Source organism: Platalea leucorodia (genome assembly GCF_965183815.1).
Source record: "Platalea leucorodia genome assembly, chromosome: 15".
NCBI classification, from domain to species: Eukaryota; Metazoa; Chordata; class Aves; order Pelecaniformes; family Threskiornithidae; genus Platalea; species Platalea leucorodia.
Genome location: NC_138837.1, coordinates 3,745,955 through 3,814,584, shown reverse-complemented (window position 1 = coordinate 3,814,584; position 68,630 = coordinate 3,745,955). Strand labels below are relative to the sequence as shown.

General features: G+C 53.7%; 4 protein-coding genes across 7 annotated transcripts; 2 read left to right on the top strand and 2 right to left on the bottom strand.

The window, feature by feature from the left end:
* The first annotated feature begins 26,064 nt into the window (after nt 1–26,064).
* Nucleotides 26,065–35,451, top strand: PPP1R26 (protein phosphatase 1 regulatory subunit 26). Its single transcript, XM_082327855.1, has 2 exons — nt 26,065–26,204; nt 29,112–35,451. Exon 2 carries the CDS (start codon nt 29,173–29,175, stop codon nt 33,226–33,228), a length of 4,056 nt encoding a protein of 1,351 aa, XP_082183981.1. The 5' UTR covers nt 26,065–26,204; nt 29,112–29,172; the 3' UTR covers nt 33,229–35,451.
* Nucleotides 35,452–38,746: 3,295 nt separating this feature from the next.
* On the bottom strand, nt 38,747–41,116 carry PIERCE1 (piercer of microtubule wall 1; the record flags this gene model as incomplete). The annotated part of the gene is made up of 3 exons (XM_082327249.1): nt 38,747–40,348; nt 40,562–40,640; nt 40,740–41,116. 3 exons carry the CDS (start codon nt 41,114–41,116, stop codon nt 40,163–40,165), a joined length of 642 nt encoding a protein of 213 aa, XP_082183375.1. The 3' UTR covers nt 38,747–40,162.
* Nucleotides 41,041–50,132, top strand: MRPS2 (mitochondrial ribosomal protein S2). 4 transcript variants are annotated; one of them, XM_082327248.1, is made up of 6 exons: nt 41,041–41,142; nt 41,219–41,275; nt 41,504–41,633; nt 42,021–42,979; nt 43,770–43,961; nt 44,521–44,576. In XM_082327248.1, exons 1-4 carry the CDS (start codon nt 41,115–41,117, stop codon nt 42,562–42,564), a joined length of 759 nt encoding a protein of 252 aa, XP_082183374.1. In that variant the 5' UTR covers nt 41,041–41,114; the 3' UTR covers nt 42,565–42,979; nt 43,770–43,961; nt 44,521–44,576. The 4 variants fall into 4 exon arrangements, 1 of the variants encoding a protein (XP_082183374.1); XR_014229817.1 differs by lacking the exons at nt 41,041–41,142; nt 41,219–41,275; nt 41,504–41,633; nt 42,021–42,979 and adding exons at nt 43,435–43,492; nt 45,390–45,439; nt 46,608–46,657; nt 49,003–49,508; XR_014229816.1 differs by lacking the exons at nt 41,041–41,142; nt 41,219–41,275; nt 41,504–41,633; nt 42,021–42,979 and adding exons at nt 43,499–43,647; nt 45,390–45,439; nt 46,608–46,657; nt 49,003–49,512.
* Nucleotides 50,133–51,555: 1,423 nt separating this feature from the next.
* On the bottom strand, nt 51,556–59,290 carry DIPK1B (divergent protein kinase domain 1B; the record flags this gene model as incomplete). The annotated part of the gene is made up of 5 exons (XM_082327203.1): nt 51,556–52,879; nt 53,506–53,682; nt 53,888–53,995; nt 56,196–56,330; nt 59,228–59,290. 5 exons carry the CDS (start codon nt 59,288–59,290, stop codon nt 52,067–52,069), a joined length of 1,296 nt encoding a protein of 431 aa, XP_082183329.1. The 3' UTR covers nt 51,556–52,066.
* Between the last annotated feature and the right edge of the window lie 9,340 nt (nt 59,291–68,630).

The window sequence follows — 68,630 nt, the reverse complement described above, 5'->3', positions numbered from 1 at the left end:
CTTTAGGAGGAGAAGTGGAATGAAGACCTTCACCAGGCGAGGAAGTCTGGTGGGATGAGCTGGTCTCTCCCTCCCCAAAAACCAGCATGGTCCTGTCCCACAGTGAAGCACTGGTCTGGATGGAGCAGAGGGGCTGAGATGATGTCTCCCTTGGGGCAGACCCTTCTTAGGGCTGGCTGAAAGTTGGGGCCTTTGTAATTTTAAGGGCTATATTACTCCAAAAATAAAAAGAAAAGTCTCTTGTCAAAGGCAATGACAAGCCCATCCCAAATCCTTGGTTGCTTAGGCCAGCTTTTGAGCTCCTTGGCACTTTTTTAAACTTTTTGAACCCAAATTTGGGTTTCAGTTGAAAGGAATGAGGGATATCGACCAGCTTGACGTAAGCGAACGAGATGAGGAGGTTCCACAAACTCCTGTTCTCCCCTGGAATATATCAGAGACAAGGGGGAGCGAGGATGCCCCAGCACCAGGAGCACACGGCTGATTTCTGCTCCGTATTTACATCCCACAGCATCCATATGGAACAGGGCCACTAGCAAGGAAGATGAGAGCAACCAGAAAGTTATGGTTCAATTGGAGAGAATAAAGGAAACAACCGAGATAAATCAATTTCAAGAGTGGAAAAAAATTCATATCTTTTACTGCTCTCCCAACAAAAACATAAAACACAAACAAATCAAAGGGCTGGAAGTGCTTCCAGTCCGGGACATGACCTGACTGAACAACAGGCTTTAATGTGGAGGGAGCTCCCACAAGGATTAAACCACTGATAATAAATTATTGAGAAATATTAAGCTGCGAATAGGCCTGACGCCAGATTGATTCACAGTGACGTTCGTGAAGAACAAATGTAGAAAGCAAAAAAAAAAACAAAACTGAAAGAGAAGCAAAGCGGTGACAAGACCATGAGCTTTGAGCTGAGAAAAAGGGAGCAAAAGCCTCACCCGAAGGCTGTTTTGGGGCACGAAAGGGGCAGGGGCTTGTGTTCACAGGGAGGATCTTCAAATCCACAGGGACACAAATGGGCAGCAGAGCCCAGCTGGGAGCAAATTGGGGATTTTCCCCATCCACATCCTCCCTACCGTGGGCAGCCCCAGCTTTCCTCTGCGGGCAGCCGTGCCCAGCTCTGGGCTCTCCTCGGTTTGGCTGCAAGAGCTGCAGAGGAGCAAGAGCCCTGCCAGGCGCCCCTGCTGCCGTGCACGAGCATCCCGGGTGCACGAGCACCCCGGGGGCGCGGGAGCGAGCTGGCTGCCTGCTGTGATGAAGGGAACAAAGGAGCCACACGCAGACACAGCCATTAAAGGCGGCTCGATGAATTTAATTTAATTTTTTTTTTGGTTAATGCTATTAATCACCATAGGCACACGTCAGGAGCTTTATGCATATTTAAACTGGGCCAGGAGCCAGTGATTTCTCGTATGTAATTTCCTAATGTTAATAATGTTTCCATTAGCCATATTCAGGAAATCTGCCATTTTTTGTCCCCTTCTGGCCCATACTTTTTACTTTTAATTATGACCCAGTGTCAGCTATTGAATAGGTTGACGCATTTGAAGCGTCTGCAGAGATTTCTTTTTAACAATGCAATTTCTTGGCTGTAATAGCCCTATAACTTGAGTAATTAATGAAACACGCAGGCAGTGCGCTCTCAGACGCTGCCCATTCATTCGCAGCAAAACTTGCTCATAGAAAAGATGCCCCAAACCAGCAGAGATCCAGGAAAAATCCAACAGGGACTGCTGCTACCCTCTTCCTTGGAAGAGCAGAGCTGGGTGCCACTACAGCACCCTTGCAGATGATGCTCAAGCTGCAAAGGGGGGTCTGGCCCCTTTCCCCACCACTTATTGCCCCAGGGGTTGGCCCCGTTTTGCCTGGGGGTCTCTCTCCCCCCTCCACCCCAGTGCCCCTCGGTGCTGCTGCCCCAACAGCACTGTGCCCGCATGGGGGACGGCAGTGGGGGGACAAACTGGAGGGACACACTGGCAGGGCTGCCCGAATGGTTGGTAGCGGGCTGTGCTAAACGTAGAGCATCCCAAGGAGAAGGGAAGGGTGCTGGGCAGTGGGTGGCACGGTGCCCGCTGCCACCCCGCCGCTGGTGCCAGCGCTCCTGCCTCTCGGACCGGCCGTACCCCTGCTCTGCAGAGCATCCCCCAGCACGGGGGCACGAGCCCCCGCTGTTGCCCCAGGCATTTTGCGGCCACGCAGGGGGAAGCTTTGAGCCATCCTCATATGTCGATGGGACACTGATGGCACGTATCCCTTCTCTGGCAGCACGGCGGGGTGGTGACAGCCGTGCCAAGAGAGCCAGCCGGCCCAGCGATGTATCACCAGCCCCTGGCATGCAGTGTCCTTTCCTCCACTGAGCTGCTTAGAAAAATTAACCTTGGTACATGAGGAAGCTCTGAAACAGGGACTCATCCTGCCTGCCTGATGCACGGCCCCACCGAGCGATGCTCCCAGTGCTGCAGGAGCAGGGGGGCTCGTCTGGGGCTGCCGCCCCCGAGCCCAGGCTCCCGCCATCAGCCCCTCGCACCCCGGGTCCCCTCGGCTCTCCCCTCGCCTCCTGCTAGAGGCACCCCTGGCTGTCACCAGCCCCACAGAGTGACTGCGGCAGGATTAAATGATGACAACAGTCCCTCCTGATTTTAAAACCCATGGATCTGGGCTTCGGGGAATTATTCCCCAGGAGCTACGGGGGAATGTTTAATTCATGCCTGTGTCCCAGATGTCTGATTGCATTGCTTTGCATCATGGACAGTGATACGCGCTGAGATTTGGGGCAGAAATGACGTTTTTTCTGTTCTGTGCTCTCCCTCTCTAGCCTTAGTCCCTTCGAGCGCTGCTGTTTGTTGCTCTCGATGCTGCTTGTTTCGGAGGTGGTTTACACTGCCCCAACAGAAGTTCTCACCGAGGAAGTCATGTAAGGAACAGAGTGAAGGAAAATCCATTGCTGAATGTATTGATCTGTACATTTTTTTGAGGCGAAGCAGGCTGAGATGGTGGCAGCTGCTCTCGACGTCTGCAGTGCCGGGGGCTGCCGGGGAGGAGGCAGGAGGGAGAGAGGCTCCGGCAGAAATAGCAACCTGCGAGGAGGGGCCGGGAAGCCAAAACGCGGCGCCAGGAGCCCCGTCTGCCAGAATCCTGCTCAGAGCAGAGGGCCGGCAATCCCCGGAGCAGCAGGCCTCTGTATTGCCGTCCCCATCCCTGTCCCCTTCCCCATCACAGAGGATCTGATGGGTACATCGCATCCTGGGCAGCCCCTTAGCCCAGTAGCTTCAATGATAGCCAGAGGCCACCTTCACAACCTCCCACCACTCCAAAAATTAAGGGTGAAGAAAATATGGCAGCAGAAAAAGCGGATAGTTCGTCAGAAACTGACTCCCTCATAGCAAGATTTATCATTTATTTTGTACGGATGTGGCAGTCGATTGCGCTGATGGGATACAAGGAATTTCACCTATCACTTTGCTACTTAGAAAAACAGCTATGAAAGCAAGAAAGGCCCAAAGGGGAAAGGCCTGGGGGCTCAGAGGGGCTCCCGCTGTGCCAGGTGGCGGGGTTGGGTGATGGGGCTGGGAGCTGCCCGTGCCGATGCTCTCTGCAGTATTACACACTGCTTTTCTGCTTCCCCCATTTTTCTCCCAACTGCTCAGCCGTGTGAGACAGCTCATTAGAGCGGCTGCAGATTTGAGCAGAAGAGATGATCAAGTTGTATGGGAAAAAAATAAACCATTTTAAAAGTGGCTGGTTTTGGTTCACAGCTGTCTGTGGCGTTAATAACATAATCGCAGCCCGTCTCCCCGCTGCCCAGGCATGCTGGCTGGGTGGGTAGGAAAAGTTCGCTTTGCCCAACGTGGTGCAGCCACATCTGGGGCAGGAGCTGCAGGAGCAGCTTTGAGGGATAATATTGAGTTTTGACTGATGAAGAAGAAGATTTGGGCCAGGGCTCTGGATACTCCAGGGCACCTTCGAGTCTGGGCAGGGGCTCGGGAGCCGGAGCCTCAGCTGTACAGACCAGCCGAGGCTCCCAGCAGCAGGTATCAGCCGGCACGCTCGGCCCCGGCTCCCCTGCCGCCGGGCACGGCTCGGTGCGGAGCCGCGCTCTGCCTTGGCAGGCAGTGATGCGGCATGTTCCTCGGCTGGCTGCCTGGGGAGCGCCGGGCAGCCGGGCTGGTGACACCTCTTGGCTGTCGCAAGAGGCTGGGATGTCCTGGATGAATTTTTAAAATGTGGGGGAGGAAATCAAACAGCTACTGTTGGCTCAGGTCTTCTTCAGTGCCTGCACACCACAGAAGCCCTGGGGACATTCAGCCAAGGCTTGCACTGTCATCGTCATCGAAGTCACCAACCAGGCAGACACGCAGCCACCGGCACCCGGTGCCATGGATGCCAACGCTCATGGGCTGGTGCATCCCCAGCACCCAGCCCACATCCGTGGGTCTGACGAAACATGACAGCAAATGTAAAATTAGTCTTTGGGGAACAAAATGGGGGTTTTGAAGCAAAGAGCCATGAATCAGCCTCCTTGTTTGGAGCTATCAGTGTCTCACTTCAGATAACCCGTGCTGCACTTCATGGCAGGAAACACATCGTTTACTAAACCAAAGGGGCCACAAGCACGTTAATAAATAAGCAGCCATCCAGGCCCCCCGCCTGGCTTATGTCTCAAAAAGGAGTTGGGTTTGCAGGGCTGGGGTGTGTAATAGAAATCAGTTCACCATGTCCTTCGCCCGGGAGGAGGGGACAGACCCGGGCGGCTGCGACACGGGGAGAGGCGGCAGCTTCCCGGTCCCCGCTGCCGGGGCGGGGGTCCTGCAGCACCGTCCCAGCCGTCCCACCCGCCCGCGCACTGCCACCGCTGCCGGTGACACATTCCTGCAAACGCACCACCATTTATTAGATAAGTGCATTGGGGCAGCAGCAAAGCAATAGCGCATCTGAGGCGCTGCTGAAGCTAATCGCCTGATTCTTTCAAATTTCTCAACGAGAGGAGTCCTGGCCCTGCTGGGGACAGTGCTGTGGCTCTGTCCTCCTGCCACACAGCCCGGGGTGGGCACTGAGGCCACGGTGATGGGTGCAGGGCTGCAGGGAAAGGGGAGAGGTCTCCTGTGCCGGGGAGGATGGAGAGGCCGTTTCTGGGTAGCGCAGGTTGGGGCATCCCATGCTCCACATTTGGTAAGAGGTTAATTTATCTGAAATGCAGGAAAAATGTAAGATGCTCTCTTCTTTTTAGCAAACAGATTTCAAAGGGGAAATGTTTTACCGTAAGATAAAAAACACCCCCATCGCCTTGCCAGCACGGTGCCCGGGGAGCGCCAGCTGCCCACACCTCCAAGGACCGTCCTTCGCCGCGGCAGCATCTGATGCGCGGGGGGGACAAATCCCAGCTTCTCCAAGCAGCTGGCTCCGCTCAATGCTGATATTAAAAAGAGAATGAGAAGGGAAATGAAGAGAGCCCTGAGAAGCCTGAAAGGTAATTAAGGTAAAACTCGTTAATATTTCAAGCCAGTCTTGTGCCTATTACAGCAAAAGGCCTGGCTGAAGCCCGGGAAGTGACGGGAAAGAGCTTGTCTTGTTGCATAACGGCACATTACGGGATCAAAGCAATAAAACTTAAGAAACCTGCTGAAAGCCCTTGCAGGGCGAGGGGGGACGGCGCCTCTGGAAAAGCCTGGGAGAGCAGAAAACAAAAAAGCTGCCAGTTCTTGTTAGACATGAATAATCACGGAGAAAAATTCCCCACGATCCTCTTAGCGCTTTGTTAAGTCTCCTCCAGCTGAGAGGAGCCGGCATGGGGAAGAAGGCTGCTGCTCCTGGGCTGCCACGGTTTTGGGGGCCGTCGGGAAGGAGCTCGGCCCTGGCTGGTGCAGGGGATCCCCAGGGGTGGGCAGAGCCGGGGGAATTGGCCAGCGGCTCCCTGGGACCCTCTGTGCCCCCCAGCATCCCCCCGGACAAGGAGCTGCTGGGGCAGCCCAGCCCTGAGCAGGGTTGGAGGGGCTCAGCTAATACCAAGGTTGGAGGGGCCCAGATAATTATTGGGGTTGGAAGGGCTCAGTTAATTATTGGGGTTGGAGGGGCTCTGTTAATTATTGGGGTTGAAGGGGTTCAACTCGTTATCAGGGTTGGAGGAGCTCAACTAATTATCTCTTGCAGTCATTGCTATTCCAGCAGCGGTGGTGAGGTCGGCTCAGCTCTCCGGAGCGGCTCAATCTCCATTTTAATCTCCACAAGGAGGGGAGGGGAAACGTGGCTTTTCCTCTGCTTTAAAATTTTCCAGCAATCTCCCGGTCACTGCTGTCAGTGCAGGCTGCTCAGCTCCTCTGCCATCCCCGGGAGGGGAGATGGCAGCAGGTCCCGGGGGTCCCCAGCCCCTGGTCAGTGCCTGTTCCCAGGACTGAGCCCACCCCTGTCCCTCCCCAGGGAAAGCCCCCTCCTTTGCAGAGGAGCAGAAAAGCCCACGAAGGCCCAGTGCCCTGCGCTTCCCAGAGCCACCGCAGAAGGACCCGTTGAAGGGTTGGGGCTGGCAGCGGAGCCCAGCATCTCCTGGGACAGGGCTTCCCCGCAGGCTGTCCCGAAACTCAATCTCAGCCTCCTCTGCGATGCTCTCAATGTGGGCTGTCTTCCAAATATTGGATTAGCAGATATGAGAACAGGGACTTGCCGAGGTGTGGAGTGGATTACAGGCACTCCAGTGCTCTGGTACCCAGTAATTAATGTCCTAGACTTGCCAAGAATACATCAGCAAACGTTTGCCTCTTAAGTAAACAAACTAAATAAATATTAATTCCCCATTCCACGTGTCTCTGTGCAAGGGTCCCACCACGGATGGGCTGGGGGTGAGGGATGCCCACATCCATCCCATGCCACACAATGTGCTATGCAGAGCTGTGAAATTCCCAACTTGTCATGATTTATTGATGCCAGAGATTTCCACTCTCCTCCTCTGCAGTTTCCCCGATTCCCAAATCAAATTGCAGCATTTTCTATAGCACCCGCTCCTCTGAATACACAAGGCACGCGGGTTAGGCGAGGAAAATAACACAACCGCGGCAGAGAAATTACAGGATGGTTTCTTTATTTGTGCTTCAAAACAAGGGGCCGGTCTCTCCCAGCTCGTGAAAGCTGCACGGTGCTACGCAGATTAGTGCTGCCAGCCAGGGGGAAAGAAATTCAGGAGGAAACCAGGCAGGCTTGGAAGGGCTGCGGATGGGGGATTTTCTTTAGTCTTTAGGAATGGAGAGAAATTTAAAATACATTGAAAACATATAATATAAGCTTTAAGGGCTGGCAAAACGATGTGAAGGGATTAAGTGATGGCTGGGAGCCAGCAGCTGGCCAGGAGGAGAAGCCCCCGTATTCGGGGTCTCCTCCCAACCCCAGCCGGGCAAAACAGGGTGAAGGATCCGGCCTCACTGGCCCTCCCCACGTTACGCGAGGGAAGCAGGGAGCTCATTTTCCTGCTGTGCTGGAGATGATACCCAGAATATTCTACTTGGATCCTTCCAGCTTCTGTGAAAACCAATTTCCCTTGCACCAGCAAAAGCGGGTTTTATTAACAGCAATTTGAGCTCTCCGATAAATCTCGGCAAGGCATAATTTCTCTGCAAATGGCATGTCCACATTGTTACTACCTCTGCTGCTCCTCGCTCTGAACCATTTAGGACAATACTTGCTTGATGGAGTCTATTAAGTGAGATATTTTGGGATGTGCAACAATTGCTGTCATTAAGCCTTCTCAGGGCTGCTCATTTACCGGGCAACAGCCCCGCGCTCCAGGAGCCGGCAGAGAGGATGCTCACCCATCCATCTCGGGTGAAACCACTTTGTTTGCAGGCCAGATGCTGCTACCACCATGTCTTCTTGTCCTGATCTCAGGAAAATGTAGTAAAACAGGAGCTGAGTTTAGTGGTGAGCAGCTGGGGTGGAAGCCGGCGAGGTGGGCGTTGCGGTGAGCATCACCGGGACCTCGCGGCACCACGAGCATCGGGCAGGCAGGAGGATATGGAAGAAGCTCCTGGGTGATCTGGGACCCAGCACCAAGGGTGCTGCAAGCAGAGGAGAACCTAGGCTGCTGTGAAAGTGAAGATTTCCACCCGTTCATTTGCAAGCCAGAGGTTTAGGGCAGGGGTTGACTGCACAGACAGCACGGCAGGGGAGACGCTGCCTTGTGAAAGGGGGGAATGCAACCAGGGCAGGATCCTGCAAATCTCCGCTCTGCAGCCGGACGGTTCCCCCTTCCCTTCCCTGGGTGAGCGTGCAGCCCCCCGGGTCAGCCCAAGCTCATGGGAGGCAACTGCTGCTGCTCAGCCTTTCCCCAGCAAAGCCAGGGCTTTCAGGAAAACATGCGGGCTGCTCCAGCAGCACCCATATATCTTTTTTTAATTTGAAGAACGAACAGTTTCCAGGAACTGCTCCGAAGTTAGAAACAATATGATGCTGCTGGTGAATAAGTCATGAGGGCTGGAGCCTGAATCTACATATTTATGTGCGCACTCCCTCATCCGGGGGGATGATTTATATAATTTATACAAGTGAGAATACTCCGATGCCAAACTGCGGTCGTCAGAGCCGCTCTGCCAGGGGTCCCGCTCGCCTCCAGGCTGGGCTGCGCCCCACGAAAGCCAAGCTGCCACCCCGGGGTCCCACTGCAAGGCTGGCACCGACCCCCTGCCTTCGACCTGCCGCCCGGGTGGCTCCTGCGAGCCCTGCTCTCCGGTCGGCAGTTTCCACCTCCCAGTGCTGCCAAAGCCACCAACTGGAGCTCTCTTATTAGAGAAATTTAACATATTGCCAGCTGATGATATGTCTGAGCAGGGAAGTCAGCAGAGATCTATTTTCATATACTTTCCATACCAACAGTTATTATTTTTCCTTTTTCTTTTTTTAATTATTGAAACTTTCTGCTTCAAGAAGCTCTCCCGTTCTCAAGGAAAAAAAAAAAATAAAAAGGGCCTTTTGCTAATCTCTGCCTTTTAATGTGTGGCAGAGTTGTGCAGTTATCCTTGGGAAAGCTGACTGCAGAGCACACTGCCACCTCCGCCCTGTTTTCAGCAGCATCAGAAAGTCCTGTGCCTTCGGGGTTTGCCTGCCACGCTCCCCGCTATGAGAGAAAGCGAACCTAATTAAATCGCAAAATTGCAACTGGCACTTTTCCTTTATTTTCCCTTTTTTCACTCAGCGCTCGGCTGTGCCTTTAATTACCACCTTCAATTATTTGTCACTTCAAGGCCCAAGTCCCACTTTTGAAAACCCTTTCACTTCAGTCAAAGGAAAAAACTGTGGAAAGCATCAGAGGGCGGGGGGAGGCCGGCTCGGGTGCGGACCCCCCCGGGCACCAGCTTAACTTAAGCACGTGCGCAAGGGCTGCGCAGCGTGCGGATGTGACGGCTCATCCCGGAGGGCTTTGCGAGGCTCAGAGCATCTCCGTACCTCAGTTTCTCCCAACCATCCAGAGCAGGCTCTGCCTGTCCTCTAGGACTGGAGCCACTAGCATCATCACCGCCCCGCGAGGCCACGGGCATCCCCTCTCACTGCCTTGGGAGGCACAAGCACCTGGGACCCCAGCTGGGGGGCACACAGAGCCCCCCAGCCCCTCCTGCCCTCCCGGCAGAGCTGGAGCCGGTGGCAGCTGCCTCTGCCCTCACACCCCGGTGCCAGCAGCAGAAATGCCCCCACGCACTTCTTCCCCCTCCAAGCGCTCCCCAGGACCCCGCTGCGAAGGGCAGCCTGCAAGAGGGAAGTTTAAAGCCAGCAGTGAAGGGTTGCTCCTGGAGAAGGTTTTCCCGAGTGGGCGGCTTCACAAGCGCCCCAGGCAGGAGAGGTCTCGCCGCAATCACAAAAACATCGAGGACTTGGTTGGAGATCAAACACCTTCCCAGTCTGCTTTCAAAGAGGGCTGGGGTAGTGCTAAGAGCCTGGGCTTTCTCTCCCAGCAAGCGTCCTCCTCTCCTCTGTCCTTCTGAAGTGCCTCCATGCTTTCATGTACCCATCAGCGCCCCTTCCCTGCGCTAGCCAGACTGGCCAGAAAAATCCAAAACCAGAACTAAAACCTCTCTGAGACACTTGCGCACTCTCGAGCCAAGCCCTGGCAGCTGCCAGACCTGCCCGCAGGCTGCCTGCCCCTGCACGGCAGAGGGAGGGATGGGGAAGAGCAGCCCGGTGGCACACTTGGGGTAGCCCTTGCTGCTGCTGCGTGAGGAGCAGCAGCCGGTGCCCATCCCCTTGCTGGCCTGTGCTGGGGCGCGGGGCTGAGCACAGCCGGTGCCCATGGGGAAGCATCTGCCCCCGATGCCCCCGATGTGGGTGCTGGATGTGCTGAGCCCCGAGGGGTGCCAGCACAGCCCACCTGCTCAGCGGCGAGCGGTGCCTCCGGGCTCGGCTCCAGTCTCTGCGGCAGTGGGAGACGGGCTCTCCATCCCGACCGCCTTCCTGTGCTTCCTCCAGAAAGCCAAACCCCCCCGACCTAACTCCCTGCCTTTGGGCCCTGCGGGTGGGCAGCTACCTGCTCTGTCTCTTTCTGTAAGATCTGGAGGAAAAAAGAAGGAAAAAAGAGCTTGTGCAAGGAGCGGAGAGGAGGATGCATTTCCTGGTAATGAGTCCTTTGCATCAAGTGAGGAAGGGGAACTATGAAGGATTAGCACAGACATGAAAATTAAGAGTCAGAAGTAATTAGAAGAGCCTGGATCACCGCTTAGCCCCAGAGGAACCCCTGATAACGGTGTGGGTGCTCATTAAAGAGACATAATTAGGAATCTGAAGCCACTGATGAGCCACTCTGCATCCCCAGCACTGCAGTTTCCGCGCAGGCAGCTCCCGCTCCCCCCTCTACTCTCGCAGGACTCTTCGCTCCGCGGAGCTGGGGCACACAGCAAATCCCTCCACAGCTGGAATCCTGCGAAAGCCTCATCAGAAGTGATTGGAAACGAGGAGCAAACCCGAAGCATCAGCATGGCGGGCCGTCTGCCTGCCTGCTCTGCCCTGCACGGCTGCAGGCAGCCAGCACCGAGGGGTCACTGCCTCCATTTCCATTTTGCATTTTGCAATGAGATGCCAACAGCCACACGAGGGGATTTTTGCCTGGGGTAGGCGCAGTGAGTTGTGAGTTATTCCTCGGCGTATTTGCTGCCAAATTGCACTCAGCTGCAGCAGAGCAGGGCCCAGCTCATCTGCTCAGGCAGGATGCGACCCCAGCTTGCATGGGGTAAGGGACCGCTGGAGCCAGCCTCCATGATGCCAACAGGGCACTGTGTGGGTCATAAATCCCAAAAAGCTGAAATATGGAAAAGTGGAGCTATTTTGGTACTTGCCAAGAGGTTCGGGTGAGGCTGCGCGGTCTCGGGGGACTGCTGTGCCATGGGTTCAGCCCGTGCAGCTTTGAGATGCTTTTTGATGAAGCTCTAAGGACGGAGCATTAACCCTGAGGGCAGCCCGAGCCCTGGCAGGAGCAGGCGACACGTGGCAGAAATAATTGAACGGGCCCCACTCACACCCCAGCTGGACGCGACCCTTGGGCTGCCGAAAACTGGCGACGCAAAGATGCGATGAATTGTTTGAACACATGATGAAAACCCTTGAGTGAGCTTGAACTCAACAGGGTGTTGTGAGGCTTAATTAATTTATGTCCAAAAGCACTTTGAGGGTGTCAGATGAAAGAGGTTATTATAGGAGTGCAAAGAGATCCTTTATCCCGCAAGATGGAAGCAGGAACAGCCCCGGCCACGCTCCCTCTTTAAAGAGCATGGGCTATTAGCACAAAGGCCGGTGGTGAATAGGAGCTATTTTATTTTTTTATCTTCTGGAAATGATCCTGCAGCTTCTCGTGATGACACATCATCCTGGCACAAGAGGGCATGGAGGGGGAGAAGCTCCTGGTGAAAAACAGAGCGCTAATTATTTCTTCCTAAAAGCCTACAATGAGCAAATGTTAGAGTTTGGACCAGAATTCCCCATCTCCACAATGCCCTCAGGAGCGCTCGCCTCTGCTCTGGCATCCCACTGAGCCGAGTTAGGGCATCCCAGGGGTCCCCCACCGCTGCCAGCACTTTGAAGGTGGAGAAAAGGATCCCTGGGAAGGCAATGAGGAGGTTGGTGGGGCTCTGCCTCGCCACCGCCGGGCAGCCCAAGGGAGCCAGGCTCGTGTCTCGCCCTGCGGCATCCCGGGGTCCCCTGAGCTCCCGCAGTCCCTCACCACCACTTGCTCCGCTGAGACCCCCCGTCCCCATCTCCTCCTTTGTGGTTTCGAGGCAGAGAGCTGTTTTGGGTACCCTGGGCTGGGGACAGTGGGTGCCACCACTCAGGAGGTGCCAGTAGGCATTTGCTGGGAGAGAGTGAACAGTCAGAAATTGGGGCTTTCCTGCTGGGATGGGCAAAATAGGTTAGAAATCGGCCCTGGTCCCACGTGCAGGGGTGTTCTTCCTCTATCTCCTCCCTCAGGCTGGTGGCTCTCTGGTTGTCAGGGCAGGATCAGGCCCTTTTACATCTTATTTTTCATGGCTGTAGATCCAGGGAATTGCAACCTGCAGGACAGATTCCTTCCCAGTCGCCCTCAGAAAACGCCCTGGGGAATTAAAAACTCCCCCACGCAGCAGCCTGAGGCACGCACAGCCCCCTGTGCAAGCCCTTGCACGGCTCGGAGGGGTCAGCAGCACCCGTCCTGCCCCGGGCGAGGAGGAGCGGGAGCTCGGGGTACGGGGGAGCTGGCACAGGGACAAGGACGGGGACAGGAGGCACGGCGGGGCGGGAGCTGCACAGGTTTCTGGTTACACTGCTGTTGCAGTGGAGGCATGTTTAATTGCAGCTCCACAGCAGATAATTTGTAGGTATGAATGTCGTTCTCGTGGGTGTTAATTTTCGTCTGCTGTTTATGTGAACAGGGCGAGCTTCCACTCCCAGGTTGATGTTTCCCAGCTGCCGAGACACCGTGGCGAAGGCACACATCCAGCTGGGAACACCTCGCCTTCACTGGGGGGGAGACCACCCCAGCCACTCCTGCACCGCGGAGCCCACCGATGCAGCAGCACAGGGCATCTCAGGGGTGGATCCTCCTGCTTCTGCTGCGTGGGTGGGAAAAGTTCCCCCAAGGGCAGGTCTTTCTGATGCCCCAACCACTTGTATTTGTAGGGCAGGCACTTTGTCAGGGAGCAGGTCCTGCTCGGAGCTGGGCTGGGCGCAGTGTGGCCCTCCAGCACCCCTGCACAGCATGCATCCATGGGTAGGGCGGTCTCATGGATGCAGTTGCCATGGAAAAATAAAACCCCTCGTCAAGATTCAGAGGAAGCTAATGAAGTAATTAACAAGTAGCAAAAATGAAAGAGGAGGATCGTTGCAGTGCTTCTGCTCTGTTGCCCAGGGTGGCCAACTGTGGAGGGGAATTGACCCTGAAAGCAAAGCAATGGAAGAAGCAGGGAAATAAATCCCACCTAAAACTGAGCTGGACCATCTTCTCACTGGGATTGAGGTTTTCTGAATTTTGTTTCGCTTTCTGCCCAAAAAGCAGAAATGATAACTCCAGGAGAAACTGTCTCCACACAACAGAGAAAGCAACAGCCCAGCCCTCCTCTGACCCAGGCTTGCAGTCAGGTGGCGAGGGACGCTGGCCTGGGATGGGCAGCCCTCGCTCCCCACCGGACCCACGGGACGGAGGATCCACGTGGCTCTGTGGGACCTTCAGCCACGGCTGGGACAGGGTATCTGCGAGGGTCCGTGCAGCTGAGAGCCGGGGGGGACACTGGGAGGACCCCCCAGTTGCATTCGTCTGAGGAGGCTGGGCACTGTTTCGGAAGGACCAGTTTTTAGAAATTATGAACATCCTGATGGCAAAAGGCATCAATGGGAACACAAAGGCTCTGCCTCTCTGAGGGCTCAGTGCCAACCTCGAGCAGGGCGCTGGCTGGACACACCTCCTCCTCCGTTAGCCGAAGGCTTCTTTCTGTCCTGCTATGAAATACGGCATCAGATATATCTCCGCTCCAATTTATGCAGCATTGCAATGTGCTCCTTCCATCTCCTCTAGACACCATTTGGCAGATCTGTGCTGTGAATGTCACAGCAGTCTTTCATAATAACTTCTCCCACCATCCCGTCAAGTGCGATGAGACGGGTATACCATCTGCTGGGAGCCGTGCCGCCATGTGCAGAGCCGCATCCCTCCCTCGCTAGAGAAACCCTGAAACCCTTTCCTGGGCCCACTCAGCCTGTCTCGGGGTGAAACAGGTCCACACTTAGGCAGTCCTTGTATTTCTCCTTGCGGGGGCAAGCGGCTCCTTTTTGTCCCCCCTGTAGATGCCCTTCATGCCTGCAGTGATGGCCTCGTGGATGACCAGGTCTGTGGCTCAAAGCACGTTCTTACCTGTGACTTTAGCACTCAGCCCTAACATCACCTTCCAGGGTAAAACATCAATAGGATCGTCTCCATCTACAAGACTCCTTCCCTAAAACAAGTAAGCAGCAGCACTTTAAGCCATCATGGATAAAAGACACTGTAATCTGATTTTCTCGGGCAGCAGCATGTCAGTCACTAGGGGAGAAAGATTTGATCAACTTTGCTGAGACAGGCGCTCTGCACAGAGCAAGGAACCTCCGCAAAAGGGGAGCTACAAACCTGGCAGCGCCAGGGAGAGGGCGGCTCGCCTGGAGGCGAGCTCAGCCCCGAGCCCATCGCCGCTCCGGGCTGCTTCTGCGGCCACCCGCAGCCGCCTCTGCCAGCCCCCATCACCGCCAAGGCCGACATCCCCAGGGACCAGCGGCGGGAAGAGGAAGGGTTTGAACCATCAGTGGCTGAGGGTTTATCCCAGCTTTGAAAGGCAGGGAGCAGTGAGAGGACCCGGGCATCTGCAGCTGTTGATACAAGGAAACCAGGTTCCCAAATGCTTTTCAAAGCTGATTAAAAAGTGGTCCTCGAAGAAAGCACCTAAACAAGAGAGCAGCTCCTTGCAGGAGTGCTGGGCATCACCGGGGCAGCCTCCTTTTGCTTGGGCAACAGCAGCAAGGTGATTTATACCTGTGTTTGCACTGGAGGTGGGAAGAGTCTGGGCTGGAAAGGCAATTAGTGCAGGAGAGAAAAATCTCAGGGCAGTTTAATACAATTTTGTTGTTGATGTTGCGCTCAGTGAGAGCTGGGAAAGGCCAGCGTGGTCCTTGCCCCTGAGGAGCACATGGTTTCAGCAGCTTGGATAAAGAGAAAAACTGTTTTCTGAGAGAAAAGAAGTGAAATACTTTTTTCTTGTGAAGCGCTTGCTTTCTTTATGCTGCTTGCAACATTTTTCATAATTAAAATACATCTATAACATCATCCAGTGCTTTTTGATAGTGCTCTTTCTAGCAGTACGATTTGGATCAATGAAAATGTCCTAGGAGCTTGTGGTAACAACCTTGCTCAGCATTTTTTTCACTTGAAAGAAACCCCAGAGGAAGAAAGGTTCGTGGTTGTGCAAGAAGAAGGATTTTCCAAAAGGGTTATTCCCCACCCTGGAAAAAAGAGCCATAATACCCTCACTCTGGAGTTTCCCATCAAGGCCGATTCGCATAACTAACACTAAAATTAGTCTTCATTCTGTTGTAACAATTAGGATGGCTTGCAAAGGGAGCCTGGCGAGAGCAGAGCATCGTGTGAGGCAAACCGGGTCCCCACGGGGGACGTCCCCAGGCCCCCGCCGCGGAGCCACGGGTCCCTGGCAGAGCCGGGACCGACTTCATGCCTTGCGTTCACCATCCCCGAGCGCAGCCAAAGCCTGGTGTGCCCAGGCACTAGCACAGCGCCAAGAGCAACGATAATAGCAGTTAGATTTGATTTTGCCTTGAAAATACACTTTAATCAAATCTTATTGGATTAGCATTGAAATCTGAGCATTGCTGGAACGAAGAGCTGCCGCTTCTCCATCGCAAAGTCCTCCTGGCTTTTCAGCTGGGTTCTGTTTTAAACACGCCTCCCACCCGCAGCAATTGTACTTGGAGCTGAATAATTATGAAAAGGGACTTTGGTGCCAAAGCAAGAAAAAAAAAATACAACTCAGCCCCAGCCCCCAAACCTGCGAAAACTTAGCCACACTCGCACTCCAGCGCGCTTGGCATCACGAGGATTTTATTTTTCCCCCCCCCTCAAGAAAATGTCAAAAATGTACTTAATGAGAAGTTCTCCTCTTACAAATGAAGCGGTAATCTGTCAAAAGGGAAAATCTGCTGTAAACTTAGTCAGAGCTCATCCCCTGACTCCTTGCCAGCATGCATTCCAGCTCGCCGGCAGCTGGGCAGGCGGCGGGGCCGGAGTGCCATCTACAGCGGCCGGGGGGAACTAAGAAATCCCAAATCCTGCTGCAGCTCCAGGCCCTTCCTTCCCTCTGTTCATCCTTCCCGCTGGAAGCATGCTCCCTGACCTCGCTGGGGACAGAAAAGGCCTGGATGGGTTGTGGGGTGCTTCCGAAAAAACAGGGTGAGGCTGCAGGTGGCAGAGCTGTGGGAATCGTGGCAGGGATGTGGGGCAGGTCCCCAGCAAGTTCCTCAGCTCTCCGGCAGAAACACCCTCACCTTTAATAAGACTTTATTTTGCAACCCATGCTCACAGCAGAGACTGCAAGAAACACGCCGGTGCCCATTCCGTGGGGCACGGGGAGTCCCGCACGCGGCTTCAGCGGTGCGAGGAGGAGTCGGGGCACAGGGCTCTGCTCCGGCTGCGGCACCGTGGGCGGCACGGCAAAACACACCCAGGCGAGCTGACGGCACGGGGAGGAGGAGATCCAGTCAAGAGCCACGCTATAGCAGCTACCAGAAAGATCCGCGGGAGAACATATGGTGTGTTTTTCAATGCACCCATAACATTTATTTAAAATACAGGCTCTAAAGCTTGCCAGCAAAGCTTAATAGGAGGAAACCTTTCTTTATGCTGGAATCTCTCCTATTGTTTCACTCAAATCATTAAGCTTGTATTTATTTGTTTTTAGCCTAAACAAATGGGGAGTATTGCAGGGAGAACTGCCTAGGATTCCCCTTGCGCCTGCAGGGTCCCGGGTCCAATCTGCTCGGCTCGGCGGTGCCTGGCCTCGCCTGCTCACGGGGGCTGGCAGACCCAGCTGAGCTCACTCTGCCCTGACGCAACCCCTAAGCCATAAATGCCCTGCTGCTGCAAGGAGATGGCTTTCCTACAGTGGTGGCCTTGGAGGAGAAGAGCATCTCTGCCTGTGTCCTTCTTGCTGCCATCGGATGGGTGGAGAGGCTGAATCTCCAGGTGGGATGGTGTGGTTCAGCGTGTACCAGACTCAAGCTGCCCGTTGCAGGGGCCGTTCTCCTGCCCAGCCCTGCAGGTTTGGCAGCCGCATCCCTTCTCGCCTGGAGATGAGTCAGGGCATGGCAGGCGAGCAGGGTTTCTAACAAAAGACTATGATGGCATCACAGCTCCGCCGGCCGGCCCTCTCCGCACTCGGCGTGAACGGAAACAGCCCGACTGCCGCAAGGCACGGGGTCACCCCCAGGATCTGTCCCCTCTCCTCTGCCTTCCACTGCGCTCTGCCAGCATCTCCCCCGGGCACTGCCAGGACGTGCTCTGCCAAGGACAGAGATGCCAGGAGTAGCAGGAGATGAACTTCTCATCCCCTTGGTTCCACGCAGCCCCGTGCCCGCGGCCAGCGGAGTGACGATGCTCCACAGGTACCTGGCGCAGACCCTTGGGCGGGTGATGCGTGCGGGGCAATGCCCCCCAACACCCGTCCTGCCAGCGGGAGGGACCTGGAAGGGGTTGTGGGGAGCTGGGGGCAGACCCCAGGGCTGGCTGCACCCCACATTCTGCTGCAGGGGCTGGGGTCTGGCTGCATCTCGGTGCCTCGTTGGTGTTTAATGGCAGTTGCACCATCTAGAGGAGAAACGGGTACCGGTCCCAGAGCAGAGGCCGAACCTAGGCAGTCAGAGGCGTATATAAGAAAAGGATGAGCAGAGCAGTCTGGCCATGAGTGAGATACAAATCCTTCGGCGAGGCATGGTGTGAGCGATTTCAGGGTCCCATGGATGAGCCCAGATGGCCCATCTTTCCCAGAGAATGGGAACAGGGGGAATAGGATTCAAAGATGCCAGCAGTGCCTGCTTAACATGTGACTGATCTCTGCTGGCTGCAAGGAACAGGGCAAGGGAGAGGGGAAGAAAATAAATTAAAAATCCCCAGCCTGCAGTCAAGCCGACTGCGCACCCCCGAGCTGGGAATCAACAGCTCTGAAAGCAATTTCGTCGCTCAGCTGGACCTGTATTACTTCTCTCTCTCTGAACAGATGTGCTGGTGGCACTCGTATGAATTACCACAGTGGAGGTGTGAGGGGGTGAGGATAAGCCCCATCCTCATGCCCTGGCAGCAGTGCTGCTCCTCTCTGCGCTCCCGGCTCCCCTTTCTGCAGGGTGCTGAGGCCAGGCCGCTGCCCAGCGCTCCAAACAAGCAGAGGTTTCTGCCGACGGCAGCTTTTCCCTCGTGCTGAAGCGGTCCCCGGAGAGAGATTTGGGGACCGAACCATCAGGGCCATACCCGCAGGTATCCAGAGGAAAAGGAGGCTGCACACCATGGGTTGGCTGTGCCGGCAGCACCCGCCAGCCATGCACACACCAGCTCCCAGGACCGGGGGGCTGCCCTCTGCCACCCACCAGCTTGCCCACCTCCCGTCCAGTGGCAGCCAGATGAGCCCATGCTCTGGCTGCCATTGCCCTTGCACAGGGTGTGAGGGCTTCACCCTCCTTCGCAGCCTCCCGCAGCATAAGGAGATGTAGGAGCTCCATTCCCACTGATTTTTATTTTTTTTTGTACCACTCAGGCCCCTGCAGATTGTGCAAGTCACAAGGAAACGTTGATCACATCCCAAATACAACCACTAACACATCTCAGCTCTCAATCTGCCTCATTTGCTGACACCCAGTTTTCTCCTTCTCCTCCCACGAGCTCCTCGCAGCCGGTTCCTTCCTCCTGGTTTGCGGCACGTACGTCTGCAAGCTGCTCCGGCTTTCCCGTCCCACGCGCGGCTGCGTGCACAGCTCGCCCGAGGCGGTGCCGGGAGCCCGGGGCGCTGCCTCCGCTCCTTCCCTTCCATGCTCGTGGGTTTTCTGAGCCTCAGCCAAGCTGGGTGGCGGGCAGGGAAGCCTGCCCAAGGGTCAAATCCAGCCCTTACCCTGCGCTGTGTAGGGTTCAGTAAGGAGCAAGAAAAACACAAAGCACATCAGGTAATTGGCTTTTTATTTTTTTTCTGATTCTCCCAGGCCAGTCAGGGCAGCGCCAGGTATCGGTGCATCGTTGGACCTTCTCCATGAGCCACATTTTGGGTGAAGGTCTGTAGCCCCATGCTGTCATCTCAGCTCGGCAGCCTCCAGGTGCCGTGGAGCCAGGGGTGCTGGACGGATCGGAGATGGTTTGGGTCATTCTCCAAGGGGCTCAGACCATTGCCAGGGGATTCAAGACCAGGATGAGGGAACACTTCCAAAGGGCTGTCCATTAATGCCAGCAGCACGAGCCCCATCCAGGAGAAAGTGCCTCTCTAAATACCGTGTTTTTCTTAACGCTTACCAGAAGGACAGGATTTGATCTCCTCCTCTGTTTCCAAAGCTGTTATGGATCTGTTGCACTGAAGGCATTTGCGGTGCCCAGTCAATACTCCTCCATCCCTGACAGCTCTGCAGAATGGGAGGGTGAATCTGACACAGCACTTAGTCCAAAATTACCATCCCTGGATGGATGCCACAGCCCTAAAAGCCCCGTGTAAAAGCAGGAGTGCACGTGGGTGTGGATGTGGAGTGTGTGCAGCTGCAGCTAGCGCAAAGCAAGGGTGGTCAGGGCCCCTGCCCACTGCCTCTCTCGGCTGGAGCACCGGGAGGTGACTTTGGCCCACAGGGAGAGCAGAATGAGGACTGGGGAAAAATAAATACTTAAAATAACTATTAGCATGTTTGCCAAATGCTGCTTCAAGCAGCCTGAAACAGCTCCTGGGAGGTCCCTTCACCCTGCAGAGTGGCAGGGAGGCTTTCACTCCGTATGGCTGCTCTGCTGAGGGTGATTTGCTCTGTGCTGGTTTGCTGGAGAAGAACCCAAGTCAAAGGATTGCACAAACTCTCTGGCCCAGCATGTTTTTTCAGTTTGATGAAAATTCAGAACAGTGGTGATCTTTGGTTTGATCCAAAACTCGCTTAAGGAAGCATTTTAACCACTGAACCAAACAGCAGTTGTTTGCAAATCCTTAATCAAAGCCTGCTCGTGCAAAGTGCGTTTTGCAAATTCAAAGCCATCGGTGAATGAGACCCACTGTGCACCGCAGCCCTGGCCCCTGCCCGCCCCAGCGTCACCGGGCAGGCAGCATCCCGTGGTGGCAGCGTGGGCTCAACCCGCTCCACGGGGACCTCGGGAACAAGTCGCTCCCTTTGTGCCACGCTTCAGTCGGAGACTTTGAACACCTGCCAGTTGCCCTGTTGTGAATTCACCGCAGAGAGGTTTCGCTTGTTTGCAGCCAAAAGAGTCCACGGATGCTAAAAATAGAGTACTCCTTGAAGGTGATCTGAAAAGCTTTCCTACATGTGAGGATGCCTTTTAAAAACACAGGCTCAGAGCTAATGGGGGCTGGGATGATGCTCAGGATGGCTCCGCCGGGAATCGGGAGTTGCTCCACAGAAGCCGTCCAGCAGGCCTTGCTTCACGGGTGGCTGCAGGGGTGCTCCGGAGCAAGCAGCCGGTCAGCAAAGGCGCTCTCTAAATGCAAGACATGATAATTGCAGGCAGACAAGTCCTCGGCTGTGCTGGGACTTCTCAGCAGAAGAGTCAGAGAAGCAGTAATGAGGGGACCTGGAGCGCAGCGTGTTTTCTTTTCCTCCCCCAGCCCCCTTAAAGCTCTCAGCAATTGCAGCACAAAGTCAAAGCAGAACAGTTTCCTTTTGAAATATATAGCGAGTGCAGCATCTCAGTTTCATTCTGGCTTTTCTTCGTGTAGCGGGGAAGGGATCTATCCCACTGTGCATCTTTGATCTTGCCCTTTGAATAGGCCATTTTGAAGCTCACAGACCCCTTTTCATCACCTTCTGCCTTGGTTGCCATGAGGCACCTTTCTGTCTCTGAATGACAAATGTGTCCGTCAGCGCTCCCGAGCCGTGAGATGCAGGAAACATCTGAGCTGTCCCAACACCTTGAACTCACGCTGCTGGCATGGCTTGGCACCAACCTTCAACGCTTAACTTCAACTGCCCATCCCCAACGGGATGACGGACGAGGTGGAAAGAGCCCCATCACGGCTCTGGCAGCGCCTCAGTGGCCCTCAGAGCACAGCAGATCTGAGAGCAGAAGGAAGGAGCTATTGCAATATGAAGAGCTGACCTGAGGAATGCAATTACGCGTGATCTAAAATATAAACGCACTGCAAAACCCTTGCAGTGCTGGGGCAGGAGTCGCTGCCTGTGAACGCTCAGCCTGCAGCCCCAGGATGAGCTGGCAGTGGCTCTGGAGGAAACGCAGCCAATAAAGCGTGGGCCAAGGCCAGCAGAAAGTCCCTGTTTGGTGACCCAGTGAGCACCACACCACCCAGTCTGCCCTTTCTGGGTAGGACCCATAGGTGAGCATGCAGCCAGCACCCTCAACAAGCTGTGCCAGCTCCTGGCTTCTCATACTCTTCTCTGCGAAGCCCAGAAATTGGAGGAGACTGCGCCGATAACAGTCTGACACCTAATGGGCACAAGCAGAATTGTGACAAGAAGAGGAGCCGGCTGGAAATGTCCTCATGGAATACAGACAGCGTTGCCTCAGAGCAAAGCCCATGAAGCTGGATGGGAAGAGTTGTGTAAAGAAAACTCTTAAGAGCCCCTACAGCACATTTCCATGATTGTAAACATGAAAAATTTATAATTCAACCTAGATAGGAATGAGTTGTATGAAAACGATTAAAAGGTTCTAGGTACAGGATATGAGAGAGGTGCCATCATTGCCTTTGAGATTTTAGAGGTCTCTGCCATATGATAGCAAGGAAAGGTCAGGCTTGCAATCAAACCGCTTGGCACTAAATTGTATTTCTCGGGTTGTATGCTTATGCCAGATACGCTGGGAGTTACTGCTGAAAAGGGACATCTTCAAAAGCCATCAGTTGTGCCCCACAGGGACCGTCAGCTACGTTTTGTATAATGGTCAGTAATGAATGGGAAGTTCATCAGATTTGGCTCAAAAACATTAAATATATTCTGTAACCATGCCTCTGTGCTATACGTTCCACCTGATGTGTTTCATGGAGCCGGTGGGTCTCTTTTCTTAAAAAAATCTGGCATCCAAAGGCGATTTACAGCAACGGTGTGTTCCAAGGCAAGACAGGGCACAGCTTTCTGGGACCGAGCTCCACCAAGAACTGCCCGCAGACCTCCTCCTGCCCCAGGTGCTGCTCCCCCAGGCAGCATCCAGCCCTGCTGTAAGGAAGCTCCCACCACCTCTGCTCCATTCAGTGGGTAAATAGAAATGTTCAATATCCAGCGCTGTTTGCTGGCAGCTTTCACAGGCATCTCTGTTCCTTTTTTTCTAAATTAGATCTTTCTATTATAACTTGAAGGCCTCATGAGTCTCCTTGGCATTTATTAAATAACAACTAAACCCTTCAATTTACCATATTACTACATGATCCAGTTGTACTCCATCTAATACGCCACCCGCGATCAGACTGGAGATGCTGAACGGGGCAGGAGGACGGAGGAGCAGGGGCACCACCGCGACCGGCTGCGCCAAGGAGCTGCTGCCGCCCGGGGTGGGCCCAGCCCTCGCTGCAGCTCGCAGCACCAGCAAATTCCTGCAAGAGGGAAGCAAGTGCTCAAGCTACATCTGCACCCCATTTTGAACCAGAGGTAAGAAGCCTGCTTGGTTGATTTTAAAGCCAATGCTGGCACTACTTTTTCCAGAACAGTTTTGCGCCTCCCAAAGCTCAGTGGAGCCCCATGATACCTAGACCTCGAATACTGACTGAGCTCAAGGTTCAGACTGGATTCCATCCACCTCCCTTCCCCGCTGCTTCTTCCATCAAAAACTCAATAGCCACAGTGGGATTTCACTGTTATGGATTGGTTTTGCCCCCAAACCCAAAGACGTGCTTGGCGAATGCAAAACTGCCACCAGCAGAGGAAAGGGTTTGCAGAACCTGAGGCTCTCGACTTCCCTCGTGTCCTAGACACGCTGTGCCCTCAGCCGGCATCGGGTATGACTCACATTCCCAACGAAACAGCAGCACGGCAGCAATGCCTGGTGTTTTAACTCGGCTCCATGTGAGAACCGTAATTGGCCACGAAGCCACAGGTTACCTGACAACAGGAAGATCTGCGAGGTGAGTCCTTTCATTCTTACTATTTTGTTTTTAATCTTGTCCTTTTTCTTGCTGGATAAAATAAAAGCCATCACCTGAGCTCTGGTTTCAGCCTCTGATAACCCACAGCAGCTTTTGCCTCTAATGTATCCAGAGCCACCTATAATGAGCGCCTGTTCCTACCCCCTGCAATAAGCTGCAAATGGGATGAGCAGATCCTGAGGTCGGGGAAGGTGTTTCATTTTGAAAACATGAATGTTTCCCTGCCATTCCAGCCATCCTAACAAGGGGTCCAATTAGTGCTCGTGACTTTGTCATCCATCCAGCGGGGACGCAGGGACAGGGACCACTGCTCTCATTTCCGCAAAGATCATGGATCAGGAAGACAAATCATCCCTAATGGGACCTCGGGGAGAGGCTCTGCTCTTCTTTCAAGTCAAAGGCTGCACATGGAGGCAACCTGCTCTGCGGAGCCATAAAATGCCACCTCCGCTGGTAGCAGCAGTGCTCTCCAGCAGCAGCCAGCCTCCCCCTTCCAAGCAACTGCATGTGCACAAGGACATTTATAACTCTTCTGGCCATGGCTTTGACTTTCATTTTATTTTTAAAGTGCATTCACATGTAAATTGACTTGGCCCGAGAGGATACATGAATACAAGAGCCCTTTCTTTCCTCTGGAGTAGCATTAGGAGGAATATGGTGAAAGGAGCAAAGTTTCCTCACCTCCGGGCTGCAATTCTGCAGCTAAGGAAAAGCAAGCTCATTGTTTCCTTCTGCACACAGATGCTGGCTGTGCTGTTTTCAGCAGTCTTGTTCAAGCGAGCCATTTCGGAATATAAAAGCATATTACATATCCCAGGGACAAGAACACAGAGGCGAATGTCTTATCGGCTCTGTTTTATCTATTGTAAGAGCAGGAGATGAATTAATATGAGTCTATAACTGTGTCTGATGGTTTGAAACATGCTCCTGCCCCAAATCCCTGGGGTGAGACCTGGTTTGGTACGTAGTGGACTCCTGGGAAAAGAAAAAATTAGAACATGAGGTTGGAGTCCAGGAAAGGGCGCAATTCCTCAGGGCAGGAAAACACACGTGCTCTCCAAAACAAGCACCTTTGGGGTGAAAGATGGAAATCCGTTCCACAGCACTCAGCACATGTCAGCCCCACATCTTGCAATGCATTGCCACAGGGTGAGCACAAAAACGTCTGAAGAGCCTTGCAGCTCAGAGCCGCAGCGTCCGGCACCCACCCTGCACCAACACCAGCGACAGGGCAAGTTCAGTCTAGCCACGTTGTCAGCTCCAGCAGCATCTTCTCTCTCTGCAAGGACAGAATGAATTCACCTTGGAGGCTGGCTCTGGTGTTCAACACTGCTTTGGGAAACTGCCCTCTGAGTTAAACTTCTTCCGAGCTGTGCTGCGGTGCTGCGACGTCCTGTCAAAGCTGTGGCAGAAGTGGCAGCATCAGTCAAGCAAAGTGTCTGGAGCGTTGAATGAAGAGTGACACAGAAAATGATTAATTGTATGCGATATACTTATTAAGGATAATGGGCCTGATTCCGACATCCACCACATTTTTGTGCACTGGGAATAATTCCCCTTACAGCAGAGGAGCCCAGTGGGGTGTAAGCATGGTGCCTCGTCTGCACTGCCACGAGCTGTCACCCCGTTTTCAGCCTGGCGCCCTTCCTACCTGCTGTTCCCTGCTGCTGTTCACTTGGTGTTTCCTAACCTGAGCATTTTCCCTGTGATTTTGGCAACACCCAGCCAAAAGATGCTGGTTTCCTCTGTAGCATCATAGGTGTTCGAGCACCACGGGAAAAAAAAATATACTGGCAAAGTGAAAATAGGCAGCACTTTATGTTAAGGCACCAGGTTTTCATTTGCCAGAAACTAGGAATGGAAATGCTTGTGAAGATTTACAAACCGAGAGTTATGACTCACTACGTGGTTTTTAGTGAAGGAGCAGGTTGAAACGGGTGTCCCGAAAGGAAGGATCCTGCAGCTTGGCTCTGCTCCGGGAGCATGGGGCCTGTAGGACACGGCTGGCAGCGCATCCCCGTGGAAAGCCTCCTTGCTGGCGAAACAAAGAAGAAAGTGCGCACTAAAACTCTGCTGTTTCTTTACGTGAAAGCAACAACACCCCGATAACTCCAGGAGCCAAAGCACTAACTGCTTCATTTTCTGAAAAAAACTGGTCCTCAGCTCTCGTAACCCCAGTTCTAGTTTTGCATCCCCAAACTTAGGGCTTGGGACGGTTACTGGTGTGTTTTGTGGACGTTTTGAGTTTTCCGCACCTTTGGCAGCCGCCATCGCACCCCAAAGGGAGCACGACGAATTATTCTCCTCCTCTGCGCTGTACTCGACTCTTGTCTCAAAAGTAAATGGTGCAAACGCCCGGTACGCCTGTTCGCAAAGTCCCCGCCGGGACAGAGCCGGCCAGCATTCGCAGGACCGGGGGTCTGGGGCCCCAGTCTTGCCCTGGGTCTGCAGGAGGCCCCAGCTCCGCAGGGCCGGCGGGGTCCTCGCCTTCCTCCCCGCCGGACCTTCCGCTCTCAATCCTTAACCGGGCTCCAGCCTCGCTCCGCGCCGGGCCCCGGGGCGGCCGCGCCTGCCTTTGTGCCCCGGCGCCGGGGCCGCCCGGCCCGGCCCGGCCCGGCCCGGCCCCTCCCCGCCCCGCCGCTCCCGCGGGCAGAGCCGGCGGCCGCCGAGGGCCGGGCGGTCGCCCCCGCCTCCCCGGCGGAGCCCTGCGGCGCATGCCTCCCGCTCCCCGGGGGCAGGGAAGGAAGCGCCGCCCGCCCCTGCACCAGCGCGGCGGGCAGCGGCCGCGGCGGAGCGGAGCCCGGCGGAGCGGAGCGGCGCGGAGCGGGGAGCGCGGGCCGGGCGCCGCCACCCCCGCCACCCCCTCTCGGCCTCCCCCCGCGGCGGCGGCGGCAGGTGAGCGCCGGGCGGCGGGCGGGAGGCGCGGCGGGGCCCCGCCGAGGCCGAGGCTGAGGCCGAGGCCCGGGTCCGGGCCCGGCGCGGCCGGCCGAGGGCGGCGGAAGGCGGGAAGGGGGAGGCATGGCGGCGCGGGCAGGGCCCGGCCGGCCGCGGGCAGCGGGCGGGGCGCCCCGCGGCGGTGGCCCCGCGTACGCCGCCTCCGGGTGTCCCTCCCGGGCGGGCGTCCCCTCACAGCCCCTCCGCGGGTGCCCCCCGGGCGGGCGTCCCCTCCTGTCCCCTCACACCCTCTGTACGTGTCCCCTGCGTGCGTTGTCCCCTCAGGCAGCCCCTGTGGATGCTCCCCTGGCGAGTCTCCCCTCGCGTCCCCTCGCACGGCCCCCGTGGGTGCCCCCTCACGTCCCCTCGCACCCTCCGTGGGTGCCCCCTGGTTCGTGTCCCCTCACACAGCCTCCAGGTGCCCCTGGGGCGCTCCGTGGGTGCCGCCGGGTGGGTGCCCCCTCGCAGCCCCGCACCCCGGCCTGAAGCCGCGCTGGGGCGGGAAAGTTCATCCCGGTCCCGTCCAATTCTTGCGGTGCGACCGCGATCCCCGCGCGGGGTAGCGAAGGCACCTGCCCCTTCCCTGGAAACTGTGGAAATAGGTTAATAGGAAGTAAGTTGTTTTTTTTTTTCATGAACCTGGGAGCTTAAGTGTGTTAATTGCATTTCTTCAAGATAATTAGGTATTCTGATTTCTGTCTTTTTGATCCTTAGCTGCTTATTACAAGGAAGAACGTTTCTGATTTCTCTTGGCCCTAGTGAATGTGTCGGAGGCGACTTTAGAAATTGTGCGTTCATTCGCGTGTTTCTGAAAGTTTGGGTTCTGCCCCGTGGCGCGGCAGGCTGCTCGCGAGATCCTTCCCCCGTTAGTTCGCAGCGGAATACACGAACGGTCGGGAGCGCCGTGCTTTCTCGGCACGCGTAGAGCAGAAGTCGGTCTAAACTAACTTCATTCGGCTAAAAGGTGGAAGTTAAAACAGCGCGTGTTGGGTTGCTCCAGGTTCCATCCCAGGAGGGATGTTCTTGATCGCTACGCTTAAAACTTTAATTCTGCAGGAACGGTGTTTTGAAAGTAATTACCACTGAGGATAAGAAAATCAGAAATGGATGTCCAGAGCTTGGGTTAAAATGTATTTTGCCAAGACGTTCTGCGGCAGAGAACTAGCAAAAGAAGCGGCAAAAGCAGGATTAGTGGCGTGTTCAGAGCTAACCGCTCTGCAGACATCGTGTAAGGCGTGTGCAGGGGGACTCCGCCTTGGTCAGTAAGATTTCCTAGTCTGCTAACAAGATGGCAATAAAACTGCTCCCTGAGCACAGGTCCCAGAATAATTTTGACAAAAGCATTTGTCACGTTAAATAGAAGATTCTTCGTTGGAGCACTGTGCTCTTTTTAAAAGTGATGAAGAATTGTCTTCCCTGGTTGTCTGTTACCTTATTCTCAGTAGCAAATAAATATACTTAGAAGTTTTCAAGAGTTTAGAATCATTAATTCTTCAAAATATTTATTGCCACTGATTAATTTGAAACCAGAACTAGAGAAAAATTGAGAAGAGCAAGGTTGGTGAGGATTCAGAGGCAGAAGCACGTCTCTGCAGGCCGGTAGAGTCCAGTGCCGCACTGCAGCTGGGGCTCACTGGTTTGTGTCGGAGACTGCGAGTTGGGCTTGAAGACCCGCTCTGCTGCCGTGGCTTTTTGTTGGGGTTGCTCCGTGCCTTGTGCCAACCAGGTGCTGTTTTGGTCCCACCAAGTGATGCTGCAGGTGAAACCTTCAGCCCTCACGGGATCCCGTGGAAGTTGTGAACTCTTTGGGGTGTTATCTGGCATTTTCCGGATGGCTTTTTTCCCTTTTCAATGAAACAGGCCTTCATTCTGTTTGGGGTTTCTACTAAAATACAAAGAATAGTTCATAATCTTCATCCTGCTTTTGCAAACTCCCAAAGATTTGTGTTTACCAAGAGCTTTTAGCCTGCAGTGAGGCCGGAATGACTGATGTCTCCGGGTTATTGCTGCATACTGTGTTTCAGGAAGAAATAAGCTCCCTTTCCTTCTCTTTGAGATGCCTCAAGTCCCTCAGTTGTGCGTGCTTAATGCCAAGCCAGAACAAGCAAAAGCTGTCTCAGGCCAGCGTGTGAGTTCAGGCATCACGCTAACATAGTTACTCTGCTCTTTGAATAAGAGTTGGTTTGTGTTCCACCGTCTCAGATCATGGGCAAGCTTGCTTCACATCCGCCCGTTATGTACCACGGGGACATAACCAACATTGTTTTTGTTGTAAAACTGGAAAGCTGAGCTATGTATGGCGGGAGTTCTTTAAAAAGGGCAGTTATGCCGAAGGAAACACGGGGAGCAGAATATTTTGCAGGGTTCTCCACTCCCACCAATTCTATTTTTTTATGAAAGACTCCCTTAAAATTGTTCTCTCTCTCTTGCCATAAAGTTCATGGCAAAAATATTAAGCCAACGTTAGCGCAGAAGGGGGTCGCACACGCCTGCGCCCTGAAGTATCATCAGAGTGATTCTTCGTGAGTCTTGACAATACGTGGTTATTTAGGAGCGTGCGCGAAAGAGAGTGTAACCTTCAGTGAAAAGTGCAGGAAGAGTTTCGGAAGTGAAGATAATTAGCTGAATCGGATTATGGTTGTGCCGGAAAATACTGAAAACCACAAATGATGAGTGCTCTGTCTTATCCTTAATGGCAGTAGTGACTGATTTACCCTTTAAAGTGATGTTGAGGAGTAACTCTTGTGATTATCTGGCACAATAAGTCTGAGTGTTAGTAATTTACAATTTATGTTGCCAGTATTATTACATGGAACTTGTAGAGGGTAGATGCATAATAAAAAATATTCTTCTTTTTCTTTATTGTAGGATGGAAGAGAGACCAGTCTGAAAAACTGCTCCGTTGTGGACTTTGCTGTTGCCTGCTAGAATGTTCCTTATGAATGCTTCTCCTTTGGTAGCTCTTCAGACAAAATGGGAGTCCTTTGGACCAGCAAGGAATTGTAGATATCCCGCTTGCTTCTCTGAATCCGAAGGGGACGTCACTAGAACCTCTGTAAGTGCAAAAGTTCAGATGATCATAAACAATCTGCAAAGTCAAGAGTCTCCCCTGGGTATGAACAATGAGTATGATTGTATTATGCAGAAGAAACAAAAGGGAGAAAAGGGCACTAGTAACAGAGTCGCATCTAGCACCACGCTGCTACGGAAGCATCCTCAGTATACCAAGCGCGGTTGCCCTGCTGATTCAGACGACACTGAAGTGGAAGAGAACGTGGGGTTTGGGGCTTCCTTGCTCGATTCTGACAGCGATGATTCTGTTGACCGAGGTATAGAGGAAGCCATTCAAGAGTACCTGAAAGCAAAAAGCAAAAGTGACCAGTTGTTGCAAAGGAATGCAGAGTGTTCTGAGAATATAAGCAGAGACAAAAGGTTTAAGAGAGAATTCTCCCAGAACAAAATGGCCAGTAACCTTCTCCCTGTGACATTTAAAGCCGAGATGCTCTCTGAAGAGTACCTGTCTGACCACCTGGGAATTGGTAAAAGGCTACAGCCTGCTTCCCCTCAGAGCAACAGTAGCGATGACTCTTTTGAACAGAGCATACAAGCTGAAATTGTGCAGTTCTTGAATGAGAAGAAGCAGCAAGAAATTAGTAAGTGTGTAATCGGGGAGGATAAAAAAGATTCCCGTGTGAGATCTGTCCTAAAATGCGACAAAGAAACGACTAACAAAACAAACTGTGGTGCTATGAAGCAAGGTTGTAATGCGCTCCTCTTGAGACACCATCCCAAGCTACAGAAAACCAGCACGCAGTCCAAGTGTTTGCAGTCTAAAACGCAAGAAGAGCCTAGTGATTTCAGCCAAGTGAACCAAGCCTATCTAGAAATGGCCACTGCCAGCCAGCCCTGGTTAGTGGAGCAAAATGAAGAAAATGGCACCAATTACTGGGAGACGAGGGGAGCACTTATCAACGAGAGCATGCACACGTCCGACTCCAGTAGTGATGATGGCATTGAAGAAGCCATTCAGCTTTATCAGCTGGAGAAAATCAGGAAAGAGGCAGGTCACGCAACAGACTGTGTCCCTTTGCAGAGGGAACAATTTGATACAAAGGGTATGGCGGACATTTCTGCAAGCCTGATGATTAGCTCAACAAAAAGTGCCTCACCAGAAATCCATAAAAGCCCTATAAGCAACAAGAGAAAAGAAATTAATTCAAAGTCAACAGAATTAGAAAGCACCAGCAAAGAATTTAACAAGCTGTTTAAACCACTGAAAAAAGCCAGACATTTTGCACCTCCGGAAAACAAGATTGCTGCTTGTGAGCTCACATTGCAGGCCTCTTGCAGAGCAGACACATCTGCGGAACTCATGTGTGCGGAAGCTATCCTTGATATTTCCAAAACAATCATGCCATCCCAAATGGGAAGTGACAACAAATCACTCGCTGCAGACTCCTTCTTTTCTCCCCAGCTTCTTTCGTCCTCCCGTTGTGAAAGTGACAGCAGCCTTGTGGACAGCGATGATAGTATAGAGCAAGAAATCAGGGCTTTTTTGGCTCTGAAAGCACAGTCAGAAAGCCTTGGAACAAAGCCTCCCAGCCTGTCACACTCCATCCAGATGCCTTTGCCTTCTGATCAAAACAGCCTCACCGGTACCCTTGAGCCTTCTCTTCCCAAAACACTGAAGCTATCACTGAGTCGTAAAAGGAGACTTAAAAGGGAAGGCAGAATAGCGAAACAGGGTGCATCAAAAGCACCTGAACAGCTGGCGACAGGACTTTTCCAGCCAGGTAACTATTCAAAATTTCCTGTGCTCCAAGAGGGGTGTGCCCTGAGCAGCCCCGCAGAACTCTGTGATGCTCAAAGGCTCGGCAGCAAAGAGACTAGGCAGCAGCAGCTGATGTCTTCCGAATTATCCGGATCTCTTGGCAGATGTGTGGCCTTGGACCCTGTAAACCCTTTTATGCAGGTTCAGAGTAGCGCAAGAAAGCTTATGAAAAATACCATCCAAACTCAAGAGAGGGATGGTTCGGACGATGAGAGCAGTTCTCTCGATAGTGACGAGGACCTTGATAGTGCTATCAAGGACCTTTTACGGTCTAAAAGAAAATTAAAGAAGAAGTCCAAGGACCAGAAATCTCAGTGCAAGAAGAGAGTCAGATTTAGCGAGACAGAAACTCAGCTGCTCAATGAATTTAGTAGCCTCCAACAAAATGAGTGGAAATGTAAAAATCCCGTGCTACTGAAAAGCTGCCTCTCAAAATCCAGAAAGGCTGTGAAAGAGAATGCAATCAGAAATCCTCCAGACAACATAAATGTCAAACTTACCAGTGAAAAAACAGAAACCATGAAGAACTTAGAGTTTAACTTACAGCTTAAAAAAGGATATAAACCTAAACCAGTTTCAAACCAGAATAACCTGCGGGTAGCTAAAAATAAAAAATGTACTTTCACAGCTGCGTCAGACGCTGATGACAGCAGTTCAGTGGACAGCGATGACAGCATTGAACAAGAAATTAGGAAGTTTTTGGCAGAAAAGGCTAAAGACTCTGCAAGCAATTCAGAGATACAAAAAGATGATGCAACTCTGGACCTGCTGAGAGTGACCAAACAAACTGCTAATAAAGGAAAAGCAAAGCAACAGCCGGTTGAAAATGAGATTGACCTCATGCTGGGTCAGAGTAAAAAGACTGAGGTAGCTCAGCAAACTGATGAGTTGAAGAACTCTCAGAGAACGGAAGGGAAAAGTGCAATGTTACATGGCAGTGGGAAATCCGCTTCCTCTGCAGAGAATGTTAATCTTCATACTACTGGTCAGTCAAAAGCTAAGCAAGGTGCGGTGGGGGTTAAAGGTGTTGCTGGTGGTGAGTTATCTGGAAACACAACAGGTAAAAAGAGTGTCCCCAGTTCGGAGCCTGTGCAGAAAACGCTTCCACCTAAAACCAGCAAAAATGAAGGTTGTAAAGTACGGAAAGTCATTAATGCAAGGTCTAGATCTAAAAGAAAGAATACCTTTCACCTAAAAATTTCGAGTAAATTTATTGCAGGTCTAAAATATGCTCGGGACAGGAAGAAATCCATGCTTTTGAACAAAAGGCAGAAAGCAGAGCGTTTGCTCGCCCAGAGCAGTGCGTTAGGAGCAGAGGTAGCTTCCCAGGATACAGACGTACTTAACCAGGGAAGAGGAGCCCCCTCGCCAAACGGCGAATTCAGTGGGGAGTGTACGACAGCAATAAAAGAATCCAGTTCTTCTCAGAAGCTCGCTGTGGAAGTGTCAAGTCCCCATGTAGCAGAAGCCTGTGAAAGACTGGAGGCTGCTCCTTTGTATATCAAAGAGGAAGCAGAGGGTGGCGGAAAGGCCGGTGCTTCAGGAGACCAGTCGGATTCACGCTCCGGTCTCCCCTTGCAGGAGCGGAGCGTGGCAGCAGTAAAGGCAGATAAGGTTTGCAGAGGAGTATCCAAAGCTGAGGACGCACAGGTGTGGATCGAGGAAGGAGATATCCACAAAGACAGCTGGGCCGATTCCAATTTAGATCCTCCACACCCTGAACACAGTATGGCAGTGGTAAAAGCAGATAAAGTTAGCAGAGACACATCTCAGCAGAGTGTACATGTGTGCAGTAAGGGAGAGAATAACCCGCAAGACAAGAGGCCAGATCCAAATTTAGGTTGCCCGCTGCAGGAACTAAATGTGACAGCAGTAGAAGGGGATAAAACTAGTGGAGGAGCATGTACAAATAACAGTATGCAGACGTGCATTAAGAAAGAAAAAGTTATCTGTCAGGACAGTGACAGGCAGGAAGAAATTCAGGTATCCAGCTCCAATTTGGAAGGAAAAATATCTGTCCTGCAGAATAGGGAAACTGCTTGTGAAGTGGACCAAGGGCAGGAAGTTTTAGACAAAACCTGTGCAAAATTTACTGACCTACCTGCAGGGGACTGCCCAGATTCCCTCTTGAAAAGAAAGGTTTCAAATATGTAAGTACACTTCTTTTTACAGTAACAGTCTTTTTAGAAAATAACTATCATTGTAATTACCTTGGTAAAACTTGAGACATGAAAGGAGAGACAGCGGGAGATGCCGATATCTGTATATCATATACACACTAATGTGAAAAATGCTTCTATTTAACAGGGGTATCATGGATAAACATACATAGTTTTTGTAGAATTTTGTAAATTATTTAAAGTGCTCTAAGGAAATATTTTTTATAATGATTTTTAGGGCTTGCATTACTACAGGATGCTGTAGTTACTGTAGATGAGATACTGGCTAATCACGCTTTAAATTATGAGGCCTCTAATCATATATCAAAAGGAAACCTGTTTGCGTGCAGAATATATTTGGCAATCTCTTAAGAGATCCTAGGAAAACACAGCATTTGATAGTAATGTTACGCTTTTGAAGCAGATTATCTGACGTCTGTTCATACTCAAGCTGCCTTAGGACAATCCTATGTAGTGGTTTTATGCTGGGGTCTCAGTTCTCCCACCCTGAGGACTCTTGGGCGAGTTCACTAAGCAGAACTCCAGGGAATTCAGCGCAGCTGTAGGTGTGGAGATCCGTCCTTGAAGATACAAGTGCAAATCCAGGTAAATAAAGTGGATCGGTCTGTCTGCGCATCCTGCGTAAAGCGATCTCGGCAGCTGCTGAAGGTACCTTTTGAATGGCAGAAACCTCCCATAGCAGGGGACGCAAAGCACAATTGCAGTTCGAGAAGAGCGAAGGAGCGTGTCTGTTCAGACAACGTGATTTCTGTGGATTTTGCTAGATTTACATACTGTTGGGCCTGCAAGGCTGAAACAATTCCTCGTTTTTCTCAAGTCTAATTTCGATGCCCTGCAGTTACCCAGAGATGGCTTTTGGTTTCCTGAGTGAACTTTCTCAAATTGAGTGCCCTTACTTTTCCTTTTTCAAAAGTGTTTTCTAAAATGTTACATTTTTGTGAACTTTTCTTTTCATTTACGATTTTTGTGCAATAGAACAAAGCTAGATTTGCTGTAGGAAGTCCCTAATGTAAACGCCAAGGATATTTTCAGCACTGTTCTTTCATACTGGTAGTGCTTTCTCTGCCTCCATTTCCAGCAGCCAGAATAAAGCAATTTTTCACTACTATCTTTTTATTTGTACTAACTTTAAATGGGATTGAAGTAGCACGTTCATATCACAAAAAAAAGTGCCCCCGCACTGGTTTCACTGAAAAATCTAAAAGGTGTGAATTTAAGCTGTTGGCTGGTTCTTTCCTCTTCATTTGTGTGTAGTGAAGTCCTTTGAGTAGTTTGTTCTTACACCTTGTCCCTGTGAATTGATCCGATATTCTCTTTAGCGAGTCTTCTACAGAACTTCTCTCGGCCAAACTACCACTCGGCATCGCTTTGTTTCTCGGTCACGTCAGCAGTCTTCCCGGAGGCTGGCCTTAATGTCGAAAAATGGCGCAAAAGCAGTCGGGAACGGACCCGGTGTCACACAGTATCGCCCGGTGTGAGCGCGTTTGCAGAGTATTGGCACGGTGTAGCATAGAGTAGAACAAGTAACTGTGGCATGTAGAGAAATAAGCAACATCCTTTGTGTGTTTATACTGTTGTGCAGTTACGTTTTAAACATGTTTATAGTGGTCACTTGACATTTCTTACTGTCCGGCCACCTTTTTATAGTCCTTGGGTTGGTTGGTTTGTTTAAAAGATCCGTATGCTAGATCATCTCATTTTTGTGGTAGGATACCTTGGAAAAGTGTTTTTTACTTAGCTCACGTGCCTGCGGTCCGTCTACGCAGGCGTATGTTTTTGTCTGCCTTGATTCAGTTGCAGGATTTGGGCCTTTTGTTTGGAATAGGTAAATAGGCTGGTATTTTAAAATAGAAGTTTTCAGAGTACCTTGCTTTAAAAGGATTAAACTGTATACTTAAGTTTAATAGAGATGATGGAAGCACTATGTACTGTTTGTATAAAATAAGCTGAATGTTTCTCATCAGAGTTTTCAGTAAATCAACATTAAGACTTAAAAGGTGTCTTGTGCCCCTGTCGATGTGTCTGTGTTCTCAATACTATTCACTTTCAGTTAAGATGCAATTCCGATGACCTTGTGCTTTAAATAAAACCTAATTTCAAACAGCACTTTTTAAAATTGATAAACTTGATTTGTATATAGGCAATGATGTACATTGATAAGTTTATAATGTTTAATAAATGGGGTTCTGACCATGGACCGTGAAACCAGAGTGCTCCTATGATTTGTGTCATCGTCTTTAGTGAGCAGTATTTCTGTGGGGTTGTTTTTTTTCTCTCCCGACTGTAGTCGGGAGATGTAATTAGCTTGTGCCAGTAAGGTTTGTGAGCAAAGGATGTTGGCATTGAAGACGATCACAGCGTTTGTGTTGGCCGAACCTGGGAACAGGATCTCATTTCATCTGCTGCTCTTGCTTCTTGCCTCCTGTTGTCTTCAACCACTCGCTGCCCGACGCTGTAATCCCCTGCCTGACAATAGCGTGCGAGTGCCTTGTGACTGGGAAGCAGAACCCAGATCTTTAAAGATGTGTCCATTTAAGGGAATATTGTTCTTAGTAACAGAAAATGAAGAAGGAGAATCTACAAAGTGCATAGGCAAAAAAAGTTGCCAGTGTTCTGGGAGGTGAGAAGGGTTTTCACAGTTTTAGCAAAACCCTAACAGCAGTTTTCTTTCCTGGCATTTGTGGTCAAGAAGTGGAGTCTTTCCTTGTGCTTGCCCCTCTCCGTTAGTGGCATGAGGATTAGCAAAAGGGGTTCCTTGGTTTTGAGGCAGAGTTCAGCAGGTGACAGCTGTCGTTCAGTCGGAAGGCACGCGGTGTGTCTCTAAATGGCCTCCTCTGCAGCAGCCAGGATTTGCACGTGATCCTTTCTGCCCCGCTATCCAGGACTGGTGGTAGTGAGGCTGGGAGCCCTTGATGGTGTGGAGATGGGATGAACACGCTTTCTTGCTCACGGGTGACGTTGCGACCCCCAGCCCTGAGGTTCTCCTAGAAGGCATGGAGACGCTGAGCTAATCATCAGGCTGGGAGGGAGGGAGGGAGGGAAGACTGCTGTTTCGATATTCAGACCATCCCGTCTGCACCAATTGGTATTTCTGCACCAATGCTATGGGTATTCCCTTCTACCTCCACGTCCTCCCAGTCGTCTTTGGTCTCTGCAAGTAATTTTTCCAGACTTTGTCCCCTGAGAACTGCTGACTTGCCAAGGGGGAGCAAGCACCCACAGGGGATGTGGGTCAGTGAACCCATGGAACTGGTGCTGCAGCCATAAGAAGAGTGCCATGGCTCTGCTGGCACCATCGTCATTCTGGGCACGGTTCTTACCACTCGCTCGGAAAAGAGAAATCGCTCTTACGCATTACCGATGAAAGGCTGAACAGCTGAGGAGTAGAAAGATTGTACTGAGTGGGAATAAATTCATGAGCAAGAGTCCCACACGTGTGGTACCAAGTCAGGGACTGCAGTACAAATCTCTTGAGGTCGAACCTTGGTAGATGCAGTACCGAAAGCATTTGGTTCTTCCCGGTGATGCTGATCCCAGCAGGCAGCCAGCCGCAGGGTAGGCACAGCCTGTACACCCCTCCGGGCCCTTTTCAGCGCGCCAGTGATAGCTCTGGCCAGTGCCCGGAACAAGCTCCTTTTTCCATTATTTCAAGCCTCCTGAAGCATTAATTTGATCCTTTATCTATTGCAGTAGATACACATGTGGAACCATGGACTCAGGTCTACTCAAACATGTAAAGAAGTTACTTTTTTTTTTTTAACGAGTGCTGGTTTATATTTTTAAAAAATGCACAATGACTTTTTTTTTCAGTCAGAGCACAAAACCTGCTAATTTGCATCTTAAGTTATTAAACTACTCGGTATATTTTATTATGGCTCCTGGTAAGTTACAGCATCCTGACTGCAATACCAGAGTTCTCAGATAAATCTGTGCTCACTCGGGACTTTGAAAATAGGTGTATTGGTTTATTTTCATCGCAGTGGCTATTTTTCTGTGCTTCAGGAAGGGCAATCTTCAAGGATCCTCAGGGGACCACAAGGGCTACCTTACATTTTTATAAACAGTTCTTTGCTGCTATTTTAGGAACATGTGTTTTGATGTGTAGCTGCTTTTTATACAAAGAAGGAACACACCATCTCTGCCGCCATTTCTTTTATTAATGTATATGCTATTTAGACCTTTAAGAACTGCAGTTTGCCTTGGTTTGATAGTGCAGCCTTACATAGTTCTATCTGCAAATGTCGCTTTCAAAATCCAGAGTAGAAAGAGACTGTTTTGGGTAGATTCTCTGCAGTAAAATGTGTCATCTTTAGGATGATATTTTGAATTTGTACAGGTATTTCTTAAAAATTTTTCAAAAAAAAAGTGTATTGGGTCTCCAACGCCTGAACAAACAGGTCAGTGTTTCTTAAGCCCACTAAAATAGGGAAATGTAGGAAAGGGAGCACAAGGAAAATATGTCTTTGACCTAAGTAAGGTAAAAAAGCTGACATGAGGACACAGGACATTTCAGAGGAATAGAGTGTGCGGGAGGGATGCGGAGGAACTGCAAACCTCTGTAGTCTTGAGCAACTCGGCGCGTAGAGGCACGTCTCCTGGGGCTGGCTGCAGCTGAAGCTCGCGTGTTGCTCCCTTCTGAGCGAGGAGAATTGGATAACCTTACCCCCGCGTGTGGCAGGGCACGGTCTGTATGAGGGTGACGTAAGGCACACTGCGTGCAAAACTGTTCAAAGGAACTGGTTTCAGTTCAAGAATAAAACAAAAAGGGAAGAAACAAAGGCAAGGAAGAAAAGAAGTGGGTGTTTTTAGATGAAGTATGAAAACAGGTGGAAAATTATGTGACAAAAGCCACTAAGTTTATATTTTTAAGAGGCAGTCTTACCCCTAAATTATTCCACCTGCAGAAAAGCCTGTGGATAAAAATATATGTAAAATTGTCACAACTGTTTGTATTAATTCCACGTTTTATGTTATTTTTCATTTCAGGAGAAGAAAGGGAAGTTATGAGAAGCTCAAGGTGTTGTCTAGAGTCAAATAGAAGAATAGCAGTGAATGATAGAGGGTTGCTTTTTTATTTTCACATGTTAAATATTTAAAAAGTTAACTTTCAGGCCCATTTCTGCTTAGTATATTTACTTGTTCCAGTGTATTGGTGTGTTTTCAGCAAAGGTGAATTTAGCCGGCTGTTCTTCTGTTGGAGATAACCAAAGGCATTGGAGTGAAAACTGGAATTGTTGGGTAGGCGTGATTGAAATCTTGCAGGGGGCCCAGAACATGCAGCTACGCTGGGGTTTGAATGTTTAAAAAAAGCCCAAGTACAGGCCTGACACACTGTGCAGTTTTGGACCGCAGATTTTTGCTTAGTGATAGGATTAACTAACCAGAATACCTCTACCTTGCAAGTATGTTTAAATATATTGTTGTCGTGCTTCCTGTGCAGTTTGTAAGACGATATAAAAATGACACAAACAGGGAATATTTCTAACGTGAAGAATATAATTTGCAGTGGCACTTGGACATACTATTACACTCAGTTTTTTATTTTATTTTTTTTTAGCAAACAGCTAGAATAATATTGTGCTCATTTTTAATACATACTATCAGTATGTTCTACCTATAAGGTAGGACCGTGTCTCATCCATAACCAGGCAGACCAGTTTCTCTTCAAGACCACTTTTTAAGGCAGCCGTGCAAAGGTGTTCTTTTTAGTGCAGTTACTGTCTAAACGACGCAGTTTCGCTGGCTATGTAACTGCAGGGGTTACAATAAAGCGTAAGAAAACATTTTCTTTTTGAGTAGTTGTCTTTATTTGAATAGTTTCTTAAAACGTTGTAGTTTTGAGAGGTAAGATGAACATGCTTTCTACAAGAAATCCAAGGGCTTAATGAATACCTCTGGAAAACAGGCAGTTTGGTTATTCATTAAATAGTACAGAAACAGTTTAAAAATCTTAATTTTTAATGATATGTGGTACTTGAGCCAAGAGTTTAACGGATCATTAGTGACAGAGAAAAGGTTAAGGGAATAAAATGTATATATGTAATGTATATTGTTCTAGTATTTATAACCATATGCTGCCTATAAATTAAGTAAAATGGTTCATATGAGCTAATTAACTGACATTTAATCACATTAAATCTTTATAAATTTAGTTATTATTCCTAATAACATCCATTTGGTAAATTAGTTACTTTCATCTAGTACCAAAGTGGCTGTATGTGTTCTTCCCAACAAATTACTGAGCTGGGTTTTGGTAACACAGATTTAAACTGCTTTTCCCCCAAAGCTAAATTTGTGACCTTAACTAGGTGGGAGTCCTGTAAAAAAAAAATACAACAGTTTGGGTTGGGGAGGTTATTTTTAGCAATGTACTGCTACCTTTAACCTGCTAATTTGTAGCTATTCGTCACACTGTAATAGCAAGTCTCACATTACCAAGCTGAAAGATTTTTTTTTTTCCTGTTTTCAGGAGAAAAATTCATTCCATCCTGATTTAGGTGGTAAATAGTGTGTTAATAGCACGTGTGTTAATCTGCTGCTGCTTAGTGTGCCGTATGAATTATTCTCCTGACGGTCTGTACAGCTCCGCTCTCCCCGGCGATGACAACCGTGACATCCCAGGTCTGTGTTCAGGGGAGGCAGCCTGAAGCCAAGCGCTCTAACAGGAGCGCACGGGGCGCGACGGTAGCAAAAACCTGCCTTGTTCTGGATGAAACAGCCTGCAACCTCCATCGGCAGCTACAGCGCAAGGGCGTACTGCCTTCCGTCACGCTTTCGATGAGGCTTAGCCCCAGATTTAGGATAAGGTCGGTGGTGGTGGTTGCTTGCTCGTGGGTTTTTTTGGGTTTTGTTTTTTTATCTAGGCAGCCGGCAGTAAATTCAAGTGGCTTCGCATTGTCGTCATGGATCTAGCAGTGCGACGGGCCGCTTGGGTTGTAGCTGGGGTGGAAGTTGAGGTGGTCGTGGGCGGTGATGAAGTTGTCTGGGCCGGTGACGTTGCTCTTCTCCAGGGAGGTGTTGAGCCCGTTATCTCTGTACATGCCACACTGCGCCAGGGTATTCGAAAACGCGTGCGAGGTGACGTGGAAGGAGGTCTGCAAGAGAAGGGAAAGGAGGAATGAGATGTCCGCAATGCCGCCATCAACCGCACCCGCAAGGCGCGGAAGCTTGGATGCGATGAGGGCACTTTATCTTCACGCGTTGCAGGGAGCGCGCTGCCGGGGGATGCCGCAGAGGCCAAAGCTCCCAGGCGCTGCCTCCGAAACCCCCGGCTGCAGCCCGGGGGTGCCCCCCGCACCCCCGCCTACCGGCACTTCGTGCACCGTGGGGGCTTTGCTGCCGTAGGCCTGGTTGCTGGTCCGGTACCGGGGGTGAGGCTCCGGCTTCCTGCGGGGGGAAAGGCACGGGTGGGAGCGGGGGTGCCGGGGGGCTCGGCGGGACGGGGGCCGCCACCGGCCGCGGCCCGGCAGTGGGGGCCGCGCTCACCCGTAGCCGCGGAAGCAGTCGGGCTGCTGGAAGCGGGCGGGCAGGCCGGGGCTGGTGCGGTACCAGTCGCTGGTGCGGGGCCCGGGGCTGCCCGCGGCCGCCGGGCGGGACATGGGGGCCGGGAGCGGGCCGAGGGGGCCGGGAGGGGGCCGGGAGCGGGCCGAGGGGGCTGGCAGCGGGCCGGGGCCAGGCGTTGCCCGGCGACGGGACGCTGAGGGCGGGCAGCGATCGCTCCGCGCACCGGGCCCGGCCCCCGCCCCGCCGGAAGCGGAAGGCGCCGCCTGACCTTCCTCCTCCTCGCCCTTCTCCTCCTCCTCGCCCTCCTCCTCCGGCTCCTCCGGCTCCTCCTCGCCCTGCGGCCGCCGGGCACGGAGCATGGCGGTGCCGCGGCTCCTGCGGGCAGGTGAGCGGGTCGTGCCCGGCCCGGCCCGGCCCGGCCCGCCCCGCCTGTGTGACCCCCCCCGTTTCTCTTCCCGCAGCAGCCCCGCGGCTCTACAGCAGCGCCCCGGCCCCGGCCCCGGCGGCCCGGCCCCGCGGTGAGTGCTGCCGCGCACCGGCCCCTTCCCCGGGGAACGGGGGGGTCCCCCGAGCCGGGCCCCTGCGCCCCTGGGGCCAGGCGATGAGCAGCGTCCTGGGATCGCCGGGCCCTTGTTGCGCTCGGGTGGCCACGGGGGCATCAGGGCCCTTTCTCCCGTCCGGGCTCATCCCCTGCGAACACAGCAAGAGGGCGCAGTGATGGGGTTTTATTTTTTCCCTTCTCTCAGCCGAGGATGCCAAGCTGCTCTCCGAGCCTCTCAGCCACCCCGACTTCTTCAACGTGAAGGAGCTCTTCACCCTGAAAGATCTCTTTGACGCCCGGGTGCACTTGGGGCACAAAAAGGGATGTCGGCATAGGTGAGTGACCCTGTTTTGTGATCCAACACTTGTTGACATCAGGAGTGTTTCCCTAGGCCCCATCAGCCTTTGGGGGCTGCACCAGACCAGTCAGGGGCTGGAGCTGCCCACGCAGACCCGCGTTTCTGCCTGGGCATGGTTACTGCCCTGCAAAAGTACAGGGACCCCACTCAGCGTGGGCACTGAGCGGGGTGTCAGACCTGCAGCCCCCCGAGCCCGGCTGGGACAGGCGCTGAGCACAGGGGCTCTCTGCAGAGAGCTCCTCTGGTACCATCTGGGAGATGGGGGGCGAGAAGGTTTCTGTGGGGCCACACTGTGTTCAGAAACACTGCTCGATGCCCCCCCGTCCCCGCGTCCCCTTGTGTCGCCCTCCCTCTGTCCCTGCAGGTTCATGGAGCCCTATATCTTTGGCTGCCGCCTGGATCAGGACATCATCGACTTGGACCAGACGATGCAGCACCTCCAGCTGGCCCTCAACTTCACCGCCCACATCGCCTACCGCAAAGGCATCATCCTCTTCATCAGCCGCAAGCGCCAGTTCTGCCACTTGGTCGAGAGCACGGCGCGGGAGTGCGGGGAGTACGCCCACACCCGCTACTGGCAGGGCGGCCTGTTCACCAATGCCCACATCCAGTTCGGGTCCGGCGTCCGCCTGCCCGACCTCATCATCTTCCTCAGCAGCCTCAACAACGTCTTTGAGCCCCACGTGGCCATCCGGGATGCCGCCAAGATGAACATCCCCACGGTGGGGGTGGTGGACACGAACTGCAACCCCTGTTTGATCACCTACCCCATCCCCGGGAACGACGACAGTCCCACCGCCATGGAGCTCTACTGCAAGCTCTTCAGGATGACCATCATCCGCGCCAAGGACAAGAGGCGGCAGAGTGAGGTCTTCGACGAGCTGCGGAGCAAAGCGGAGGGCAATTAGAGCCCTAGGGACAGGCTCGGCCGTGCCCAGCAGCGTGATGATGGGCGCCCTGCTACGCTCCCGCGGGCGCTGCGGGTCTGACCCTGCACCCAGAGCACCCACCGGCTTTCGGCAGAGCTGGGCTGGTTGCGGGAGGCTCTGCCCCAGCGCAGAGATCCCGCGGCGGTCACAGCTGCGATGGGTCTCTAGCTCAAAAAAAAATTGTCCGGAGAGATGCAAGGGGAGACAGAGCCAGGCCAGACCCAGCTCCTGTCCTGGCGTTTGTCCCTGTGCGAGGAGGCACCTCTGTCCTGTGGCCTTCCTATTCCTGAGCTTGTCATCTCACCTGAAACCACTTGTATCTCGCGCATCTTCCTGACAGGACAAATAAAGGGCCCTGCGATCGTTTTTCTGTCTTTCCTTGTGAAATGGGAAGGTACGGGGGTGTCTCTGGCAAACATTGGTGGTCACAGGGTGAGGGGTGAAGGGTGTTCCCAGCCTGGGGACCCGCAGGGCATTGCAGGCTGGGAGCAGGAGGGGTGCGAGCCTGGCCGGTGCATGGCAGGGTTGGAGGGTCCCCGCTTTGTCCCGGTGTCCAACCTCTGCCACGGGGAGCGGGGGGCTCCAGGGTGCAGCCGAGAAAAGGGAAATCCAGTTTCTAACGTGCCTTGTGTCTCTGTGGGAGGGCGTAGGGCAGTCCTGCAGCGCTGGGGGTCAGGCCCCCCCAGCGTGGGGACGAGGCTGGGCCGGGGGTCCCTGTCCCTGTCCCTGTCCCCGCGTCCTCGGCCCTGTCCCCGCCCGCTCCCTGCTCTGCGTCCTCCCGCCCAGCAGGGGGCGCCCGCGGGAGCGAACGTGCTGCGCGCATTGGCCCCGCGCAGCTTCCGTCCGCCCGCCCTATATAAGCGGAAGGCGGGCGCTCCGCGGCCTTTTCGGCGGGGCGCTCGGCCGGGTGAGGGGCGGCCGCGGGCGGGTCCCCCTGCGGGGAGCGGGGCCGGCCTCTCCCTCGGTCCCGCTCCGTCCCGGCGGGGTGGAGGGAGGGTGTCTGGTCCCTCGGGGCGGGGGGCACTGTTCCCCCGCGCGGGCGAGGCCGCAGCCGCCCGGAGGGTGCGTGGGGTGGGGGGGAGCCTTCGCCCCCTCAGGCGGGGAGGCCGGTGCCGGCCGAGGAGGGGCCTCCTGCGCCCTCGGTCGGGCCCCGTGCCGCGCTGACGGCCGGCTGCTCTCCCCAGGTGCCCCTTCCCGCGCCATGCTGCAGCGAAGCTGCTTCAGGGCCGGCCCTGAGGGCGGCTGTTGGGCGGCGGGGGCCGCCTCGGCTTCGGCTTCTGCTCTTCTCCCCCGTCGCTGAAGAAGGGAAGGCCGCGGCGGGAGGACATGGCTGCGGACCGGCAGGCCCCCCGGGCAGGAGGAGAGTGTGACTGGAGGTACGGGCGGTTCCTGTGTCCAGCCGGGCTGCCTGCCTGTGAGATGCTGGTCCTACCGGTCTGGGTGACCCCCAGGAAAATCAGGCTCTTAGTCCCCTTTCTTGCCTGCTCCCCCTCCCCAGGTTTCTGGGCCTTAGATGAACAAAGCAGGCCCTGCTCAGCCACATGGCCGGGCGCGGCCAGGGAGGGACCCGCAGGTCCCCTGGGCCCCTTCGGGTGCTCTGTGTGCTCCAGGCACTGCTGTGCTCAGTGGAGGTGGGGTGCATTATAAACCGATGTATAGGAAGGTACTGGGATTAAGGCAAATACAGCTGTGCTCCCATTGAGGGAGGGGAGAAAATTGAGGGCTGTCACCTTTTCAGGTTTTGAGGGAAATGTTTTAACGATTTGAGTAACTAAAGTGAATCTATTCAGCAAACGATTTTTTTTTATTATGTTTTAATGTTCTGCTTTTTGTTAAGTGGTGCAGTTCACAAAGAAGGTTGTTTCGCAGTCAGATGAACACTTGTTTGTTACTAACTGCATTCTTCTCCCTTTCTTTTTATTTGTCTTTCTTCAGCCTGGCAGAAGACAAAGGGTGAAGTGAAAAGGATTGCACCACTTGAAGAACCAAGGGTAAGTGGTGCTTACGACAAAGGCTGTCCAAGTAAGCTTCAGCCATCTTCTCGAAGTGGTGTGTTACATTTAGTATCTACATGTGCACCAAATACCTTTGTAATACTACTTTTGAGTAGGTGATATAATCCTGTTCTTATAAATACCTGTAGCTATCACCTTTTTCAGTCTTTGTGGATTTGTTTTTTTTTTTTCAACCTGCCATAGGCGTTGCAAAGGTGGCTGGTGTGGCATCTTTGCGTCAAAAAGTGGCAGAGAGAGACAGGCTATGTTCTACGCTCGTTTGTTCTGAAACCCGTGAGCACTCAGAGTGATTGATAGCCTGACATTCTTTATAAATGGGCTGGTTAATGGGAGACGCTTGAGAAACTAAGCCTTTCCTATTTTTTTTAATGGCCTTAAATGAGAGATTTGTATGTAATAGAATAGAAAAGTGCTCTGTTTGCCCTGTAGTGAATGTGCAGCAGGAAGGCTGTGCATGGCTTTCAGATTATTAGCCTTGAAAACGGTAGGATCCTGTTGGTACGGAGACTTGTATTACAGAAGACTGAGTTGAAGTGATCCATCTAAAGCCACGTGGCAAGTTGGTGACAGCACTGCGAGCACGTCCTGGCAGTCGTGTGCTGGCAGCCCTGACCCTATTCCTATCTGAAAGTAAAAATATGCCTGCGCTACGCATTTATTTCTTTAGCTTCCATTTCTGACTGGGCCTTTCAAATTTCTGTCGTCAGTGAAACAGTAACCGTATAACCAGACTTTGAAGCATGTCTAAATACATAAAATAAATGCTGTATATATTTTCTGCTTTTTCAGAGAAAGCCACGTGATGCAGCAGACGCAGGAGGCCGCCTCGAAGACCTGAGGTGAGCAGCAGTGGATGCAGGTTCCCCTGTCGCACAGCTCCATGCCCCAGCTCGTGTTGCAGATGTGGCTGTAGTGCCACGTTTGTGTCATTAGGTGGCAGAGAGGAAAAGGCCATGTCTTTGCTAGTGCTCTGAGACCTGTGAGCACTCAGGAATGATGAGTGACCTGACAATTATTGCTTGTTTTCCCTTTTTTTTTTTACTCTCATGTTACTCTTAAATCGTGAAGGAGGGACAGGGTACAGAAGCTAGCCCTGTCCTTCAGCGTGGCAGACAGCCATCCTCTTAATGCATACCTTGTTTATGTGACAGGGAAGAGATAGAACTAATTTTTCTGCTATCAAGTTTTATGTTTTAGAAGTGAAACTGCTGTGTTTTACTACCATGCTGTGTTAAAAGCTAGTTCAGGTTTCTTGTATATCATATCTTTTATCGTTGTGGAGGAATGGCAAACTCCAGTATTCTTTATTCTAATAGGCCTGAGTCCTTGGAGGTTCTCTCTCCTGACATGCTAATATCATTAGGGGGTGGAGATGAAGGGGCTTCCTGTCCCTGAAACTTGTAACTGCTCAGAGATTAGTAGCTTGACGCTGTTCCCATCTGTACCTCTTTCCCCAGAGAATCAGCGGAAGATGGAGCAAAATTCCTTTGAAAAGCGGTTAAAATTATGCCAATTTTAACTGTATCAGGGGAAGGTCCTTCCTTTTTTTTTTTCTTGCAAGGACAAACAGAAGTGACAGCTCTATTCTTGAATTCTGTTTTTGCCTGCAGCAATCCTTTGTGGCCTGCAAGACATCCTTGCTTGCTGCCTGTTGTGTCTGTGAAAGGGCACCTCTAGAGTTGTGCAGGGCTGAGCATGATGAGATATCAAGAATTGCATCTGGGAGTGGAGGAGATGAGGGAAGCAGGCACTTAAGTTTGTTGTTTCCAAAGTATTGGCATGATCTAGAAACAGCTGGGTGTGGATTTAGCAGATGGAGAAAACTGCACCCTGTTCCCAGCATTAATAAAACAGCCAACGACATGTTGACTTCCGAGGGTGCTGAGTTTGACCAGAAAGTGCAATCAGCAGCCTTCTGAAATGCAGCTTTATAATCATGCTTGCTTTTTAGAGGTGGGGTACAAAACAAAAAAAACCCCAAACTCAAGATCTTTTTCCTTCTTACAGTTACTTCTGAGAACAGGACCGAGTTCTGGAACTTGCCTCACATGTTGAAGGTAGGTGTTACGTCATTTCTTGGAAGCGTACTAAACCTCAGTGCGTTACCACAACAGTCCGTGTCTGGGTAGGAGCCCTTGGCTTCGTACAGCTTGTCCTGACTTTTTGTGGGACATGGACAAATTAAAAAAAAAAAAAAAATGTAAAATGCTACTAGTGCATACTTGCAGAAAAAACTTAAATGCAGTATTTTTTCATCTTTTTTGCTGACAAACCTCTACTTCAGGTGGAGCACTTTCAGGTTCCTCTGCTCTGCTACTGCAGTAAGTTTTGTAAGCAATATTAAACACTTCTGATTAATTTTTGTATTTCATTTCCTCAGACTGCTTTTCTCAGCTCCCAGAGTGCATCCTTTTAAGGGCAGCTGTCAGAACAAGACACTTCTGTTGAGAGCTTATGCTTTTATGTATATTAGTGTCCGAGATTATCAAAACAGGCTCTGGTGCTTCTGCAGTCTGACACAAAACACTACTGAAAAAATGCTTGTGTCACAGATGGGCAGGATAATGAAACTGTGTCTTGGGCATAATGAAGAAAGAAATAAAAAGATTGATTTAAATAATCCAAGCAAAAAATTAATGCTAAAACGTGAAGTGTTCTTAAAGTCCTTCTAAACTAACTTTCAGTAACTGCAGCAGTGAAATGCTTTGCCCTGCTTGCCAAGACAAGATCTGGCTTCCTTGTGCCTCATGTTCTAGCTGGTAACACAGCAGACAAAAAGCAAAAATAAACTTGAGCACAATGTGACTTTTTAACTGGTTTCTGCTGTGTTTGTGTGCTAGCGTGGTGGCAAAGGAACTTGCCCTGCAAGGCGGCGAGCTGCTAGGGAGCGCAGGTACCGATATATCCCAACAGCTCTGTGTGTCACTGTCCTTTCCTGAGTGATGTGCTGCCCACAACCCTCTCCTGTGCCGGTGTTCTTAAAACAAGCGAGGAGAGAAGCTGTGGCTACACGTAGACAGTATTGTGAAACTCTCGGAGGCTTTGCAGTGACTAATAGCTTGACAAAATCTGGCAGTGCTAAATGGTGGAAAACGTCCTCATTAAATGGGCATTATGAGGGCCAAAGGTGCCATTAACCAAGCGGATAGCTGCTGGCTGCAAAATGAGCCATTTAATTGGGAGAAGTCACTGCTTACCAGCAGTGGCTTTGGAAAAGAATGCTAATAAGCTTGTTGGGGATCTGGTTATGCAAAGAGGCATGCCTTAAGATGTGACTCTCCTATTTAAATTTCCTGACTTCTTTTAACCCTGAAATACATATTTGAGTTTTTTCTTCAGACTTTACTCACATGAGGGGTCCTGTAGGGGTAGTGAGTGCCTAACGAGTCTCCCTTTACAACTTTACTGTGTGAGGCATAGGATAGCTCTTAAAATTTTCCTAATAGCATTTGCTGCTAACCGTCTTCCCAAGACTGAGCAGCGATCCCAGGCTATGCATATTGCTTTACTGAAAGAATTACCTGGCTTTCAGCTGTGGAAAAGATTAATACTTTGTATTAAAGTGGTTTTGAGAGAAATTAAAAGTCTTCTGCACATTATCTTAGCCCTTCACCATTTAGAACTGGTTTATGTCCTGGCTTTGAACGCTGGAATAAGCCCAGCTTTTCTTTCTTTGCACTATGAATAGCTTGCCTGTGCATTGAGGTTGGCAAACTCACCTTTGATTTTTAGGGAGCCTAAGCGTGAAAGAGTAACCAAGAGCAGGCTCCAGCTATCCTGCTGTTAAATTATCCCTTTCCCAGACTCGCCAGAGTGCACTGTGCCTAGCTGGAAGATTCTTTTTTTTTTTTTTTCCCCCCAAAACCTTTCTGATGTAGTGGCAAAGAACCTCTCCTAAATTAGTCTGAATTTATTAGTGCCATCTGCCTTCTGTCACTGCTGTAGGTCCTGATCCACACAAGATCGCAGGCACTCGGCTTCCACTGACGGCAGTGAGTACAGCCAGCGCGAGTTAAGGTGTTCCTGTGGTTCTGGACTGAAGTAAATTACTTTCTGAAGTTTCCCTGTGAATCATGATTACCGAGGCCAGCTAACGACTTCCCTAAAATTTGGTTTCATTTTATGAAGCTTTTTTATTTCCTCTGGGATGTGAAAAATCTTTGGACAGTTCCAAGACAAACCTGATGTAATTCATTAATTAGCTGAAAATGTTGCCTCCGAAATGAAAAGCAATTCTCTGTCCCAACTAGCTGCAGCGCCTTGGCTCGGATACTGTGCCGTGGTGAGCAGCAGGAGTCTGGGTGGCAGGGATTAATTAGCTGCTTGGTATTGGCAGTTACTGCTAACTGGCGCTGGCTGGGTTTGAAGTTGTCTAACATCCTGGGCCTCTTTTTATTTGCAGATCATGCCTTGAGTTTTAGAATTTCTGGCAAACCTGGCTACAGCAGAAGAAATGGTTAGCAGCGTCTGCGTTTGAAGATCCCTCAAAGTTCATCTTTTCTCAGACGTGGGTTCAAGCACGCCACAGCCAGTGAAAGGGCATGCGATGCTGCCTGGGGTTCTGAATGTTTGCTGCAACCTGTGTACGCCAGTGTCAGTTTAAAAAAAAAAAATCACAGTTCTGCTCCAGGTGTCCTTTCTGCTTTTGCTGCCCGCCTGTTGAAGAGCCGTAAGAGTTGTAATCGTGCCCTTCTGGTTGTCTCGGCTCATCGCTGTTTTCACAGCCATATTCTAAAGCACTGCTGTTTCAATCCGTGTTTTCTCTACCTGGTTAAGAAGGATTTTAAAAAAAAAAAAAAAAAAACAAAAAAACAAAAAAAAAAACTAAATAAAGATGCCACCTACAAGAAGTCTGAAATGATTATGCTTGTGTATTTGTAGCACCCCAAGCAATATTAATTTTTAACCATTCTAGGATTTAAGACTTTTATTTGTGGATATGAGAACTGGGATGGTTTTTTTACTTTAAACAATGAAAGGTAGAAGTCTTGCTGCTTGCCTCCATCCCCTTGTAGCACAAATCTGCTGCGCTGCTAAAGCAGCAGCATCTGGTGAGATCAGACTGTCGGTCGTAGTGTTCTGGCTCTTCCTCTTTCTCCAGCTGATGTGGGAAATCTGGAGAAGGCATGACGAGCATAAAATAGCTTTGCCTTTAGTCCTGTTTCTCCCGTGTTGTAGCGTAGCTCATAAACCGTAAGCACGTGTCTGAAAACACTTGTGCTTTTTATTAGTGATGAACAAAACTCGGTGCTCCTGGGGCGCGGGAGCCCCAGGCGATCCCTGGAGTGTCCCCTGCCGTTACCGGGCTGCGCCGATCGGGAGGCGGTAAGGTGGCCGTTGGCGTCCGAAGGGTCTGTACGTGAACAAAGCTGCCTTGGCTGCTTCTCTGCAGTACAGGGGCTGTCCTCGAGCTTCCTCTTTCATCGTAAATGCTTAAAGAGATTCTGATATTTCAGATTATTGGGATAAGCAAGGACCGTGGTGGTTTTCCTCCACTTTTCCAGGTGCTTAACTGCTGCTTTATCTAATGCTGCTTTTGGGGAAGGAGCGGTGGGGATTAAGTGTCGTGGGAATGCTGCTTATCTGGACAAAATTTACTCCTAGATTTCAAACACAGAGGGGAGGGTGAAAAATGGCTTTCCTGAAAACCTGAGGAGAGGATTTAGTGTGGTTGTTAGGTTCCTTTTTCTAATAGCAGAAGAAAATTAATTTGTCAGTGGAGCTGGTTGCCATGGGAATGCAGGACGATAGCCGAGGCGCTGGGCTGCCTGCGCGGAGCCTCGTTACTGGATTCCGGTCCTTGGATTCCAGTCCTCGCCTTCGCCCTCCGCCAAAGGCTCCCGTGCGGGTGAACCTGCGCCCACCAGCCCCGTGCCTGGGGCCCTGCCCATCTTTGCAGCGTTTGTGCGGAATTAAGGGTGGCTCCGACAGGCTGAGGAACTTGCTGCCTTCAAAGACAGAGGCCTTACAAATGCTCAGCCTTACGCCGGGTGAATTATGTTGGGAAGCCAGCTCCTGGGCGGGAAGCGAGCTACGCTGGCTCCGCGCTAGATTTACAGCACTGTTGACACCAAAACGTTTCCTCCATCAATAACAGTGAGAGGTAACGATGATCCTATAGAACTAATAGAGGGAAATACTGATATCTCTCCTCCAAAGGGCTCATAAGTTTGCAGCCATGACGCTACCGATTGCCTTCACAGGCTATATATGCCATCAGATGTGGTTTTTTCTTGGCGATTGTACTTCAGATATACGCTCCACTTCACTAAGCAATTGTTGGCAAGGGCACTGGCATGCGGTCCGTCAGCAGGGACGGGATTGTGCTGGGAAGAGAGCAAGCTCGGGCGAGTTTACAGAAACTCTTCCTCTCTACCCGTAGTTTTAAAAGGTTGCTATAATTGAGCACTTAAAGGAAACAGCCTGTAGTTAAGAGACCTGGTAGTATTTACACAGCCAAACAAATGTCTTGAAACCTGCTGAAAGCTTGCCTGGAAATTCATCTTAATAATGGGAGAAGCGCTGGATTATTCTGGTATTAATCTTTAACCTCTGCAGTGCAAGCCCAGCTTAGTTTTGGGAGAATTAAACCGAGAGGTTGGCTTATCCCTGCACTGAGTATTGTGGGAAGTAACAGACGGAGCACGTACGTTAACTGGTCGGGATTGTTCGTGTTGTAGCCCTTTTCCTTTAAGCTATTCTTGGCCTCAGATGCTTCCAAAGCCAACACGTGAGAGGGAATGGCCTGTGCTGCCAATTCCAGACCGCGGGCAGGAGCAGCCGGGTGGGAGCCTCGCACAAGCCATCGCATCGCTGTCTGGGGTCAGGCACTTAAAAAAAGGAAGGAGAAATTGCCAGGACTCTGCTGTGGAAAAGACAGCTTATCTGCTTCCTAAGTTACAGCTGGATCTGATGGCAGATGACTCAGACACTTAAGGAGAGACTTTTGAATAGGGAAATCTACCTTTCTCTCCTTCTTAGATCACAAGCAAGCTGGTACTTAAAAGGCTGCTGTTGCACTATTGATGTACGGGTGTGATTCACGTAAAAGCTATTTATTTACATCAGAGACGTTCATCAAAAGAAGACGTGACAAGTACAGCATGAATGATTCATTCTCATCTCGCTGCGCTGCTTTCCTGTTAACCAAGGAACAGTTAGGTGCATCCAGCTGGGCTCTGCTTCCTTATCGCTTGCCGTGTCGTCTTCTTCCCCCAAGCCTGCTCAGCCCGGCTCCCGGTGTCCCAGCTCCGCAGCATGCTCTTGCCGACCGTATCGATGATCCTGCTGGGCGGTGGAAGTCACGATGCTTGGTTTTCCATGAAGGAGAAGGGGCCGCAGCTATGCTGAACTCCCTGGGTAGGGTGTATTTTTCCTGTGGGGGAGAGGATGGAGAAACAGGCCTTCAACGCTTGGACTTTACTCCAAGATTGCAGATTCTAAACTCCAGGGCTGTGCTTCCCCCGTTAAGAATATTTGGTGTTTGAAATCTTCTTCCAGAGCAAGGTCTTGAGGTTGTTCAGGACGAGGGAGTGGTGCACTTCCATCTGGCTGGCCAGGCCGCTGAGGGTCATGCAAGTTCGGAGCTGTTTCTGCAGCTCTTCTTTCAGCTCCAGTGGTGCTCCGTACAGCAAGTAGTCCTGCAGCAACCCGCAGACCTTCGCCAGGTTGGGCTGCACCATGTCGCTTTTGCACTGCTTCATGAGTTTGTCGCACGTGGCCATACAGTCCTTCCCGTAGGTGCAGTCCACGTTCTGCTCACAGTGACGTCCCTTGAGGAAACCTCTGATTGTCATCTCCGTTGCCACCTTCCTCAGTTTGACCATTTTGAAGTCGTATTTGTCGTTGTAGCCCACGTTCTTAAAGCTGGTCTCGCAGATGTAGAAGTTCCCGTAGGTCCCGTGGAATATCTCCTCCACGAACTCCAGAAGGCCGATGGCGATCTTTGCCCGCCGGGGCCACGCTGGTGCAAACCACTGGTGGATGATTTGGTGGACGACTGAAGGCAGCAGCGACTGGAGGAAGGGGGGGACATCCACTCCATAGAGGGAGGTGTGGGGGATCTTCTCAGTGACGTAGAGGTCCCCGCAGTGCCCCAGCAGCTTGGAAGTGTGCTCTTTCTCATGCAAAGAGAGCATGAGAAGGAACTCGTTGAGCTGAAGTAGCGCCCAGATGGATTTGGCCTCTGCTAAAGACACCTTCCCATCCCGGTTCACATCTGCCATGGTGATGATCCGGCTCACCAAGGCTGCAAGAGAAGGCTGGTCTCCCAGGTTGGACTGCGAACAGAACAAGAAGTGGCATCAGACCCTCGCAGCTCCCTGGGTTCAGGCTTCATATGGCAAAACTGAACCGGGGAAGCAAAGAACCGAGCATGGGAGAGGAGGAAACACCCACAAATCTGGTGCCATGCCATAGCGTACGGCTGGACAGATTCAGCTCCAGCAGAATTTTCCCAGCCTCAGGGCTGCTCTAGACTCAGATGGGAGCAAGCTTTGGAGAGCAAAGGCTGGGCAGCGCTGCCGTCCCACCGCTGCAGCAGAAGCCCTGCGCAGGGGTAACGGCTGCAGCGGTGCCGGCACTGCCCGGGCTGCCCGTGGGCTTGTGGATAAGCTCTGCCCAGCACAGATGCCGCCCGCAGCCACGGTACAGTGGCCTCCAGGGTCGCTGCTATTAAAATCTCGCAAATAAGAATTCCTGTGCGAGAATGGAGGGTTTTCTTGGCTAATCCAGCACTTGCTCTGCAGTACAGGGTCAGGAGCCCTGCCCGGCACCCAGCAGCTGATGGGGGAGCGTGGGCCAGAGGAGCTCTCGTTGAAGGGGAAGGAAAGACATGTTTAGTCTTTTCTGAATGGCAAGCAGCAGCCCAGGCCCACGAGATCGCGGAGGGCCCCTCCGCACTGACCTTTAGGAAGTTCAGGAGCATTTCTTTGAACTCATCCATCGATGTCCCTCGTGTCGGTTTGTCAAAGAGGACCACGTCCCTCCTGGGCACGGAGTCTGGGTGGCTGTCTGCCTTCAAGGCTTCTTCGATGCCGCATTTGATGATCACCTCCCTCTCCCTCCAGAGCCCGCTGTAAACCTACAGCAAAGGAGAGGGGACACGGCGGAGACAGGAGGAAAACAACAGCGAGTGCAGAGAGCTGGTTTCTGGCTCGGTTTGGGACGGGTACCAGGGATGGGGCGAGGAGCAGACGTGCGGGTGGGTGGAGGAGGACATTTCGCGGGTTTGATGCTCGCACCCATCCCCTGCCGCACGGTGGTTTCCCCGGAGGGCAGAGACCTACCTGCTGGGTGGGAGAGGAGGAGAGGCAGTGCTGGAAGAGGAGGCTGCGCTCCTCACACAGGTCTTTGCACGTGGAGCCAGAAATGATTCCTTTCTTGTACTGGTCACACTGGGGAGGGGAAGGCAGAGAGAGGAGCTCAGCAGGGGCAGCTCCCTGTTTGCCTGAAGAAGTCTGACGGATTCGGGCTCGGTCCCACAGCCTGTGATCCGGGGCACCCCAAGCACACGAGCTGGGGGTGTGCGAGCCCCCCCGGCCTCCCACGCTGCCGCCAGCCCCGCGCCCGAGCTCCTCACCCCCCGTTCCTGCAGCAGGGCTGGGGCCAGCACTCTGGTTTTTCAATTGACCACGTGTACCTGACACCATCATCGATGCCATCGTGTCCCCGGTGAGCCCTATTTTCTCCGAGTCTCTTATACAAGAGGAAAAACACCCCTTAAAAGAGGCACATCTGATTGCAAAGCCACGCAGGCTGTTTGGAGGCAAGAACAGTTTCTCCAATTGCCGACAATTTCTTTCTTTCCTGGAATTTTGAGGTTCTTGAGCACAGAGGGGCCGCTCGGGGTCACCACCCCAACATCACTTCGGCCTTGCGTTTGGCAGCCTGTGAGGTGCCACCAGCCACGGGGGACCCCAGCCAGGTGGCTTTGGGCGATGTCTGCATCTTGGCAGCCATTTCGGCCAGTTCAGGGTTGCTGGGAGGGAGGGGAGTGCCTTGTGCTCAGACTTCCATCAGGGAGATGTAGTGCCAGTTGCTCGGAGTCCAGCTCCTTCCAGCACCCCCAAACTCCCCACTCTCTGTCTTCCAAAGAAATCCCAGCCCAAAATCTTCTCTGCTGTAAGACCCAAAGATTTCTACTGGCCCCAGAGCAAAGGCTTTAATGGGGGAGACACGGGGAGAGGAGTGTGGAGGCACACCTGGGGCTGAGCCCTGGCCAAACGGGCAGCAGCTGTGGGCAGAGCTCCTGGCTGCAGGCAGGGCCCTTGGGGTGGCTCTGGGCCCTGGGCAAGGTGGGGCTGGGCTGGCGGGGACCCCCGTGCTGCTGGAGGGACCGCAGGGGATTTGCTCCCGGGTGCTCCTGCTGCAAGTCCAGGGGGTGAGGGGAGCTTCCAGGGCTGCAGGAGAGGGCAGCGTGGGGCTGGGCGAGGATGAGGATGCATGGGCTCAGGCTGCTCAGCAGAGCAGCAGCCCCTGCTATGAAATGGGCTGGCCCTGGTCCAGGTGCGGGGACAGGGACAGAGGGTGGCTCTGATCTGCAAGGTGGCTCTGATCTGCAAGCGGGGCGGCTGGGTCGGGAGCTGGAGGCATCCCTGGGCAGGAGAGGCTGCAGCTCTGCAGCTTCTCAGCCAGAGCACGACAGCCTCAGGGCTGCAAACAGGAGCTGCAGAAATTCACTGCATCTTTTCCCTCTTTTTTTTTCCCCGACGTGGATGGGAATTAACCCTCAGACCTGTTCACAGGGGACACGGCCAGGCACAGCGTCTTAAACCCCAAGCTCAGAGCAGGAATTAGCGCCGAGACCCCATGGTCAGAGTCATGCAGAAAATCAAATTAAACGATCGTCACCGTTGTTATGGCAATTCCTGCCTCCCTTCTCTGCTGAAGGACTGATGAATGAGGCGTTTTCAGCCAGAGCCTGGCATCCCCCTCCTCACCTGGGCTGGGCGGGCGACCTGCTCCCTGCCATGGGGCACCCGCAGCGGTCCCGGGGGGGCCCTGCTTGGCTGCCGGCCCCGGGGATGCTGTGGGGAGCAGGCTGCACCCCACTGCAAACCCCAGGCAGGGGCAAAACACACCAAGCCAAGCTCCCGTGAGGGGTCTGATCTTCATGCAGGCTGGTGCTTGCTTTAGGGCATCTCAGCGGGTACAGAGAGGTACCCACGAACTGGCTGCTCCCCTTTTTTCTCTGGCTCTGTGGAGCTCGGGGGGGCTGGCGCAATGCTCTCCCTGCCCGCAGATCCTGCTCTGACATTGCAACTTCATCGCCACAGACATTAATCTGCCCACGTCTGCCTGGCCTGCCCTGCCCTGCTTCCCTCCGGCATCTCATTAAATTGTTTTGCCATCGCCCTGGCGGGATAAGGTCACCTCTCCCGCTCCGAGCTCCGCCTGACGCCGGGGACGGTGCCGGGGAAGCGGCTGCCAGGAGGGCTCCTTGGCCCAGCTCTTGTGCAGGATGCTGCCCCAGCGCTGCCCGCCCGGCTGCAAAGCACCGCACAGGGCCTGGGGGGCTGGAAACGGGGCTCCCGCTCACCCCGGCACCCCGAACCGGGACCAGCGTGGCCGCGGGGGCTGCTGGCCACCACTCACGATTATCATCCGGCAGACGTGGCCGCGGCAGAGCTCGGAGTAGGACGAGTAATGCATGTATGCCACCCAGCTGCCCACGAAGATGCCCAGCCACACCACCAGCAGGTATTTCACCTTGATGCCCGGGAGGCGACTCTGGAAGGAAAAGAAAACGCTGGTGAAGGCCGGGGGCTCTGCACCGGTTGGCAGTGGCTGGACAAGGACGACTTCTTCTATACAGACCAACGTGAGCATTGGTGAAACCTTCAGCCTTTTTTATATATATTCACCCGTCTATTATGCAACTCCTGCTGCAAGTAGGTCACTTAAAATTCCCTAAAAGCAGGGAGATTACAGCACTGGGCTGTGAAGAGCTGGCTGCCAGGCATCGCCGGGCCCGGGAGCCGCAGCCGCGTACGCCCGCTCTCCTGCCAGCGCCAGGGCAGAGCCCGCCGCCCTCTGCAACCCCGGGTTCACCCTCAGGGCTGCGAGAGGCTCTGCTCCCGCCTGGGGGGACCCTTCGCAGCAGACCCCCCCTTGCAAACCCCACGGGCACGGGAGGCTGCCGCCGCCAGCTCCCGCGGGGGAGCGGGCGAGTGACGAACCTGGAAGCGCGTGGATAATACTCCGTGCAAACACCTCGGAGGCTCGCAGCATGGTTTTCTTTCCCTGGCTTCATTTCTTCCCCTCTGCCCCTGTAACAGCAGCGCCGCTGCCATCTGGCCTCCCCGCAATCTAAGTTGTTTACCTGACCCGTGTAACACAGCGCAGATCCCCGGTGGTTCCTAAGGGCAGGGAATTAATCCTTGTGTCAAACACTCCGTTCCCTCCGGTTTCTATAGATAATTCCTGCTTCACGCCAGGCCAAGAGAGCCCTTGGCCAGTGGCCACCTCCAAACCCTCCTCTCTCAGCTGGGAAACCACGACCTGCTGCTGGGATAAGGCTGGAGCCGAGCGGATGCGGCACCGTTACAACCTGCCAGGGATCCTCGCTTGGGTCTTGTAGCCCAAAACCGCTCCCACCTCCAAAATGCCTCCTCCCTGGCCCCTCGCCGAGCGCTGTAAGGGCTCTGCCCTGCGTCAGTAACCGGAGGCGGTGCGGCCTCCTGCCCTCCTGCTGCGCCGGCTGCAGCCAGCGGCTCGGCTCACCCCGTCCCCGACAAACGGGCTTCACAGGAACGGGCAGGTGAGGGTGAAAGCAGGCAGGTCTGCCTCGAGATCGCGACATCTTGCACGTTAATTGGAAATGCTGAAGTGTGAAGCGGGCCGCGATGCCCGGTTTGCCCGTCCAGCAACGGCACCGCTCATGAACGCCTGTTAAAGAGAACCCGACAACGGCAAGGGCTTGGCAAAGACAGAGGATGGGTGGCTGCTCCTGTGAGCTGAAAACCAGCTCAAGTCCCTGAAGTCAGACACCACTGCGACCCGTGAGATCCTCCCCAGCGCAGCAGCCCCCGAAAGCTGCCCAGAGGTGGGTACGTGACCTCAGCAGAGGGGCCCTTGCCATGGACTTCCCACTAGAGACACATCTTGGGGCGGCAAAGCCCTGGCATGGCCAAAATGTCCCTTTTTGCTTATTCAGACCCAGAATCCATCGTGCTCCCAGGGCAGAAGGGGGTCAAGACTGCGACCTGAGCATGGCATGGGGAGCGCTGGCTTCATCGTCCCCTAAATGGTGGAAAGAAACGTGGAGGTGGGGGATGCATTGCAACGAGAGGTTCCACTGGTAGTATTTTGGACTCACAGCTGGTGCTAAGGTTTCCTTGGGGGGCTCAGTCTCAAGGCACAGGGGCTGCCTTCCCTGCCTGCTGCCTTCCCTGCCTGCTGCCTTGGCTGGCAGCCTGCGCCAAAGGGGGTTACCCTTCGCTTGTGTTAGTTTTAGGGCGACTCTGGGGGACTTGGAGGTGACTTTGAGCCGGAGCTGACTTCAAAGGCAAAATGGACGCAGCGTGACAAAATCCTGCTCCATCCCCGCTGCTCCCCTGCAGCGCCCGGGGAACGCGGGGGTTGTTTCAGGGTGGGTGCCAGCGGTGGGTGCTCCCAGGGGCAGCTCGGCGTGGCTGTCACCTCCCCTCCGTGGGGTACCCGCACAGGCGATCCCGGTGCAAGGGCTACCCCCAGCTCCCACCCAGCCTCGCTCTGCGCCCGGCTTCGCCCTCCCTGCCAGACCCGCTCCCCGCCCCTGCCCACCGGCCTGGCCCCACGCAGCCGCTCCTCAGGCCTTTTGTCTTGGAGGAGGACAGCTTGCGGGGGCGGCTCAGCCGCCCAAGGCCCATCTCCCCTGGCAGCGGAGCCACAGCACCCACCCAGCTCTCGGCCATCCTGGGGACCCACACAGCCACCCCTCTGAACGCTGCCCTCAGCCGCGCAGCCCTTCCCACGCCCGGTGAGCCCAGGGCTTTGCCCCAGCACCCACCTCCCGCCAGCACCCTCTGCCCACCAGCTACCCTCTCCCGGGTCCCCCCGTCTCCCCTCCAGCGGGATAACCCCTTTGGTCCAGGACCTTCACCAGAGTCGGGGTTTCTCATGCCATGGATGCAGAGAAAACACCCAGGCCAGCATCCCCGGCGCTGAGAAGGTCCCCAGCCCCCCCCGCCCCCCCGGCAGCTCAGGGATGGGAAGAGGGGGGAGAAAAAAAAAGACAAGAAAGAAAGAGAGGGAAGGAAGGAAGGAGTCAGCCCTGCCCTGCCCTGCTGCATCGGCTTCTTCATTCACCGATGCGGGCTGACGGATGGGCTGCCCTGCTGCTCCACGGCCGGTGCGGCTCCCCCGGCACCGCGGAGCGCAGCGCGGCTTATGCAACCGCCAGCGGCTCCCGGTACCGGTCCAGGTCCCCCCGGTACCGGTCCAGGTCCCCCCGGTACCGGTCCAGGTCTCCCCGGTACCCATCCCCGACCCCCCATCCCCTCGCACCGGCCGGGGGGGGGGCCCGCGGCGGAGCATCCCTTTGTGCACGGCCGGTGCCGGGATGCGGAGATGAGCATCACCGAGCCCCCCCCGCCCCGGCCAGGACCATCCCCCGGCCCGCTGCATCCTCCCCCCCGCCCCGGTACCTGCAGGCCCTTGGAGAGGGGACAGAACAGCACCAGATGCACCAGCCGCCGGATCCTCCGCATGCTGCGGGTACCCCGCGGCCGCGGGCCTCAGGCTCCGGGGGGCATGGCCAGGGCGGCCGCGGCCCCCGCCTCGCCGCCGGGGAGGGGGCCGGGGGGGCCGAGCCGAGCCGAGCCGAGCCGAGCCGCCCGCTCTCAGCGCCGCAGCGCGCCCGGCCCGGCCCGGCGGGGCTCAGCGCGGCTCCGCCCGGTTCGGCGAGGGGCGGCGCACGCAGCTCCGCCGCAGCCCGGGGAGGCGGGGGGGGGGGGGGCTGCCGACCGGGTACGGCCCCACAGCATCAGCACCAACCCAACTGCAGGGCTTCCCGTCTGGGCATCCCACCCCGGGGGTCCCAGCCCCCACGGGACCCCCGGGCTGTGGGCTGGGACCCCCGGGGGGGATTCCCAGATCACACCCCCAGGCTCACCCCACCGCCCGGGGGTCCCACACAGCCGACCGGTGACCCAGGCGGAGAGGGCTTCATGCTGAATCCCCTGGCCCCCAGCAGCTCAGGTTTTATTTAAAGCTATTTCAGCCTGGAAGAGCCCCCCCGCCGCCCCAGGTCTGCAGCGGGTAACCCACAAGCACAGCCCGGGGGCTGCATCCCACCCCGCAGGGCTGAGACCGGGCTCGTTGGCCTCCTCGCTGTCTTCCATCCCAACCTTAAAGCCAAGCGGTGGTAGTGGTGCTCGTCCTCCCTGTTTGCATTGCGTCTGGGCAGGGAAACCTCAAGGCAAGACAGGGGCTGCTTTGTGTCAGGCAGCGAGCAGCCAGGCCAGGGACAGCCTCTCATCCAGGGGGGCTGCAGCATCCACAGGCGAGCTCCAGCAAGGGGTAAGAAAGGCCCAAATGGGATGGAAAACGGTCTGGGAGAGTCAGTCACGAGGCCATTGTTAGGATAATTCCTTGCTTGCTATTAGTAACTCTTCAGATTATCCATTTTTCCCCTTTTCATGGTTCAAATTGCTTCATTCCATTTGAATTTGGCTCAAAATGACCTCTGGAAACAAGCTGGTCGCTTCATACCCAGCGGTTCCGACTCGGTGTCAAGCACCGGGTGCCCAGGGACTAACTCGCAAAAGCCTGTGCTGGCCTAATCTGATCAGCGGTGATAAATAATGAGCATCACAACAAAAGCGAACCAAAACATCCCAAATCCTGCGGCTTGTTTGCTGCCTTCTTTTAACATCGAGGAGATCCCCGCTGCTCTCACGCTGCGCAAAGCCAGCGCAGCACCGTGACCTCCGCGCTCGCCTCGGAACGAGCAGACGTTGCCCGCGGCGTTGCTTCAGTAACGGGGCCAGGTTAACGTTGCCTCGACTGCCTGCAGCTCTTGTTCCTGCAGGTTTTTATGTCCTGCTGAAGCCAGGATGGTTCTCTGGAGCTTACACAGCTTATTTTTAGTTTTAATTAGCCCAGTAAAAGAAAGATCCTCTGTGATTTTTATTTTTTTTTTACAGTGGGGTTGGTAATTTGGAAAACAGCGGGGACAGGAAGATGCATTGCTGGGTGCCCAGTAGCTGAGCCAGCTGGGAGGATGAGGAGGGTCCCGGGGGTCCCGGTGCTGCAACATGCTGCTTTCCTTCGCAGCTACAGGGAAACAGCTCTTCTACTCAAGCACCAGTGAATTCCTTGTTGCCCTCTCCGCCTGAAGATGGTTATTTTCACGCTCGCCTGAGCCTTCCTCAGCGGGATTTGTCTCCCACCACCCTCGGTGCCATCTCGGGAGGCTGAGCAGCAGCAGGCAGCTTTCCCGCCCTGCCCGCCCCGGGCTCCTCACCTCCACCCCGACTCCTGCCTGCTGAGACTCGACGGGATCAAGCAGAGAGATGCCTTTTGGTATTTGTCCTGCCAGGGCGGCTGCCTGCAGTGAAGTCCCCCCTGTGCCCGTGGCACGAAGTCGCCCCCGCTGCCTGGGCTCAGCAGCACCCCACGCTGCCCACGAGCGCTCCCCGCCTCACCCTCCTGCTGCAGCCCTGATTTCGGGGGCTGAGCACGGTGCACGCAGGCAGAATGAAACCCTCGTCCGAGATGGGAAATGACATGCCTGGGCCAAAGCTGAGGGAGGCTTGAAATGCCACGGATCTCTGCTGCGGGGCTCTGCAACGTTCAGGGGTGGATTGTCCGGAGAATCTAATTAGGAACGAGCAGACCTTCCCGAGCTGTAATACGCCAAGTAATTAAATGATTAGTATTGATCGTTGGAATGCCTAATGAGCAGTTATCACTGAATGATTAATTAATCCAATCAAAAGAGTAATAAAAATCCTGCAGGTGTGATTATATCTTGCATTCAATGCACAAGGGCAGCGGGATCTCTCCCCACGGTGCCCGTCTCCCGTTTATATCCCAGGCACGCGGAGGACCTGGCACCGGAGATGCCCGTTTTGCCGCCCCGCTCCCACAGCCTGGGCTGCCCCTGTCCAAGGGGTCTCTCCTCTCCCCAAAAATCCCCCGGCACTGCCAGGCCGGGCTGCCGGCAGCGGGCAGGCATCCGGAGCTGCTCCATGTGGCGTGGAGGTGGGGAAGGTGGTCCCCCCGGAGCTGTCAGCACCCAGAAGATGCCGAAAGCAGTCGATGCTGATCTCCTCCCTGGGAATCTTTCCCTCGCTCCCTTGATTAAGCTGCTTCGGTTTCTCCTGAGTCACTCAGCCCACAAAAGCCCTGCTAATCTCCGCTAAACCCGCAGCATGCAGCGCGCTCGCCTCTGATCACTTCCCAGCTGTGCGGTGGCTCTGCAGGCACGTCCCCAAGAGCACCGCGCCCTCGGGACGTGGGAGCTCCAGGGCACCCACAGCCCTCTAACGGTCATTTGCTGGCCCATAATATTTACCCAATTACATGATAATGTTATTCAATACTGAAGAAATTATCTCGCCAGCTAGTGCTAACAGCAAAGCACAGAGCAGCCCTGACTTGTGAGCAAGGACCTCCACGCACCCGTCCCCTCGTCCCCTCCAGAGCACCCTCTGCCTCCCACCTTCCTCGGGGTGGGATGTCAGCGGCGGGTGACAGCCAAGGACAGCGCGGCCCGATGCCATCGCCCGCAGTGCCCAGAGCCGCTGCTTGGCAGGGGGGTGCAGGACCCAGAACTGCAAGAGGGGCACATGCTCACCCCTTGCGCACGCTTCCCCTCTCCAAGCAGCGCCGTCAGGATCAGCCCCGTGGCCACCAACCAGAGGGATTTCTGCCCCGGGAGCTGCGATGGTGCCCGGCATTCCCAGGCGCTGCCGCAGCTCAGGAGATGACGGATCCGGGCTTTAATGCTCTTTTCCGTGCATCCTTTCAGGATTTGAGGCGGATCGCCCGCGCTTCCTGCATGGCATCCACAGCTGGCTCCGCACAACGCCGTCAGCTGCCTCTGCCTGCCTGACGGGCCCTGATGGGGCTGAGCGCAGCGGTTATAATTAGAAATGCTAATCAGCTCTTGTGTTTCTGGCTTGACAGCCCTGCCACCCCCAGCACAATCTTCCCTCCAATCTGTCCTATGCTCGCCCCCTCTGCTTCCTCTCCAAATCCCTGCTACTTGTAATTAAGCACTACAGAATTAGGGGGAGTCGAAAGCTGGGGCTGCCTGGGCTCCTTGCATGCTTTGGGCCCGGCGTGCAGCCCCCGCAGAGCTCCTGGCTTGCTGGGGCTGGTTTGGGGGTCTCGCCCTCCATTCACCACCAGCGCCCTGGGCTGGGGACGCCCCAGTGAGGCCCCTGCCCCTCGCCAAGAGCCCCGGCGCTGAACCGTGGGGTGGAAGAGGGGCAGCCCAAGGGCTCTGCTGCAGGCAGCGCTGGGGTTAAAGGCAAAGGGTGGTGGCTGTGGCCGGAGCCGTGGGGCTCTGCCAGCGCAGCGGCTCTGGAAAGGGAGCTGCTCTCATTAGGATTTCTGTCATGTGCCAGCCACGGGCTCTTCCCAGCCGAGGAGGAAAAGGAGCTTGCAAAGGAGCACGGACAAGGAGGCTGAGCAAGCAGATCCCTGCCCAGGCTTAGCTGGTTACAGAGTTATTCATCATCACGGCTTGCGCTAGGAGATACAACCCAGGGGCTTCCTCCCTTGCCGGTGCCCACAGACAGCCCCTGCAGCCCCCAGCCCCTCCGCACAGCTCCCCACCCTGAGCCAGAGCGCTCCTGCTGTTGTGAGAGCCAGGACACGGCTTTTTCCTGGGGCATTTAGCTCCCAAAGTCAGGCTTGGCCGGGGGGGCCGTTCCTTGGAAGCAGGCACAGGGCTCAGCTGGCCACGGAGGAGGGAGAGGTGTGCGGGCAGGAGGAGCACCCTGGCCGCAGCGTGCGGACACACAGAGCCCACTGTGCTCAGAGAGGGACGGCATCCAAACGCATGCTGGCACCTCTCCCTGGCAAACAAGAGCCAGTGCGGCACAGGCCAGGCAAAGGCTGGCAGTCCCTCACCCCACAAGTGCCGTTTGGATGCTCAGACACCCCTGCAGCCTCCTGGGGCCATGCCCAGTGTGCTGATGTGTTAACAAGGGGTCGGGGTCTCCCAGCCAATGTCAGAACCGCACCGAGTAACCCACGGCATTGGTACAACACAGCTGCACCAACGTGGAACAGGGAACAAACTGTATCTGGAGCAGCAGCCTGGACTTGCCCGCCCGAGCCGTGAAATATCACAGCATCTCTAAGTGTGCTAGGAGAAAACACACACATCTCTTGGGTTTTTAAGTCAGCCTTCATCTTCCAGGTGCTCCCTGTTTATTAACCTCAGGTGGCTGCAGGGAGAGTCTCCAGACTGGAGGCTCAATGTGCAAAAGGGCAAGGGTTTTCAAGAAGGCAGCGGCTGCCTGAGCAAAGGAGACCCCCCTCTCACCTCCTCTGCCCAGGGCCCCCACGCGTGGCCAGGGCCCCCACGCGCGGCCACGCTTCGCCTGGGACACACGCCCGCTCGCCACGGCATCTTACGGCACGGGCTGGTGGTGGGCACGCGGGAAGCAGCAAAGGGCTTCCCCCTCCTCCCCACACACCGAGCACCGCCGTTTCTGGAGAAAGGGAAATAGGAGAAACAAGGAGGTATCACAAAAAAGGCGCCGGGAGGGACAGGGCACGGTGGCTCTGATGGGAATGGGCTCGTGAAAAGCACGGGCAGCTGACTGGGAAACCCCCGGGGACAAGTGGGATTGGATTTGTCATGACTAATTGACTCCCTCCAGTGCTGCGGTACAGGTTTCACGCGTCGCGTGAGCGGGGTCCCGAGCATCCAGGAATTAATGAGGGTCTGACCCTGTCTGCGCAGCCACTTGAGTTTTTCCAATGCAGACAGCTGGCTTAAGAGGCCCCTTTATTCTTTACATATCAGATCAATCGGGATAGTTATAATCTAGTCCTTGTGAAAGCTTGGAGCAGCCTTTGCTGCCCAGCCAGCTCAAGGGGAAAAAAAGCAAGCAAGAGGGAGAGGTCATGATGAACTATTGATTGAGCAGGCGGCGGTGCTGCTCCCAGAGATGGCTTTTGCAGAGAACTCGCTCGGGACAGTTTGCCTCTATATCTCTCGCTAATGCTGCTCCATTGATCTTCCGTGACAGGCAGCAACTACGAGGTTTTTTTAGTTGGAGTCATTAAGAGGCATTAATCAATAACAGGGGAAACAGAGAGAGAGAAACTGTTTGTTTCATGGAGACATATTCCCCGTGTGGATTTTAGCCCGCTGAAGTGCGCATGTTTTATTTCCAATGGCCAGGGAGGCCTGCCAGGAAAAGAATTCACCTTGTGCTGGACTCTGGCACTTGGAGGAGATCCTGAGCTGGTTGCAGCACGCTGGCAGCTCCGGCCAGGCTGTGCAGTGAGAGGGGTCCAGCTGGGGAGCTCGTGGCATCCGATTCCAGGTACCCCAGAATCTTACCCGGCACCCCAAATCGCCCAGACCCTCTGTTCCCACACAAGTACGCCAGGAAGAGCTGGGTACTAATTTCATATGCCCAAAGTTCTGGGTACTGGCTTCACATCGTGCTTCTACTAAATCCAGTCGCCGCCTGGCAGCGGTGCAATGGGTCCCGGCATTTGAGCTCAGCCCCTGCCCGGTGGCTCAGCCCGCGGTGCTGTGGCCATAGGCAAGACCGAGTCCATTCCTGTGGCGAGACTGGAGTTGTTTGCAAGAGAAACGGTCTTTGTGCTGAAAATGCCCCAGGCTGCACCGCTCCCTCCTGCCCTGCCCCAACGGTGTCAGTACATTTCCATCGATCTGTGGCGGCAACACCCATTTTTCTTCTCCAAGCGCTCCTGCGCTCGACCCCAGCGAGTGCCTGTGCAGGTGCTGGAGCCCGTTTTCCCTTGGAGAGCTGGAGGAGGGAGCTGGAGACGTGCTGGGGAGCGGGAGGACGGGATTGCCTTCAAAGGTGACTGCAAAGAGAGGCGATGGTACCGGCCGCCGGCTGTGAGCAGTGCGCGCTGTTGCAGGCAGAGCAACCAGCAGCCCCGGGGCAAGCTCAGGCCGCGGAGGTGCCGCAGGCTCCTGCGTGGGCTGGGCTGAGCTGAGCTTGGGGAACAGCCTGTGACACAGAAGATGGGCTGATATTTAATTGCACTTGTGGACTTAGCCCAAGCGCCCTTTAGTACCGCTCAGTCCTGGGGTGCTGGCACACCCTGTGGCACTGCACCTGCAGGTCTGGCAGCCTGGGAATGCCACGCTCGGCACGCTGCTTGCTGCCTGTGCACCAGAGGGAGCACGGGGAAAAAGCATGGCTGCTGCTAACAGGGCCTGCACCGAGCAGGTACCAAGTGATGCTGCAGAGTACGGGAAATGCCCTTTTGGAGGCGGGGATGGAGATCCCGATGGACATCTGCATCCCCTTTCTCCCTGGGGCACATCTCGCCTCGACTCCCAAAGCCCCAGTCTCCCGCTGCTCCAGCTCTCACGGGCTGCTGTGCAGTGGTAATTGCTGCAGCTCTCTGGGGAAATGGGATCTTCATCTTTGCTGTAATTACAGCTACACATCCACGGCAAAGCAATCAAAGGGAGCAGGAGAGGAGGGGATGAGGAGACTGCCGTCTCAGAAGCAGCTTGCACCGGTGGCACGTGCAGCAGGCACGCTCAGGCACACGCTGGCCATAAGCACCTGGCAGAGTCACAGCCCTGAAAAAACACACACACACACAGAGAGCTCAGCACCATCACTTGAATCCAGCCCAGAGGGGGCAAGTTACACTGCTGCTGGCCAGTGGCTCCCTGAGATGCGAGTCTCTGGCGTGGGAGGTACAGCAAACCCCTCTTCAGTCCCAGGTTGCCCATCAGGAGAAGCCCTTGGCTAACGGCTGTGCCTTCCCTGTTCAGTCCATCAGTCTCCAGGTCAACCACCCAGGCCCTTCCACCAGCACAAAATCCATTAGAAACGATTTGATTTCCTTTATTTACACATGACATTTGGGAAAAAGCCTAATCCTATTGCAACTGGGGAAAAAAAAATAAAGTCATTCCAGTTTTACAGCCTTGGGCCTGGAGGAGCTTGAGCGCTGCAGCCAGACGAGCTGCTGCTTCCAAGGCTGTGTGCTGTGCTTGGTACGCTCTCATTTTACTCAGAGCCTCGCCTGGGGCGGGTGGTGTGATGTCTTGCAGAGACCATCAGGTGCAGGGGGATTTCCAGCCTGGGTATACAAATGCAAATGCAACAGTAAAATCTTGCAGCCTCACATTTTTGCTGTCTCTTATTTCAGGCACAGTCTGCCAGGAGAAAAAAATAAAAGCCAGTGTTGGGGAGCATGGTGGGGTGTAAGCCCTAGCAGTAATCCTCGACTGATGTTGCATTGCCTCTGCAAACACGGATCTCCCGACTCGCCGCCAGCCAGAGGAGCAGTGCCCTGGCACTCAGTGGGGCTGCTTGCGTGGCGTTCCGCATGCAGATAAGCATCGTGCCAAATCAGCCTTGTATCTTACGTGGATTTAAATAAGCAGTCGAGTTTTTCAAGGCAGAGGGAAGACAAGCTCAAGAAAGCAGATCTTTAAAAAGCACAGCTGAGAAAAGGGTTTAGGTGTGCTGGGAGCGGCAGGGCTGGGTGTCCCAAGGGGACAGTCCCAAGGGGACAGTCCCAAGGGGCTGGCGGGGGCTGCGTGGGGGCTGGAACCTGCAAAGCGCTCGGGTCCCGGACGAATGGGACCATAAAACCACAGCTGCTGGAGAGAACATCCGAGCAGGTAACACGCTTACTTTCTCAATAGAGTTATTTGTAAGTGATTGAAGGTTACAGGGAAGGAGGCTCTGATTATCTAATATACTTTTGCAATATGTTTCTCTCTTAAGTGCGTGTTCCCAGAGTCAAACTCCCTCAAGCTCTTTCTCTTTCCAGTGGCCAATGGAGGCTGGCTGCAGAACCCCAGCACCAGGGCAGTTTAGCAATCTCATGCTTCTGGGTTTTGTGCAACCCTGTTGCTCCGTAGTCCTGCGGGTCAGCCCAGCGCTCACTTTCAAACCACGCTGAGCCAACTGCCCCGTTCCTCCCCAAGTGTTTACTCTGTTGTCACGAGAGCGCTGACGTGTTATTACTTAAAAGCACAGCAACTAAAGGGAGTGTGACCACGGGGCAGCAGGAGCCAACGCAGCAGCTGGGGGTCAGTCTGAAGCTCTGCTCCTGCAAGCGTGGGCTCGACTGTGGGCTTCCATGCCACCCACACAAGGAGCAGCAGGAGGGCTTCGCCTCCCATGCACTGGTGCCCTTTTAGGCTGAAACAAGTGAGATGGAAATGGGATTCACCCACATCCTTTGCACAAACTGCTCTTAGCCACCATCCTTGCCTTGCCGAGCAGGCTGCAGCAGTAGATACAGCACAGCCCAGGCCAGACCTCCTCACTATCTTTGCCAGAGCAACACTTTCAGGAGATTCCAGTGATGCCATCCTACTGCTGTCAGCCCTTAGGGCAGCCTTCTTACTGATGCCAAGGTGGTCCAGGTTGCCAGTCTGTACCTCTGCCTATGTGGGAGCAAGCTATAGCAGCGTAACTACACCTGTACGGTGATGCTGGGCTGTTTTATGTGCCCTGAGCTGCGCCGAGGCGAGACTCAGTGACACCAGGCTCTGAGACGTCTTGCAAAGCCAGATGCTAGTTGAGACAGGTAAAGAGGGAAGAGGATGGATCAGCGGATGGATGGATGGATGGATGGACGGACGGACGGACTGACAGAGGTCTAGAAGAAGTTAGATCAGATGCATGGATCAGCTTACCGTCCCCAAGTCTCTGATAATCGAGGCTGCTTTGCACCAGCCAGGGGTTGCCGTCTAGGAGCTTGAGCAATGCAGGGCTTCGTGCTGGCTGCACTATCAGCCCTTCCTGGGAGGGCTCACGAGCCATGCACATGCGTGCCTTGGCATGGCCAAGGCCAAAGCTGGGCTGGCCGCTTCCTCCTCCCCCTGCTTTTAATGTCACCAAA

Excerpts from the sequence above, each read along its gene's own strand:
- PPP1R26 (XM_082327855.1), top strand. The coding sequence starts at position 29,173 with ATGTTCCTTATGAATGCTTCTCCTTTGGTAGCTCTTCAGACAAAATGG.
- MRPS2 (XM_082327248.1), top strand. The coding sequence starts at position 41,115 with ATGGCGGTGCCGCGGCTCCTGCGGGCAG. Across the intron at positions 41,143-41,218 it reads GCCGCGGCTCCTGCGGGCAG|CAGCCCCGCGGCTCTACAGC; the intron begins GTGAGCGGGTCG and ends CTCTTCCCGCAG. Across the intron at positions 41,276-41,503 it reads CCCGGCGGCCCGGCCCCGCG|CCGAGGATGCCAAGCTGCTC; the intron begins GTGAGTGCTGCC and ends CCCTTCTCTCAG.